Raw genomic sequence first — 51420 nt, forward strand, 5'->3', positions numbered from 1 at the left:
CCCTACCTTACCTCGACCCCATATATTGTATAATTATGTATACAATTGTGTTTCATAAACATACATGTTATTGTGCATCAATACTAGGCTATTAAAAATAATAGACAGATTAATATATTCGTGCTTTTATATTAAACATACATGTACAGGGTGAGTAGGGTGGCCGCACTGCCATTTATAAACATACCTTATTAACCGAGAACAACAATCTGTCAATTGCACAATAATCATGTATACAAGCTATTCAAAATGGACAGAATCATTTATAGATAATCATTTATTTAATACATAAATGTGGAAAATGTTTTAAAAAAATATATGAAGACAAATGGATATTTAAAAACACATATATATATATATATATATATATATATATATATATATATATAACATATTTGTATATATATCTATATATAATTTATTTTTATTTTTTATTGTCTAATGATTAGACAATAAAAAATAAAAATAAATTATATATAGATATATATACAAATATGTTATATATATATATATATATATATATATATATATATATATATATATATATATATATGTGTTTTATATTAGACTCTAATCAAGCAACAATTTCGCGGACCCCCTGCAGTACCTCGTGGACCCCCTAGGCGTTGCGCGGACCCCTGTTGAAGACTTGCACTAGGCCATTATGAGCACTTTAAACCTTTACTGTATACATTGAAAATAGCCGATCTACAAGCTCACAACACGCTGTGAGCTTGTAGATCTGCTATTTAAAATAAATCTTGAAGTAAAATGTGAAATATTGAGGATTTTTGAAACACTAACAACACAAATCTGGCACAAAACATTTCAGATGGGGGGTTAGGACAAATAGCCTACATATTAATTTGAGGGTCCATGACATAAACATAATTAAGAACCACTGGTTAAAATAATTTTTAAATTGTGAATCCCAAGTCCAAATAATCAACTACACTTTAGAAAAAAGCCCATAAAACCCGCAACTACCAATATTTACAAGCAACTTCACAGAAAAATAAGCCCAAAGTCGCTTATAATAAGTGGACATGGCAACACTGGTTTCTGTCTCGGCAGTATCGCCTACTTTGTGCTCTTTAGATAGCTCAATAAACTTATGCAGTGGACACATCGAAAAGCAACACAGCAGAAAACAATGTGTGATATGTCTTCTTTTATTTTCCAGAAGCAATTACTTTACAAAGGTCTCAGTCATTCAGAAATATATTTAGTTCATGAGCTGATCCACCGGGCTCTCATTAACTCCAATGCATTCCACTGAACTCACGGCTGCAGTCTGGCTCCCATGGTGCGACGAATCTGCCGGCTGGAATTGCATGATAGCGAAAATGACGTAGATGACCCTACCTTCTTTAAATATATCTTGGGGGCTGTTTGACTACTGACCAATCATATCACGTTAACTACTGGCCAATCACAGCGCGTCTAACTGACTAGTTGCTGCGCGGCTGCCTCTTAAGAAAAGACCCACCCCACCTGCCTCTGATTGGCCTACCGAACTCCCCCTTCTGTGACGCACACGGAAGTTTCCAGCTTGCCCCCCAGAAGCATAGAGGAAGCGGAAGTGCGTCCGAGATGCCGACGCTTCAGAGCCAGAGGAGGCGTCTACCTTTATATGTCTATGGGCGAGTGTGCTCCGGTGCGTAATTTTCGAACGCGCCCCTTATTGTGGCAACTTTTCTCTCTCTCTCTCTCTCTCTCTCTCTCTCTCTCTCTCTCTCTCTCTCTCTCTCTCTCTCTCTCTCTCTCTCTCTCTCTCTCTCTCTCTCTCTCTCTCTCTCTCTCTCTCCTCTCTCTCTCTCTCTCTCTCTCTCTCTCTCTCTCTCTCTCTCTCTCTCTCTCTCTCTCTCTCTCCCCCTCTCTCTCCCTCCCAAATGTGTGAAGAGAAAAAAAACATTAACAAGTAAGTAGGCTATCATTTTAGTGAGGGAGGAAATCGCGGGGGGGTCCGCGGGGGTCCGCGAAAAAAACAACAACTATCTAATCTAAAGTAAACATCACATCCCTCAAGTCATTCTCATTCACATATGCCATAACTTTTACTACAAATTGATTATAATAGGCCTACTTTATCTACAGATAAAAACACTAGTGATATTCAGTGGGATTTAAAAATGGCGGAGCTGGCTTCAGTTTTACAGACAGACCAAAGTAATCCAGAGCCAGGGATTACCCAATCAGCAAATAGGTCCCGCCCTATGGTCCCGCCCCGTTCCTGTTGATTGACAGACGGCGATGTCAAACCATGATTGGGTAAATGGAAGCCATTCTTTTGAAAAGACAGCATGAAATAAAAAACCCATTTAATAAATACCAAAATAAATAAATAAAAAGCACAATTAAATGAAAAACACTAAAAAATAAATAAATGTATTTATTTATTTATTTGCATTTTTTATTTATATCATCATGTTTTTTATATATTTCATTGTGGTATTTGTTATAACATTTTTGGACCAATGTACCTTATGAAATAGCTAAAAGTGGCAACATGTAATATATATAGGTTGACATTAAAAGTCACAATGAAATAAATATAAAACGCAATAAAATAAAAAACATTACAGAATAAATAAATAAATGTATTTATTTAATTGTATTTTTTATTTATTTAATTGTATTTTTATTTATATCATTGTGTTTTTCATCTAATTCGTTGTGGATTTTATTAATTTCATTGCAATATTTATTTTTTAATTTTTGGACCAATGGACTTGATTAAATAGCTAAAAGTGGCATCATGTAATATATATAGGTTGACATTAAAAGTTACAATGAAATAAATAAGAACCACAAAGAAATAAATAGAAAACCCAATGATATATAAAAAAATACACAATAAATAAATACATTTATTTATTTAATTGTATTTTGTATTTATTTAATTGTATTTTTTATTTATATCATTGTGTTTATTATTTATTTCATTGTGGTATTTATTATTTAATTTTTGGACCTATGGACTTCCATACATGTAACTTGAACTCCAGTATTATCTAGTCCTTACGAGTATAGCATCTTTTGTTGACACACTTTTTTTAAACTATTAAAATGTTTTATCAATTCATTTGAATTCATTAAAAAGTAGTTCTTAACCCTTGCATTGTGTTAGAAAACTGCATCCACTTGTGGTGTTAGCGGGTCAAATTTGACCCGTGATTTAAATCAGCCCAAAATACTCAAAAAAATATTATTTTCATTATTTTTTTTCTCCCACCTCATAGCTGACTTGTAATGCATTCATATCCATGTAAACACTTTTTAAAATATTATGTTGGGTTAGGGCTAGGGTTTCATCTTTCAATATATCTCGTTTTCTATTATAAAAATGTTAAATTTCACTCATTAAATTTCCTATTATGAAGGCAATGGATAATGATGTTATCTAGCTATAATAGAATAATTAAGAATAATAATTAGAACACAATTCCAAAAAATAAAATAAAATAAAATACTTGTTTTCGTTTTTTAACTTTAAAAAATGTTAATATTATTAAACATAGTGACACTAGTGGTGTTAGGGTCATTTTTGACCCATATACCATAGAAGGACTCAAACTTTATTTTACTCCTGATAGTTATACTAATTGAGGACAAGTCTCTCTCATTCTCAAACATGTAAACATTGAGCCACACTTCTCTGCCAGGTCATTTCGGAGCCTAACACCAATGTCACTTTTTTTGTAGAGACCATCAGAATTAATTAAAATGATGATAAATAATTTTGTTGCGTTAAAATGGCTATTTCTGAGGATATCATGAAGCCTCGTTCCAATAAAGAAATGTAAAGGGTACTTTTTACCTATTTAAACTTGAAACGGGTCAAAAATGACCCTAACACAATGGAAGGGTTAATATAAACATTTATTTCTCAGTAGGCTATGCTTGGAGAGCTATGAATATCTGATGTAGCCTAACCTACACAACCTTTTGCTTAGTGATTGTCATTGTGTTGTCTTTATAATTTTAGAATTAAACTTGGATTTACTTCAACATTGTTTTATAGACCAGTGCTTCTCAAACTTTTACTTCTCAACTATGCCCATAACTCAGTATACAAATGGAACCAAATGGACCCGTATGGGTCCATTTACACTCTGAGGTTATAGATCTGAAAGGGTCTATTTAGGAACCCACTTAAGGACCCCTTGGGGGTCCCTGGACCCCACTTTGTCGTCCATTGGGTTATAGACCTAGGCTATAAGTGTGTCTCTTTTGTCAGCTGCAGTGAATCGCAGAAGGGCCCTTGCATTGCTGTTGCTCCTGAGGAGACTACGGCGGCGGCGGCGGGGGGGAATCAGGGGATCCGTAGATGGTGGGTTCACCCCATCAACCAGAGGAGGAGACAGCAAGGACACTTCCACAACCTAGTAGCGGAGCTTCAATTGGATGCAGAAAGACACCATAGGTTTGTGGTGGCCATCTACAGTATTGTACGGTTATGTGCATGCGACTATTACTGCATCTTGTTGCCTTCTGGAAATAACATGCATGATTATGAAGTCCATTTCCTGTTAGACAATATGTTTAAATTGAATATAAGTTATTATGTTTCTGTAACCATAGCTACTTCCGAATGAGTGCAGCTCAAATGGAGGACATAGGAGAAGAGCTACGGGGACCTGGTACCAACTACAGGGCTTCCATTGAGCCAAAGCAAAAACTTGCTGTGGCATTGAGGTAATTATAAAAAACAATATCAACATTAATGGATTAAATATATTTATCAATATTGAAAATATTTTTATTTTGTTTTAATTGAGCACAAACATTAAAGTGCAATAACTTCAAATGTAAACTGTCACAGTGCGTATGAACTTCTAGTCACATCTCAGTATCATCTCAAATATTTTTGAAGGACAATTCTCCATCCATCTCTCTGGAGGTAGATTTTAAATATTGTCAAACATTTTTTAAGAACATCTGTATGCAGCATAGCAAACTGGGATGAATGCATTTAAAAACTGAACATTTGAGGTAGCCCATTGATTCTCAAAGTGGGGTCCGGAGACCCCCAGGGGGTTCCTGTTAAAAGTATTTATCTAGCAGCACAATCATTTTAACCAATTCATCCATTTAAATGTTGGCTATTAAAAAATAGCAGATGTACAAGCTCACAGCGCCTCACTTTGTGCCACACTGTGAGTTTTACATCTGCGAGTTTGTACATCTGCCATTATAGAATTCTTTTGAAAAAATTAGGGATTTTTTTTTTTTAATAAATTAAAATAAAATCTTCTCTTCTGGGGGTCCCTGGCACAAAACCTTTTCAGATGGCGGTCCACGGCCAGATGCATATAATTTTGCAGGCCCTTGACATGAAAAAGTGTGACCCGCTGAGGTAGCCTAATAAGCCTACTGTACATTATCTTCAGTCTAATTCTATACTTTTTAAACTTAACATTACAAAAGTGCAATAACATTTATGAAATAAATGTTAACTGTTCCAGTGCAAAATTCTTAGCTTCTAGTGACATACTGTAAGTAACATCTCTACATTTTCTAACCTTTTAAAATGACAAATTCCATCCATCTCTGGAGGTAGATATAAATCTTGTGTAAAATGTAAGAACACAAGTATGCTACATAGCAATCTGCATAGATGCATTTTCAAAATAAACATATGAGGTAGCCTAGATAAGAATATATCTTCAGTATAATTTTATACGTTTTAAACTTAGAGAAAAAATTAAATAATCAAATACTTAAGTAAAAAAAAAAACACTTATGTGGCTACTGGCAGTGTGCATACCATCACAATTCACAGCTTTCCAAAAACAATATTTCCCAAACATAAACCAAATACTTCAGAGGTGAAACAGCCGTTTACAGCTGGCGATATTGTGAATCCATCCCTTCCGTTCAGTGTGACTCATATGGATAACCCGTCTGTCTCCATGGAGTGGATTCAGCATTGTAGGATGCAGAGGGGGGCTGAGGGTTTGGGTGAGGAATGGCATAGGGTGGCTGAGGGTGGGTTGGGTGAGGAATGGTAGACGGTGGCTCATGCTGAGTTGGTTGAGGAATGGTAGAGGGTGGTTGAGGGTGGTTTGGGTGAGGAATGTTTCCTTGCCACGAAGTTGATGGGTTGTCCTGATCTTGACGTCGTGGTCCTTTTTGTCTGGCTGATCCTGGCACTAGGGCTGTCACGATTATAACATTTTACATGACATTTAATTATCACACATGATTGCAAATAACGCTTTTGTCATTGAACACTGGAACATAAGAATAGAAATTACATTTCTGTATTTCTTTTAGGCTTTGAAGTTGCACAGGGTAGATATGACAAATAATCCAAATATACAAAGTAATTACAGACATATTTAATAACTTTATACTTTCCAAAACACATTAATAGTGGAAACAGTCGATCTGCAAGCTCACAACGTGTCGCATCGTGACACGTAGTGAGCTTGTAGATCTGCCATTTCCACTATTTTAGAAAATATATAATTTTGATTATCTGAAATAATTGCGAATATGGGATTATGTAAGAATTGTTAGAGGCCTACCTGGCACTGCCCGATCTTGCAACTTTGCAAGCAAGCCATCAATTCCAGCACGAGCCTCCCTCCTTGCTTTGTTGCTCAAACTATTTAGAGCAGGGACAATACTCAGGGGGTAGTAGTACATAGCATCATCTTCTTTTGGGACATATGGTTTTGGGTCATATGGTTTTGGGTTTGATGGCTCTGGTGGGTCTTCAATTAGAGACAGCAATCTCTCCTCAACTTGATCAACACCAGATTGTGATAAGACTGACCCAGTTGACTTTGACCTCTTCTTTTTGCGTTGATTAGCCGTCAGTGGTGTGGAATCTTGAGAAAAGAGGCTGTACTCTGTGCTACTATTATCTCCCTCTGCTGGGATGTGAGTCGTGGAGGTATCACCTACTGACCTTGACCTGTTCTGGTCTTGATTTCTGGTCAGTGTTGAGGGGACTGACCCAGTTGACCTTGAGGTCTTCTGTTTTCGTTGATTAGCCGTCAGTGGTGAAGAGTTTCCAGAAAAGACCTCGAGGCTGTACTCAGGGCTATTATCTTCAACTGGTATATTCTGATAATAATCTTTGCTACAGAGCGTTTGTTCGGTCACAAGGGTCTCTCCAGCTCTGTAGTAAACAGAATATAGTACATTTTCAGGTAGGTGACAACTTTTAAGCCAATCAGGAGAGAGCACTGAAAATGCATTTTCTGTTTAATAAAGAGCTGGAGAGACATGGGAGACTCCTTTTACTGAACAAACACTCTATAGCAATGAGTACTATCAGAATATTCAGCTATTAAACACTTATTTTAACCAAAGTAAATCACTTACCCTACCTTTAACTACCTCTCAAGTATGATGTGATGAGGAAGTGCAAAATGGCCGTCATGAGATCATGGTGATTAATATGTGAATTAGTCAGAGAATACAGTATCTAACATACAGCACTGACTCAAATATCTTGTCGCTAGAGGGTTTTAAAACCTTGACATTTCAATATTTGATTTGTAAAAAGTGATAAAAAATAATTTGCGTTTCTCAATTAAAGGTTCCTTCTTGCTACAAGCTAACAAGCTTGGTGCCGTTTCTATTAAAAAAAAAAGCTAATTAAGCCAAGATACCAATGCAGCAACTGGAAAGTTTCTATTTTAAAGATGATATCTGGCTAATGCAAAAACCTTTCTCCCCCTGATGTGACAAGTACAAGGAGGAGAAAATTAACTTTTTGAAAATTACTGTATATAGACTCAGAAATGTTTTAAAAGATCTTTGCCTGTACCTCCTAGGCGGTGTCGAGGATTACTGAGAGGGATGGGGTGAGCAGCGAGGACGCTGTGAAGAGACTACAGAGCCAGTGGTCCAATGCCAAACAGGTCGAGCACGCCAACGTGGTGCTCTGCACACAGTGGAAGCCTGATGTCACCCAGAAGCAGGTCAGAAACACACACAACACACACACACGCCATCTGTTTTGGGTGGGACATTTAACACTAGCCAAGTTTTGAGTGTGATAAAAGTGAGGAAATAGCCAGCACACATGGTTTTATTTGCCTCTCACGGATAGAAACAACGGGACGCGTTTCAACCAAACGGGTCTTCCTCAGCGTTGTCACAGCCTAAAGCCGTGCCGTATAATGGCTGTAGACAAAACCACAGAACTGCAATCATAACTGCAGTGTCAAGCGGCTGCCGCTCCACGACACCGGAGTTCTGATTGCCTTGTGGATTCGTCTATAGTCCTTCCTGCAGCTAATTCGAATCTGGCCAGAGGCTCTTTTTGTTGCATGTCATCCTCTCTCTCTCCCACCTTTACTGTCTTGCTATTGGGCTTGTAAAATAGTCCATCAGTCCTGTCACTGTGACATTTAATTTCACCCGGTCTCTTTGATCTCAAAAGGTACTCAAGGCCTGGAATCTTCTGCAGAAACGGATCATAAAGAGACCAGAGGCCAATCCGCCGTCCTGAACCCCTGAGGACATGTAAGCTGACCCACTACCCGATGTCTCACACAGTTTCATCTATCAACTGCACACGTGCACAGCAACACTTGTGTCAAGTCCCAGGACATCTGCCACAAAAACGACCCCGTAGAGAAATTTGCCTTAAAGGAAGAGTGTTACAGGGCACTGCGACATTGCAACGAACCCACGGAAGTGGGTCCTTCGACCAAGACTTTGTGCCTGATCGATATTTTGTGGGGTCTTAGATTAAGAGCTTTTAAGTCTGGGCATTTGAAACATGGACAGAGGCGGAGCCCCATTACATTTCCCACGATACGGGGAATGAATTGTTATTCCGATTTTATCAAAGGTTTTGTGACAAATCCCCTGCTGCTTTTATACAGATGCCCATTTGTTTAGCTGGAATGCATGTCATCTGACAATCTTTACAATACAGACCAAACATTTCTGCACATACCAACAACACAGACATGAGAAGGACTCAATCAACTAGGAGTCTTGCAGTAGCCCGACGATTAGATTGAATTATAATGTCTGCTGCACAACTATAGAACAGTCGCACTGCCCCTTAATCACTTTCAACGTTGCGTCCCCATTTTGGGCATGTCATTAGTACTGTATATAGGGGCTTAGAGAACAAATCTGTCAGATATATATCAGTTGAAACAACCACAGACTTCTGTTACAGGCCAGCCAATCAGAGGCTTACCTTAGTTCTCTGGTAAAAACCCATCTACATTTTTATTCAGACCCTTCGCTGGAATTGATGTCATAGGACTGTGGGTTTGACCACATGATATTTATCAACTAACGATTTACTTGTAAGACGGGTTTAGCGGAGTATAAATTTAACTACAAATGTAATTAATGACAGGAATTAAAAGTTCCGTCATGTAATGTCAGTAATCAAGTAATGTGATTGGTGTATGGACTTGCGTGGAATATTTCGAATAATGCTTACTTATATGCAATAGCTCACAAATATAAATAAAAGGTACATTTCTGACATGTGCTACTTTCAGTGTGGTAAGATCCTGTGTAATGTGTTGTATAGAAGAGCAATGCATGGAGCAAATAAATAAATAATAATAATACTGTGATAACGGACATATCTGCATAAAAAGATGATCTTAGTCCAATCTGAAATATTTTATTTTCTGAACCCCACGGTCAGTTTAGCAGAGCACAGCACAACTCCAGAGTCGGCAGGTCTCAGATCGGAGAGAACCAGAGTGCAGAGTCCGTCCTTGAGGCGTTCCACGGTCACCCTGGACGACCGTGGACGGTTTACTGGGTCCTTGTTCTGGAGCCACTGCACCTCAGGCTCTGGGTAGCCTAGAGGTTCACACAATGACAAACAATGCAGTGAGCAGAAGATGTAACCCAAGAGAATCACTTGTGTCAGCTTTCCGAGTTTAAATTTGCTGCTCAGTTGTGATGCAGTGTGAGTATTTGGCATAGTATTTACCTCTACACCAAATCTCTTTGCTGAAAATAGCCGATCTGCATTTACTGTACGCTAACAATGTGTTGCAAGGATTGGTACAATGAAATACACCAGCTGACATACACAGCTGAGCCCCGAGTTCAAGAAGGACGTTACAGCAAGGGGTTCTCAAAGTGGGGACCCTAGGGGTCCTGGGGCGATCCAGGGGGTCCCCAGCAAAAGTAGTTAATATAGCATCACAATCATTTTAACCTCTTTATCCATTTATATGTTGGCCCTTTAAAAATGGCAGATCTACAAGCTCACGCTTGCTATTTTTGCTACATTTTCAGATGGGGGTCTGCGGCCAAATACGTATCAATTTGAAAAGGTTTGAGAACCACTGCATTATAGTATGTGTTCAGTGGGTTGCGATCTAGACAGGGGCCATGGAACATGCCAGAGATATCAGGCATGCTGATGGCAAGAAAGGTGCACAGTGTAGAATTTTGAAACTTGTTGCCACTAGTAAAAACAACTAACAAAGAGCTGTGTTTACAAGTGACATCATTCATATAACCTGAAGGGTGTGTGTTTCTAAGAGACATCAATCCCACGAGGGACGTGGCGGCTGTTTAGGTCCTATTACCCAAAGGGACAGGCACGTTGTAATTGGCTATTTGGTTGTTAAACAACTACTAGGCCTGCAACTGCTAAAGTAAAGATTGACTTCAGAAGTATAATTTTAGAATATGTTTATGCTACTTCAAGGAAAAGCTAAACATTGAAGAAATTGGTGCATTTTAAAGACTAAAAAGTGGTCTATGTGTGTGCGTGTGCGTGTGCGTGTGCGTGTGTGTGTGTGTGTGTGTGTCATACCCTCTGAAGGACTGCCAGGATCCTCTGATTTGCTGGTTAGGTTAGTCATCCGCTTTAGGGCCAGGACAGCCTTGCCGGCTTTCTACAATTAAAACATGTAAACAACAGTGTGAAAAACATTGAGCCTCGGAGTCTGGAAATGACAATTCTTAAGGTAAGGCTGCACCAATGTTAATATTTAGTGTTACGTGTAATGCATTACATAATAATATAACATTCATGAGTAATAAAATGCATTACTTTTACAAATAGGTGTATATTAAGTAAGTCATTGCTTTGAGAAAAATATGTATCCGTTATACATGTTGTAGCTTCTAATAAATTCCCTCACACTAATGATGACTGAATGAATCCATCTAGTCTCTCACTTGCTATTAGACTTTTATTATATATATTTTAAGTCTACCATGCACTGATAGAGGGTGCTCCTGAGTTTTAAAGGGACTATGACATGGCACGAAAATATCCAATAGTCTCATTATGACATCCAGGCTGCTAAAATAGCATTTAAATATTCCATTTAGCCTACCCGCTTCCATTTAATATTATGCTTAATAATCTTACACTTGTGAATGTAATAAGTTTAACGTATTATTTGGTGCAGAAAGTCATAATGTAACATTCCTTTCAATTGAAATCAATTTTCAATTTTGATTGCATTTTGAAAGTAAATTTCCCAACAGTAACTTACAATATTGTTTATACATAGTGTTGTAAAACTAGGCTAAAATGTATTATTGATGTGAGAATATGCAATGCACTTTACTATGTTAAAGTAAAGTGATTTTTATCCTTTAATCACATACAGAAGGATCTTAAAGGATCTACACCATGAATTTAAAAAAATATATATATATTTAATATCATGTAGTTTATGTCCCTCAAACGTTTTTCAAAAGGTTTGAGCCTAAATCAAGCCTCAGATATACTCATTCCAACTAACTTCTCTCTGGCTTATAAAGCACTTTCACCAGACCGGCAATACCACATTGTCCTGTTTGGCACGGGGCACTATTGAGCCAGTTTGTATGCATGTTATCTCCTGGTTCTGTGTGGAAAAAGTTTTTTAAAAAAAGAAAAACGGGAGGTATTGTACCTGGGTGCAAAATCAGTTTGGTCTGTTTTGAGACCAATTTACAGAAAACCCCAGATTTTATGTGAAAGCCTGAGTGTTCAAACTGGGGTATTTTTGGGGATAGAAGAGAGGTAGGGGAGACCAAAAACACACAAAAAAGAAGAAAAAGTGAAGATTCATGGTGTAGTCCCTTTAACACACTGATAGAGAAGCAATCTGGTCATATTGTTGAGTAAGATTATGGTGACTGTTTCACATGAACAGTTACAGAGCCGTGTGTGTGTGTGTTACCTTCCACTTGCGCTTGACCAGGAATCTTCGTATCTTCTCCTTGTTGAGGGACTTGGTGGGTCTACGGTTCAGAGGGGAGAAAGAGACCATCCATGGGTTGGCCAACGCCTCATCAGAGGACAGGACACATAGTGTTAATTTTGTCGACTAAGACTAAAAGACTAAGGTTTTGATATTTAGTTGACTAAGACTTGACTAAGAGTAAACAATTTCAGGAGACTAAAATAGGACTAAGACTAAATCAGAATTTGCTGCAGTGTAATTGTTTTTGACTAAGACTAAAAGACTAAGGTTTTGATATTTAGTCGACTAAGACTAGACTAAGATTAAACAATTTCAGAAGACTAAAATAGGAAAAACTAAATGGTGGGTTATTCAAAAGACTAAGACTAAATCAAAATTTGCTGTCAAAATTAACACTGGATTGGATCAGAAAGTCATTGTTGTTATTGTTATCGTTATTATTATTATCATTATCATCATCATTATTATTATTAGGGACGCAAACCCATGATTTTTCTGCTTCCCTGTGTTTACATTTTACTCATCACAATGCCACATTGCTGTCTCTTCTATGAAGTTACACAATCTCACCTGAGAATAGAAACTACTGTAGCTTGAAAATGTTATTTTTCAGCAAGCAACAGGACATTCATTGACATCATGGTAGGTCTTTTAGTAATAATTAGGTGGGCGGTTCAATTCAGCTGGACAGATTGCAAATCCACCATAATAAGCAGCAGTAGTTTAGTTCCAAGTACCAACTAATTGGAGAATATGAAACAGCAGATGCCATTCACTTAAGAAGTCAAACCTGGGGTCTTTCTTCAGCAGGGAGCTGATGAAGTCCTTCGCCTCTTCAGAGATGTCCTCAAAGCTTTCCTCATCAAACTCATAAGTGCCAGCTGTCACCAGTGCCAGTGTCTCTGCATCACTGTTCCCCTGGAATGGAGACTCACCACTAAGCCTGCGTCAGGAAACAAGTTTTAAAAAAATGAGTCAAAACACATGGAATGTTGTGTGGCATCTGGTGCTGTTGCAATACAACAAAAACTGACACAAGACTAATGACAAGGTACAGTCTATGATTGTAGCAACAGGACACCGTAATATTACATTGCAGAACATACGCAGACATTCAGGCATTCAAGTAGAAATATATTATAGTCTTATATCACCAGAATGAATCAAATAAGTTGTTTTAGGGCTGCAATTAATATTTTTATAATCCATTTATCTGTCAATATATTCGATTTAATTTAGACCATAGTATAATAAAGCTGAAGAACAAAAGGATGGTAAATGAGCATTACAAGCTATATGAACCTAAGACATCTTGAAATTGATTAACACATTTACCCAGCAGTTGAAAAGAAAAGCTTGCATGAATAGCACATATTATACATTGTATGATACGGTAAATCACTTAAATGATCATTTGAATCAATGTTTAGATTCATTGTTTCACCCCTAAAAGCTAGACAAAAGACAGAGTGAACATGAATAGAGTAATACATGTAGGTGGTGTGGCAGACAGTGCCTAAATACATTTATGTAGCTATAGGTATAGGTTTGTAATACGCAGCTACATAACATTATTTAGGCAGGTATAGGCTATACCTGTCAATTTAAAATATACAATAAATAATACTTCTAGCCATAACTTAACCTGGAATGTTGATTTAGAAAACACATTATTGGCAACAACAGTTGGTGTAGAAGTACATTTTCTTTGTAAGAACTTGGTGCCACTGTGAAGCACTGCAAGTGTCTCGTTAATGGCTAGAAACACCAGCAGATGGCGATAAAGATCAACGCTTTGTCACTTTTATTTAGAGACACATTTTTTAGGCAAGCACAGCATGCTTTTCTTTTTACTGTGACAACAGCTACAGGACAGAACAGTTTGAGGTTTTACTTACAGAATAAAACAGATTCCAATGCTCCACAAGTCAGACTCCAAACCAACAGGCTCAAAGTTAATGACTTCAGGAGCCACAAACTCTGCGGTCCCCTCCATGCTTTTCAAGGTTTTACCAGGCTCTGGAAGAAGGGGATAATGTATATGTAAATATAATAATAATAATTACAAAAATGTATATAGTACCCAAATAAGTTTTACAAAAAAACTAAAAAAAGGAAAAACATTAGCTATTATAGAGTAAAATATGGTACACATAGTGTACGTACGTACGTACACTATGTGATTTTGTAATAACACTGACTACAACCAATGATAGCACACCTCTGCCCCAGCCAAACACAAATCCTACAGCAACTTTAACTAACCCAGTATTCTAGCCGAGCCAAAGTCGATGATCTTGAGGTCCATGTGCACGATGTTCTGCTTGTGAACGTACTGCAACCCTGCATTGTAGCACGCACTAGTGGGCTCTGTGTGCTCAAAGTCGTCATCCAGGATGCGTTCGAACAGCTCCCCACCCGTGATGCTGCATGCACACAACACACAGACACACAGGCCACATGCCGTGAGAACACATTACATGTCATCTTGGTTATCTGCTTGGCTATGGTTATTAAAGGTCATTAAAGTTACTTTGGAGCAGTGGTTCTCAAATATTTTCATGTAAAGGACCCCAAATAAATATGTATTTGACTGCGGACCCCCATCTGAAAATATTTTGTGTCAGCTGACTCCCGTAATAGATTTGTGTTAAAATGTTCTTTTGAAAGCAGGCCCGCTTTTTTGTGAGCCAGCAAAAAAGGCATTCTGCAATGTAATTCAGTAAACTTCAACAATGCACTCCCATTATGAAGCCTTTTTCTGTTGGAGGTGGTCTCCGTTACGCTTTGGATATATACTCACAACTCCATGACCATGACCATCTCAGCGCGTGTGTCGTAGGCGGCCAGACACTGGCACAGTTTGGGGTGATGGACACAGTTCATCAGCTCCATCGCCTGGCGCACCGCCGCCCTGTCCTTGGAGGTGCGGCCTCGGTAGAACTTCCCCGCACACACCTGGCCGGTCTCCTTGTGGGACAGTCTGAACGCCTGGCCAAACTTCCCTCTGGAATTTAGATTTATGCAAAAAAGAGAGCAGAAGCAATGAGGCATCCTGGAGGCTCCACTAGTTAAACCCATTAAGATCTGAGGCCGATTCTACAAATGCCTTCTAAATCTGTAGTTCTCAAACGTTTTCCTGTCAAGGACCCCCAAAGTGACATATTTTATTTGGCCGCGGACCCCCATCTGAAAATGTTTAGTGCCAGGGACCCCCAGAAGTGAAGATTTGTGTAAAAAATATATATATATATATTCAACATTTTTCAAACAATTTTTCAAAAATGTTTGTGCCGCGCTGCGAGCTTGTAGATCTGCTATTTTTAAATAGCCAACGCTAAAATCTAAAATTACAGATCGCTTTCCTGGTTTTAATGGGTTAAGAGTGCTCAGTAAAAAACACAAATCTACTCACAGTAAGATCTTCGGGGTTAATTTAACACCAAACAAGAGTGCACAAATGTAACCAAAAGGAACTCTAAGGATTTCCTGTGTAGTTGTGGTGTTATAGGTTTATGCTGCATGACTGTGTTGCATATCCCTGTAGTTTCTATCACCTATCAACGAGGCGACGAATACATATACAGTATGCGTAAACATTTGAGACATTCACCTGCACAATCCATACTTACGTTCCCAGCTTCTCGTGCACGTTGTAGTGGTCCTTGGCGCTGTGAGTGGTGTCAATGGGTATTGTCACATATGACTGGATCTCCTCTTTCTGCTCTCCTTTAAATAAATAAAAATGCAGCATCGTAATGAAGTGACTACTGACTCTATCATCAATGTCTGAACTCAAATTCAGGCGCTACTTCAAGCCCTCACTTGTAAAGTGTTTTAAAAAGAAAGATGACCAACCTGCAGTGGACATCTTGACACAGGCAGACTCCTCACTTGGCTCGCCGACCGCCGCAGCGTTGAAGGCCCTGACCCGGAAGCGGTACTTCCCCTGAGGATCCAGCCCTGAGCGGACCTGATAGGAAGTGTTCTTGCATTGAGCGGTGACTTCAGTCCAGCTCCCGGCCTCGTCGGTACCGTCGTCCTTGATCTCCACCACGTAGCCCAAGATGGCGCTGCGTCCGTCGAAGCTGGGACCCGACCAGGACAAGACCAGGGAGTCAGGGGACAGCTGGGAGACGCTGGGGGGTGGGGACGGTCTGAGGAGAAAGTCAGGGCTTAATTTGGATGCACACATACTAAAACATATCCAAAAACAAGCTCAGAATTAGCCTATACATACAATAGTTAGTCATTAAAGTATTGATGAGGTGATTTCTAGCAAATTTGCTCTACAATCTACTATAGTCATGAAGAGTTATTTTAGTATTTTTTTGTCCTTCAGTTTGGTGTTTGATTTCAGTTGTAAAGTGTGCAAATACTTTTAGGAGTTGACTAGTTTTTCTTTACTTTTTATTTAGTTTTAATCTTAGTTTTTGCTTTGACTTAATTAATGATGTATATACTGTTTTTTAAAGGAAAAAAACATGTAATTTTCACTTTGAATGGGTGGTCATGCTCTGTCTCGGATGTCTGGGTGGGGGGGGGCGTTGTTTTGAGGTACTGGAAAGTTGTCCAACTCCCCCATCTCACTGTCATCTGAGTCAGAGTTCAAGTCCTCGACGATCCCACTGTCTTCACTGGTGTCTGAAACATCGGTGAAATAACCACTGTCATCAATATCTGACATGGTACCTGATGGGGGGGGGGGGGGGGGGAGAGAGAGAGAGAGAGAGAGAGAGAGACAGAGAGAGACAGAGAGACAGAGACAGAGCAATAAACATGTAGTTCAAACAAGATGACAAAAGCCAGTGGTGAAAAAAAGTACTCACATTTTTTACTTAAGTAAAAGTATCATTACTGCAATGTAGAAGTAGGCTACTGAATTTGTACTTCCATGTACTGTTATGTACTGTCATGTACTATTCTCATGTCTTTCTAAATAAACTACATCAATCAATCAATCTGTTAAGTAAAAGTCCGGAATTCAAAATTTACTTGAGTAAAAGTATAAGTATTGGTATCGAAATTTACTCAAAGTGCCAAAAGTAGAAAGTACTCATTATGCAGAATGTCCCATTTCACAAGTTTTCAAATGTATAATAATAATAATAATAATAAACTTTATTTGTATAGCACCTTTCATGACATGAAATGCAGCTCAAAGTGCTTTACAGAGCAAGAATACGATTACAGTTAGAACCAATTTAACAATAAAGCAAACAAAAATAAAATAAAATAAAATAAAAGCAAAGGCAAAAGCAAAGGCATAAAACAACATTAAAATAGGGAATACAGTGAGGAATTAAAAATCAACCAAAGAATCAGCTAAAAGCAAGAGTGAAGTAATAGGTCTTGAGCTGTGCTTTAAAGCTATCGACAGAGGCTGCCTGTCTTAGGTGTAATGGGAGTTTATTCCACACTGTCGGTCCGTAAAAGCAGAATGCTGCTTCACCGTATTTTTTATATGTCATTGTAGGCACCTCGAGCAGGTCAGCACTTGAAGACCTGAGGGCCCGGTTTGGAACATATCTCTCTAGGCAGTCAGAGAGGTAGGTAGGTGCCAGACCATTTAGAGCTTTATAAACTATTAAAAGAATTTTAAAATCAATCCTAAAAACAACCGGGAGCCAGTGTAGTGAAGCAAGAACTGGAGTGATATGTTCTCTCATCCTGGTTTTAGTTAAAATTCTGGCTGCCGCATTTTGAACAAGTTGTAATCTGTCAGTTGTTTTCTTTGGCAGGCCAGAGTAGAGTGCGTTGCAGTAATCAAGCCGAGAGAAAACAAAAGCGTGGATCAGCGTCTTTGCATCGTCTAACGACAGATAGTCTCTAATTCGCGCAATATTTCTAAGATGAAAGAAAGCAATCTTGGTGACATGATTAATGTGTGTATTGAAATTCAATTCAGAATCGATAATCACCCCCAGGTTCTTTACTGTGGTGTTACTTTCTACAGCCAGGTTACCAAGTCTACTTGTTATTGATTCTCTCTGCTCACTGGAGCCAATTATGAGAACTTCTGTTTTATCCTCATTTAGCTTAAGAAAGTTTTCACTCATCCAGCATTTTATACTGGACAGACAGGTCAACAATGGGTCTAGAGCGCAGGGGTCGTCTGGAGCTACTGAAAGATACAGCTGGGTATCATCAGCATAGAAATGGAAGTTCACTCCGTGATCGGCGATGAGTTCTCCCAGCGGTAGAATATACAGGGAGAACAATAAGGGACCCAGAATTGAGCCCTGTGGAATACCAGAACAGATGTTGTGTTTGTCTGAGTCAAAGTTAGCTAGACTGACAAAATAGCTTCTGCCTGTTAGGTAAGAGTGAAACCAAGACAAGGCTGTGCCTGACAAACCAATCCAGTACTCCAAACGTTGTAGTAGAATTGTGTGATCAAAAGCAGCGGTTAAGTCAAGAAGTAGGAGAACAGATACATTTTTGTCGTCAGCGGACACCCTTAGATCATTAATTACTTTTACAAGTGCTGTTTCTGTACTATGACCTTTCCTGAAGCCAGATTGGAATTTGTTATGAACCTTATTGTTCTGTAGGAACACATCCAGTTGATGAAAGATAGTTTTTTCTATGTTTTTTCTATGTATGATTAATAATATCTTAAAATATTTTGAAAATAGCAGATCTACAAGCTCACAATGCATCAGGATGCATTGTGAGCTTGTAGATGAGCTATTTTCAAACGGGCTGAAGTGGTTAATGCATGTTTTGTAATAATCAAAATCTACAAAGTAACTAGTAACTACAATATTTGCCTGTAGTGGAGTAGAAGTAAAAGTATCAGCGCCCGGTCTCCAGTAAAAGTAGCTAACATAGGATCACAATCATTTTAATCACTTGAACCTTTTATACGTTGGCTATTCAAAGATAACAGATAAAAGATTACAAGCTTATAGGGTGTACCAAAAAATCCTGAAGGGTGCGTCAACATGTGTGATTTGGTCGCGGCGGCCATTGTTGGGGCCGGAGGGTTGGGGTCCGAGGGTACATAAACAGCTTGTAAACAGACAGTGACCCAACCGTGTTTAAACTCACAGTCACAACGGTGAGGACTTGCTCAGTTCATAAGTGCCATAGCAGGTCGGGTCGAGGTAATGTGGTAGATAAAGCAGTACAATTTGTCAGCTTTCCAGCATGGAGGCAACATCACAGAGCTCAAATAGATGTAGTATGGCTTGGATCTCAGCTGTACGACGCACAGAATTAACGTTCAACAACCTGCCCAAGTACAGCCGTGTTTGTTCACTTCACTTTCTCAAAGGTATTTTTTTTAACAAAAATATGAAACTGCTATTTTGTCTCTGCTAACTGAAAGTACCTAGGTAATGTAACTAGGAAGGATGGTCCAGAGTGTTAGTGACTTTTTTTCCTCTCTAACGGACTGACAGGCGCGCTGCTCTGCTCATAGACCTAACATTCCACTACCGTGCGAGGTCTCCTAATAAAAAATAAACAAAGCTATTTCGCTACTCACCGAAACTTTCAACAACACAAAACTGCCTTTGTTTCGGTGAATAGTGAAATTGTTTTGTTTATTTTTTTTATTAAAGTTGGAGACCTAACACGGTAGTAGCAGCGCGCCTGTCAATTAGAGAGAGAAAAAAGGGGACCGTACCTATGTTCCCCAGGTTCTATGTTCCCCAGGTTCTATGTTCCCCTCCCCCCCCCAAAAAGGTTCTATGTTCCCCAGGTTCTATGTTCCCCACTCATCCAAAAAAAGGTTCTATGTTCCCCACTCAACCAAAAAAGGTTCTAAAAAAGGTTCTATGTTCCCCACTCAACCAAAAAAAGGTTCTATGTTCCCCGCTCACCCAAAAAGGCAGGAAATGGTGAGACATTTAAAAAGGTTTAAATACATGTATACCCATTAGTTATTTGTAATTTTTCAGTTTTTAAAGTGTCAAAATATCATGTTTTGAAAATTTCTTTGACATGACTCAAAATCTATTTAGGGGTGTCACGATACATTAATTTCACGGTACATATGATACGATACACGATATTGGGCTCACGATATCGATACGATATTATTATCATTTTTACAATCATCAACATTGGCCATCATCTTCAGTTTCAAAGTGCTTAATTTATAAAGTATATAAAAAAAGTTACAAAGTTTTTTACACACAAAAATAAATACAACTAGAAAAAGTGCTCCTCGGTGGCGGTATAATAGGCCAATGTGAAAAGGGTGCCATTTCTTCCTAGGCCTTTCACGGCAATCGGACACTGCATTTATGATTTGTGGCATTTTGCTAAATTAGACCTGCTGGTGGCGCTATAACAGGCCAATGTGAAATGGGTGGCATTTCTTCCTCGGCCTAGTGGGAATGTGCGTGTGAAATTTCACGGAAATTGCAAGCTGCGTTCATGATTCGAGGCATTTTGTTCAAAACGGACCAATCCTGCAAACTTTGGAAGCCAACCTTAGCCAATCAGGATGGAATATGGGAAATCGGACAGATCCGGGTTGATCACATGACTATAGAGATACTGTGTAACGATTTGCATGACGTTTGGATAAAATCTGTAGGAGTAATGTAAAAAAATGGGTTTTGCACAAATCGGCCTCCTGGTGGCGCTATAACAGGCCCATGTGAAAAATTTGGGGCAGAGGTTCTGAATTGGTATCGAGGGAGTGTGTGTGCACAGTTTCGCAGCGAGTGGGCCAATGGTGCCGGAGATTAGCTGGTAACACACGGACAGGACACACACACGGACGGACGGACGGACGGACAGGGGGTAAAACATACTCTCTCGCCATGCCTTTCGGCCTGGTGGAGACAGTTATGCAAGCTTAAAGGGAATAGGGAATCCATGCTAATAGAAACTGCAGGCTTTCTATTCATGGAAAGTTAGCATGCTATAATGAAAGGCATTGTTCTCACGTTAATAAAAATATATATATATGTTTAAACAAAATCTTGTTAAAAAAAAAACTGACGATGATGTCACTGGTAGGTGGTTTTCTGAAGTGTCCACAGCCGTCCTCTATATCACCAAGATGGCCGCCAGGGGAAAGGGGCGTGCAAGTTTCTGATAGTAATTTCTCCCCATTATGTTCAGTTGTGTGTGTTCAGAGATGTTATTAATAATTGGAAATTAAAAATGTATTTTTCCTGCATTTTTGGGTGAGCGGGGAACATAGAACCTTTTTTTTGTTAATGGGGAACATAGAACCTTTTTTGGGGTAAACGGGGAACATAGAACCTTTTTTTATGTAAAAGGGGAACATAGAACCCAGGGAACATAGAACCTTTTTTGGTAAGTGGGGAACATAGAACCTTTTTTGTGGGGAACATAGAACCTGGGGAACATAGAACCTGGGGAACATAGGTACGGTCCCGAAAAAAGTCACTACACTCTGGACCGCCCTAGGCTTTCCTGCGCGGCACCGAGTGCTGCTATGAGCTTGTAGATCGGCTATTTTCAAACAGCCGAAACATATAGGGCTGAAGTGGTTAATGTATGTAATCTTTTGTAATAATCAAAATCTACAAAGTAACTAGTAACTACAATATTTGCCTGTAGTGGAGTAGAAGTAAAATTGAACTCACCTTAAATTCTCACCGTTAGCGCCGCTGCTGGTCAGCTCTCTGCGCAGCCGCAGGTTGTTCAACTGTTTATGCGCTTTGAAAATAAATGATTTATTTATTTATTTTTGTTTCAATTTTGAATTAAAAAGAGAAAAGACTCTTTCTGGTCATTAAAGTCAAACATTGGAAAAATATCGATCATTATTAATAGATTGCATAAGAAACAGGAAGTGTAGAAGACGGACGAGATTCGATAGGGACACAATTTGGGTGTGACGTTGATAATTCATGTTGCATCAGTAAAACACTTTAAACTTCACAGAAAACATGTTTCCCCACCTCAGGAATAAAAGCCTTATTAATGTTACCCATTACATTTTGTTCAAGCCCGTCACTGACAGAATGTAATATAAATGATAATATAATACTATAATAATATACTAGAATAAATTCATACTTATATTAATGTACAATCACTTTGTGCAACGCAATCATGTCATCTGCTTTTGTATTGTTTTAAGTTGGCTGATGAAAGTGTAATCTTACTTAATATGTAAATAAAATGGTGTAGGCCTACCATGGCCCATGTAAAAGTTCGAGAGTTGATTTATTTTTCTACTCCACTATATCTCGGATCCAAATATTTTACTTTTACTCCACTCCATGTATTTGAAAACTTTAGTTAGGCCTACTAGTTACTTAGTAGTAGATTTAGAAAACATTAACCACTTCAGCACTAACCTCGCATCACCAGTCTTTCCACCTCGGAGGAAAGACTACTTCAGCACTACATTTCGGCCATTTGAAAATAGCAGATCTACAAGATCTCCAAGCTTGTAGATCTGCTATTTTCAAAAGAGTTGTATACATTTGAAAACTTGTGAAACGGGACATTCTGCGTAATGACTACTTTTACTTAAGTAAATTTAGAATTCCGAACGTTTACTTGTAACAGAGTATTTCTACATTGCGGTATTGATCATTTTACTTAAGTAAAATATTTGAGTAGCCTACTTTTTTGTCTGCTCCCCCCATGAAGCTCCTCTCTATGGGGGACCAGGTCCGCACGCCACTCGTGCATCGTTCTTCGTACCCCTCCCTCCCCTTTCTTTCAGTACTTTCTGATCTGTCCTAGTTTTCCAGGTTCCAGATGGGGGTCTCAGAGTGGTAGCGTGTCCACAGATGTCCACAGATGACGCCTAGATGGATGCCTATCTTCTCAGACCCACCACCAGGCAGGCCTACTGCTCAGCTGCTTGAAGCAGCTGAGCAGTAGGCTTTTATTGATACTGCTCTCAGATGGTCAGGGAGAGAAGCAGCCTGCTTCTCTCCCTGACCATCTGAGAGCAGTATCAATAAAAGCATTTTAATCCAATCAGCGGCTATTTTCTCATAGTTATAATGTATCAGAGTGCAATACACCTCTCAACCGATAGGGTCGCGTAGTTGAAAGCAGATGAAAGAAACTTTAAGAAAATGGCCGATTTTTATTCTTTCTATTAACCTCACACACATAGTCCTCTGTACACGCACATATGACAGACACGCACTTTTAGCGATCAGATCAGCGACGGCTGTCCACTCACCAGAGTCTCACAGGAGAGACCCCCCATACGGCTTCACAGCGGGGGAGGCTCCCTGGCTCACCGGTGTGGTAGCAGTTCCACCCAGACGGCGTCGGAAAAGACAACAGAGGGGAAGGGAAGGTACCGAGGCAGACGCGCTGGGATCCTGGTCCGGGCGAGGAACCGGGCGGGCAGGCTCCCTTTGCCATCGATCCTGCTCGCTAATGTCCAATCACTGGATAATAAAATCACGGAGCTTCGGGCGAGGATTAAATTCCAAGGAGAGGTGCGAAACACCGCAATTGTTTGTCTCACCGAGACGTGGCTGGATGCTGGGGTTCCAGACTCGGCGATAGAGCTAACTGGCTACTCCCACTTCAGTGGAACTGACCGGCAAGGTACAAGGAGGGGGCGTGTGTGTATACGTCAGGGACACCTGGTGCTCTGATGTGCAGACCATTTGCTCCCTCTGCTGTCCAGATGTGGAACTTGTCATGATCCAACTCAGACCATTCTGGCTGCCTAGAGAAATCAGTGCGGTGATCTTTATTGGTGTCTACATCCATCCAAAGGCCCACATAGACACAGCACTGACAGAGCTCCACAAGATCATCAGTGAAAGGGAAACTGCTCATCCAGAATCTGTTTTTGTGGTGGCTGGAGACTTTAACAGAGTAAACCTCAAGAAAGTTCTCCCCAAATTCCATCAGCATATAACCTGTAACACCAGAGGTGACAGAATTCTGGATCACTGCTACTCCACCTTCCCATGCGCCTACAAATCCCTCCTCCGCCCCCCCTTTGGAAAGTCGGACCATAGTGCCATTCAACTTCTGCCCGTCTACAAGCAGAGGCTGAAACGTGAGCCCATCATTAATAAGGAGGTCCGGATATGGTCGGAGCAATCAGACCCTATGCTGCAAGACTGTTTTGACCACACGGACTGGGGGATGTTCCGAGACGCTGCTGAGAACAACGTTAACGACTTCTCAGACACAGTCATGTGCTACATCAGTTTGTGCATAGATGACATTGTTCCGAAAAAATCCGTTCGGATCTACCCCAATGACAAGCTGTGGATCAACAGTGAGGTTCGTGCTGCTCTTCACGCTCGCAACGTAGCCTTCAGATCGGGTGATCTGGGGGACACCAGGGCAGTGCTCCAGAAAACCATCAGGAGAGCCAAGAAGGAGTATGCAGCCAAGCTGGAGGACCAATTTGAGAGTGGAGATGTGAGAACTACATGGCAGGGGCTTCGAACCATCACAGACTTTAGAGGGAGATCCAGATCTGCAGAGAGTCCCTCTGCCTCCCTCCCCGGTGAGTTGAATAACTTCTATGCTCGTTTTGAGCAGGACCCAGGAAGCAACAACCTGCCACTGCCTGCACTACCTGTGGAGGCCAGCCCTCTGATCATCGTAGAGGCTGACGTACGCAGGGCCCTCCAGCGGGTGAACCCTGTAACAGCTTTTATCCAGCAGTAATAAGACTGTTGAATGAGAACTGAGCATGTGGACACTGTGCACTGAACTCATTGAACAATGTTTTTAATGCACAGATGATCTGATCAATGTTTTAATTGGACTCCCCATTACAAACACTTCCTTCTCTTAAATGCACTTTACTGTATTTCCAGTGGCGGAGCGTCCGGGGAGGCCAGGGAGGCGGCCGCCTCCGGGCCCGCGACCCGGGAGGGCCCGGGCCGTCAGATAATAAATCGGTAAAATCAGGCAAAAATAAGAATTAAACAACATAACCCTAACCTAACCCTACCCTAACCCTAAAACCGAAATAAAGTGACAAAAAGCCCCCCAAAAAGTGACCGAATCCGCCGAAAACCCGCAAAATTTTTCACGTGCGCGTGCGTGGGTGCGCAGGGGGGGCCTGATCACTGTGCTGTGCCTCCCGGCCCGGCTTTGAGTTGTTCCGCCACTGTGTATTTCTATTCTATTCTATCTATCTTTTTAACTGCATTAATGGGCCTGTACAATTAAGAATTTCACCCATATTACCTGTAATGTGATAATAAAGTTTGATTCTGATTGGCTTGAAAATACTTTTTATTGAACAATACAGAAGATACGGGTACTTAGACCCGAGCGTTTTAACTTGTTACATCTGTGGCCGTGGGGTAAGCACTTTTTATTTGAAATCTGAACGTTTATGTAGATTGGGTTGTAAATGGAGACATTTTTGAAACCAGGAACAAGTTGTGCCATGACACTTGTGACAGACGAGCGCCATGTGAACCATGGCTATGGTCTTGCTTGCAATGACTGCATTATGATGGTTCCTTACCACGATCTCGATAACATTGAATGTGTTAATCTGATTTCTGGGGATAGATCTCAGGGTAATTCTGAGCACCTTAATTGTGTTTAACCCTTTTGACATTAATGATGAAAATCACTTGTTATAATGGCTGTTTTGATGCTGACTCCATTTGTTTTTATTGTCACATCACAGGTTTACAAGGTAAAAAAGTGGGTGAAATTCTTTTTGGTACATCGTTCCCATCGCAACGTTAGTTTCCATAGAAAGAAGAGGGGGGGGGGGGGGAGAAGAGGGTGGGGGGCAAGTGGGAAGGAGATCAAAACAAGAGAGCAACAGAAGGCCAGACAAGTTATCTACATATTTACAAATTACCTGAGATAATAAAAAACTAAAAAAACTAAACTAAGGTGCCTGAGCATAGCAGCAATGTATTGTATACTGTGCATGTTATACTTATACTGTGCATGATAGACAATGGACGTTAAGGTGCTTAGAGGAAAAGGAGCACAATAAAAAAAACAAAAAAAAAGTCAGTGCGTTATACAAGGGATTAAGGTGCAAAAGGTCAGTGCGTGTCCACCTAGAGTGGACTGACCCTAGTCTAATCCGCAGGTAGCTCCATGAGGGAGTGCAACAAAAAGTCATTTGTATTTAATGAAGTCCATACACTGAATACTATAACGAGAGTCAATTTAATTCATTCTTTCTGTGTCCTCTTTTCACTTCAATATACGTAGTCTCCCCCAAAACCATGGGAAATTAAATATTGTGTTGTCCAGCAGCTTGACATATAACTTCTTGCACTTACTGAAACCTGGCTGCCCAAAGAACTAGAGTCACTAATATATATACACTGAATAACTAGAATGGTGTTCACCTTCATAGAGAGAAAAGATTAGGAGGTGTTGTATCCCTTTTTTTACATGATAGTATTCAATTCACTAATAGAGAACTTATGTAATGTGTTATTGAGTGACAACCTTGACATAGTTCTCATACTTTTCATGTCAAGAAGGATATGCCATATGACACAAACCCTCATTTACTAATAAGTCCTTGTCTAAGGATCTCCCATCTGAGAGGATTGTTAATATCATGTTAATAACATGTAGAACAGAATTCCATAACAGAATGAAGATGAAGAGTTAACAGTGGAATATGGAAGGGGGGAACATGTGGTCACAATAGTCAGTGATATGCAAGCTTTTTGCTTGTCAGTGAAATAGAATGGAGTAGAATTAATTTCACTGTGGCCTTAATGTGAACACCAGATCAAGGGCCTCTGTGTGTGTCCGACTGTCCGTGTCCGTCTATCTGCCCATCCCTCCACGGATAATCTCAGAAACCACTTGTGGATGCTGCCAGGAGGGCAAGGAAGTACATCCCTGAATATTTGTGTGAATTATTATTCGTATTTATTTTGTGTCAGCAGTTTTATTGTTATGGAAAAAAGGAAATGGACATATACTGTATATATTGACAGTGGACAATACAAGTTTCAGATGTAAATTGAGCATTTACATTCATGCCGCTGCCTTCAGGCTGTCATTGTTCATTTGATGCATTCCTCCAGCTTCTCTGCGAACAACGATTTCCCACCTGGTTTGTGGACGGAGCAAAGACGATCGTCCTCGTCCATCACCACGGTGAGCTGAGCTGTTGACAACATCTCCTCATCTACTGTGTAGCACCCTCTAGCTGTGCAGCACCCTTAACTTAACACAGCAACAAAATAAATCATAAAGGCAATTTTAGTATATTATACTTGATTGAATGGTGATCTGATCTTAGTTAGTGGCGTTTTTGACCTTGGCATCAGTCATCATTGCCCATTGTATTAGGGACATTGGCGTATTATTCTGCCACCAGGAGGCCACAATAACCCACCTGACCTGGCGGAGACCTGTGCTCCGAGGAGCACTTTTTCTAGTACTATCAATGTTTTTGTTTAAAGCTGGACTGAAATATTTTCACATACTGTAGGCTACATGTGGGACAAAAGATAAGTTACAGCTCTCGTGGTCACAGGTATTAATACTCTCCTGTAACTATAATTTACAATTGATCTCCAAAGCTGTTGGTGTCTTGTTCAAGCAAAATCATACCGGTTTGAATTACAAGATTTTGTCAAGAGTGCAATTAACCTGGATGAAATATCTTTGTTTCATGGCCAGTGTTGTTCACCCTTTCAAATGAAGTACAGTTATTGGTTTGCCCTCTTGTTGTTAGTGGCCGAGGCTACAGTGCCAATCACATTCCCATACATCTTAGACTACACTTAGAGGGAACTATTTAAGTAAACCACCCTTAAATCACCCCTGACTGTAACATGACAAACAATTAGAAGAATGTCCATGACAAACAATTAGAAGAATGTCCACTGTAATACCATGTGGATTGAAGTAGGTGTGTGATTATGTGATGTTTCTGACTGATCCTTGTTTTTTTATTGTTTGATCAATATTCATGTGTGTATGAATGGGGGAAAAAAACTATTTTCTTACTGACTAAGACCCTGGAAAAGCTAGTTCTACAAATACATATTCCAATATACACTCACTCCATCACTCATTGGGTGTCATTTGTCTATATGAACACAAATACTTTGTAAAGATTCCATAACACTTTTTGAATAGTCTCTCCCCAAAACATCTAGGCATTAGTTGATTGCATACTTTTTGTATTGGCAAAATAGTTGAACCAGTTGATCTGTCAAGCATGTTTTCTATACATTTCTATTTGACATTTTGTCCTGTATTGATGATTAATCTGGACTTTCACTAATGAAGAGGAAACATGTGATGCTTTTAGATTAACAAATGCTCAAACAGTTTTCTAAAATACTTGTTAAGTTCTACCTAAGGGGTGTTTCCTACTTACATTTATAATTTGTATTTGTTTCTCCTTTGTGGTATGCAGTGCTGTAAATCAGTCTCTTTTCTGTATCACAACGGTCTATCAGATGTCAACAAATTACAATAAAAGGCTAAATGTGATCAATGCAATCAATCTCCCACATACAGTAATGTGTAACTTTGTACTGTTCACATTGCTATCTGACATACAGAAACACTGCAGCCTTGTGCATTTTTGTCAGTCAAAAAAATTACAATGATGTATTGTATATTATATAAATAATAATTTAGGATTTTTGAAAACAATCTCCAGTCCCTGATAACATTGTCAATGACATTGAAGTGTTGGATAGTTATGAGTACCGAATTACTGACAAGCATTAGTTTAATAATAATAATAATAATAATAATAATAATAATACAGATGTAATCTGCTAGAAGGTGCAATGTGTCCATTACACTCTCAGAGTGCATTTCTGAATTGTGGCCTGGTTTGGCAACCTGCGTTTATGTACCATATCTAGACTGGGGAGGCTACACAGTTTTAATGTGTCCATTTGTAGTCTCAGTGTTAAATTAACACAGAGGATTTTACTGTCTAGTGAAAGTAGTCATAAATATCACACAAGTGTCAGTTAACTGTAATGTTTAAGTGACAGGTGCTGTCCCTGGCCACCTTCTCAGACAGGAATGTGACTTGATGACTTGCCAATGACATCCAAATGAAGGTCTAATGGATACAAAAGAATGATTAGTCCCCAGAACAGTGAATGCTCTTAACCTGTACATGTAGATGAAGCCCTTAGGTAAATTGTGTGTATATGTGTATGACTATTAAATGATGTCTGCTCTGCCCCTCAAACTAATTTATACTAGGGGACAAATTGGCCGTTGTTGAATTAAAGGTAGGGTAAGTGATATTTTTTGGTTAAAACAAAAAGTATTTAAAAAAAAGGTTAAAATACTATATTCTGATAGTAATCATTGCTATAGAGTGTTTTTTCGGTAACAGATGCCTCCCTGTCTCTCCAGCTCTTTAATAAACAGAAAATACATTTTTCGGTAGGTGTCAAAATCTCAGCCAATCAGGAGAAAGTACCCATTTTTAAGCTTAATTTGTATAGTGTTCCAGTTCCAATTTTGTCTGCTCATTTCTTAGTGTCATCACTTCCAATTTCACTTGTTTAATCTATATCCTGATTGAGTTCTCTATCCTGGTTGGATAAAATTGGAAATGAAACTGAAACGAAAATGCATTTTCTGTTTAATAAAGTGGAGAGACAAGGAGACTCCTAATACTGAACAAACACTCTATAGCAATGAGTACTATCGGAATATAGAGCTATTTAACACTTATTTTAACCAAAGCAAATCACTTACCCTACCTTTAAGTAAAGTACTTGAGTAAATGTACTTAGTAAGTTTCCACCACTGATGGAGATACAAGGTTTCTGCTCAACAACAACAATATACTCTAGTATTTTATGTCTTTTGGGCTGTCGTCAAGAAAAAGACAAGATTAACTATTAATCCTTACCACTTAAACCCCACCCCAGAAAATAGCAGATCGACAAGCTCACAATGCGTGATCTTGTCAATCTGCTATTTTCTGTAAAATCCTTCCCCACAATTGCAAGAACTTCTGGTTCTCTATTATCCCCACAATACCAGAAAATACACTAGTATAGAGCCCTGAGGGACTCCGGTCAACCATATGGGGGTTAAGTGGTTAATTACAGCTCTGATAAGAGCTGTAAAAGGTATCACAAATAGCACAAATATAGCACATGTGTGCCCTCTGCTGCTCATTAGAGGATATTACATATCTTAGAGAGTAATTGTCTGCTGCTCTGTTTAAATGCCCCTACTGCCTCTCCCTCACACACCACACAGTCCTACCTTCTCTGGTCTTGCGGGATAACGTTCCTTTGTGCATGGAGGTGGATTTATACAGGAAGCCTGAGTGGATCACAGGCTGCATGATCTCATCATATACACTGGAATCTACTGAGAGAGGAGAGGAGAGGAGAGGAGAGTAAGGGAAACGACGATTCAACATTATTCAACAGCAGGATAGATAGAGAGAGTGTGTGTGTGTGTGTGTGTGTGTGTGTGTGTGTGTGTGTGTGTGTGTGTGTGTGTGTGTGTGTGTGTGTGTGTGTGTGTGTGTGTGTGTGTGTGTGTGTGTGTGTGTGTGTGTGTGTGTGCATGCGCGCGCGTGTGTGTACTTGTATTGGTGTGTGTGTGTGTGTGTACCTGTATTGGTGTGTGTGTGTGTGTGTGTACCTGTATTGGTGTGTGTGTGGAAGTTCAGACAGCCGTTAGAGGCAGACAGACGTTCAGCCTCGGCCTCCAAGAAGATCCGAGTCCACCGTCCTCAGTAGAGTCTGTTCTGTGACCGCCATACACAATACCTGTAAAAAAATATATATATAATATGTATATTGAAATTCTTTATTCGGACTAACCCCTTGAGATGAACCATCTCGTTTTCAAGGGGCTCCGCAGTTACAGAATACATACTAATACATTTAGGAAACAGAACAAAACAAAACATAAATAAACAGGACAAAACAACATCAATCAAGGGGGGAAAACAAGACAAAACATACAACAACAACACAACAACAATACACAAAGCACATACAGTACATGAATGAATTATTGTGTCATAGATCTGTTACTGATAATTAGTGAAAACATGAGCAGGTAGTCTCAAGGTGAGAGGACAGCGCCGTTTTAAACAATTGAGGAGATGATATTGACCGAATATGAACAGGTAGGTTGTTCCAGTCAGAAGGAGCTTTAAACCTAAAGGATTTTTTGGAAACCGAATTAAATACACGTGGAACATCAAAGTAAACTTGTGCACAATGTCTCAGTTGGTGTCTAGAGGTAAAATGATTCATATACTGTTTGAGATACTGTGGGTAATTAAAGTAGATACATTTAAAAATGAACTGTAACCAGTGCTGCTGTCGTCTTACTGTGGGAGATGGTAAGTTAAGGTTTTCATACATGGTACAATGATGAGTCATACAAGGACAGCCAAGAACAAATCTACATAAACGGTTGTATATTGTATTAAGTGGAAGAAGGTTATTTTTAGATGCAGTCTGATAGACTACATCAGCATAATCCATAATAGGAAGTATGAGTTGAAGTGCAAGTTTTTTTCTAACTGTAAGTGTAAAACATTTTCTGTTCCGGTAGAGAACACCAGTACTAAAATCTATTTTTCTAACAATGTTGTCAATGTGACATTTGAATGTAAGTTCAGAATCAAGCCATAGGCCCAGATATTTAATGTGATCAACTCTATGCAGTTGCGTACCGTCAAGACAAGTGATATTATATGATTGATTTATGGTTTTTATAAGATTCTGTTTAGTTCCAAAAAGCATAGTGTTTGTTTTTGTTTTGTTGATGAGTAATTTATTTGCCGAGAGCCATAATTCTAGATGATTGAAATTTGATTGTAATGTTGACTGGATTTGTGAAACGGTAGTTTGTGATGTATATATTACTGTGTCATCTGCATAGAGTTGCACATTACAACCCAAAAAAATTGAGGGGAGATCATTGATAAAAATAGAAAACAAGAGTGGGCCTAAGGTTGAACCTTGCGGTACACCTCGTTCCTGCACTGCTAAACCAGATTTATTGTCCTGTATAACAACACACTGTTTTCTGTTGTGAAGATAGGAATTGAACCAAAGTAGGGCATTGCGTGAGAGACCAATAGAGTACAGTTTGTCTAATAGAAGGTAGTGGTCGACCAGATCAAATGCTTTTGTTAAATCAATAAAAATTGAGCCCGTCAGATTATTATTACCAGATGCAGAAAAAATATCGTTTGTTAATTTTAATAGAGCAGTAGTTGTAGAATGATTGGGGCGAAAACCAGATTGAAAAGGTGATAAAATATTATTGTTGCTAAGATATTTAGACAATTGGTTGTAAATTAGTTTTTCGAAAATTTTTGCTATGGAACAGATAATTGAGATTGGTCTGTAATTATTGGGATCAAGTGCATTGCCCGCTTTGTGCAGAGGAGTGATTCGTGAACACTTCCAGATCGATGGTATTTCATGAGATGATAGAGACAGATTAAAAAGATCACAGAGAGGGTACATAAGGATGTGTGGAGCTAGTTTAAGAAATTTGCTTTCTATACCATCTAAGCCAGGGCCACTACACACTTTGAGATCATTAATGGCTTTAAGAACATCAACAGGTGAGATTTTCATGAAGGAGAAGGAGCTATGGCAAGGTGGTGCACTATTAAAGATAACATAAGGATCGTGCATTGTGGGAGTACAGACTGAAGAGAAGTGATTGTTAAAAGCTTGCGCTACTAAAAGAGGATTGTGTATTAAGGTGTTATTAACTTTTAATTGATTGCAGTGAGCATTTTTATCAGATGAATTAGTTATTGTTTTTATTTTTTTCCAGAATTGTTTAGGATTTTTGAAATCATGATTAAGAGATTCTGTATAATAGTTCGATTTTGCATTCCTAGTCATTATTTTACTTTTATTTCTTAACTGTCTGTATTTTTCCCAGTTTGCAGGATCCTTTGTCTTACGGTATAAAGCCCATGCCTTGTCCCTCTGCCTGAAAGTACTTGTTAGCTCAGTTGTGATCCATGGAAGGTGGTTACCCTTTACCTTAATGGTTTTGAAGGGAGCATGCTTGTCAATAATTCGAGTGAGTTCAGAATATAAGAAGCTCCATGCATCGTGAACATTTGAGATTATTTGGTATCGGTCCCAATTAACTGAAATTAAATCATTAATGAATTCATCAATATTAATTTTCTTATCTTGCCTAATTTTGATTAATTTTGGGGGAAGTTTGGGTAATCTAATTTTCCAGATGCAGTATACCATGCAATGATCGCTAAAGCAATCAGACATGATACCTGATTTAATAATCCGATTTGGATGTGAGACCAAAATCCAATCTAGCAGGTATTGGCATGTGGGTGTGACCCGAGTGGGCTCACTAATTAACTGAGTTAGGTTCAAGTTCCCAATAATGTTTTTAGCATTCTTAGAAGCTTTGTCCAACCAATCTCGGTTAAAGTCACCTAAAAGTACAAGTTCATTTTTATCACTAATAGAATTAATAGTGGAGACTATACAATTGAAAGAGTCAACAGGTGATGAAGGAGGTCTATAGATGTTTCCAATTATTATATACTTGTTTTCATGAAGAATTACTTTCACAAAAATGCTTTCGAAATGAACAGGTTCAACTGTAGGCACAATTAATTCAGAAGCAAGATCTGCTGAAACATATGTCACTACACCACCACACCTCGTAGCTCTGAAGAATATATATATATATATATATATATATATATATACATATATGTATCTATATATATACATACACACAATAACATAATGCTGAGGATATGAAAAGCAAATGAAAGGAAAAGAAAAGGAGAAAAGAAAAAAAGAAAGAAAGAAAGATGAAGATGTCGGCAAAAGTAAGACTTGAGTAACTTATCTGCAGCCGTCTGCAGTGTCACAGAATTCAGTCCCAGGTAGTCATGGCAATGACAACGCTCTGATGACGTCATCATCATGCGTCAATGTTTACAGCGGCTTGTGGAAGCATGCTGCAGATTCAACGCACTACTACATCATCATCATGCTTCATTGTTTACAGCAGCCGAGGAAGCCTGCCGTTGACTTGGTATATCTTCCTGAGCATCATGAAAGATTACTTCATCTCCACCACTTAGCCAATACGTGACACGAGGATTCCTGTACAATTTACCATCGATGTAAAGTTTGTCAATGGAAAGTATACGACCCTTAAAACAATGAAGAATATATAAATATCTATAGATAGATTTTTTTTAAGGGTCGTATACACCTGCAACCACGTGACTTAACCACTAAAAACAACAAGAAGTGGTGTTTGGGATAGTTTCTCCCAAAACAATGATGAGGAGCTTTACTTGTAACTTGCAATGCAGTGTTGAAATATAGCAGGAGAACATCCGCCATGCGATATCACTTTGTGCACAAATGTTGAATGAGTAATTTTTTTTAACACATTTCCTTAACGGTTAATGGTCAATTAACCGGAAAGGCCTAACGGTTACCGGTTAATACAATGTCTCCAAATGGTAATCACTAGAACATAGTTTAACTCCTTGAACACCTTGGTAGCAGCATCCGCTGTGTCTCCCCCACCCCCACATCTCATTTCTCTGTATATAAACCTTACCATTCTACTGAGCTTTGACTGATCTGTACCATATGTGTTGTATATATTGTAAGTATGTATTGTATTGTATGTCTTGTCCTATGTTTTTTCTCTTTTTCTAACAAGGTTAAACAACAGTCTGAAGAGGTGAGTCTTCAGATTACGGCGGAACATTGGGAGTGAATCTGTTAAGTTAATAGTACTAGCAGTAGAAGTACATGAAGTATTGTGTACCTTCAGTAGTTCTTCTTGTGTATTAAACCCAGGGTGAGGTTGTCTATAGACGAATCCACAGACGCGCTGCCTGTAGCTGCCTGTAGGCGGCCATTGCTGCGGTGTCGCGTCCGCGGAGCGTTGACACCGCAGCAATGGCTGCGCACAGGGCAGCGCTCCGTGGATTTGTGTATAGGGTCCCTCTCTATACTTCAGGTGTATGAACTCCCTCCTCTGGTCAGGTGTGGCATTGCAGTCCAGCTCCTCACAGGTGGGCAGCCTGGCCGCCCAGAAGTCGTTGGCCCGGTCGTTACCCACGGTGCTGAACAACTACACAACACCGCATCTCTCTCACACACTCACACAAGAGCGTTCCCAAACTTCTTCTTCATGTCAAGGACCCCTAGGAATAAACATACAAACAAGAAAACCCATCTCTAACCCAGTGTTTCTGTCCGGGGACCCCCAGGGGTCCTTGAGGGGGTTCCAGGCGATATCAGTCTAACCACTTTACATCTTACAAAAATCTTTAAATTTCATAAATTTGGGGAAAAGAATTAAACATTTTACCAACACAAATCCTGTATGGGAACATATTTTCAGATAGGGGTCCGTGGCCAAATACATATTAATTTGGGGGTCCTTGACTTAAAGCACTGGTATAGAGCAGTTTAACACCATCCTCCTGCCATGTCAGACCATGTGACCTGGTCAGGTGACCCTCACCTGGACTATTTCGTTGCTCCAGACGCTGGTGTCCAGTTTAAGACTCTGAACCTTTGAGATCATGGTCCCCAAACCTCTGTGTTCACCTGTAGCACGCACACACACACACCACACACACACCACACGCACACACACACACACACACACACACACACACACACACACACACACTTAACATCTTGATTTGCGTTCACATTTAACACAAACTTATTGAACACAAACAATAGTAGAGAAAAACTTGGGAAACTCAACTGTAAGTGTTCCAGGATCAGGGCCGGCCGCTGCTAGGGCCACAACCACTAGGGGGGCCACAAAAATATTGTAATTATGTCATGTATCTCCTATCCAACAACTAGCGTTATTATTTTAGTATGCAATAAAAAAATGACATGATTTTATAATGGGGGTGTTTGGGGGGGGGGCCCTAAGCAAGAATCTTGCTTAGGGCCACAAAAATCCTAGGGCCGGCCCTGTTCAGGATGCACGAAGCATCGTTTCTTCCATAATGTGGCGACTGACAATTATCACAGACACTGATTTCTCCAATGACTTAATTAGCGTCTTAGGCATTAGTTTCCTGTAATCTGCAGGCCTCTAACAACTACTTTATGGACATTACAGAGGCTTACAAATATAAGCACAAGCAATTTACATTTGTAACCAAGCTGTATAATAGCATCCTTAATACGTTGGTACTTTAGCACCTTGGTAAGGACGACACACGCACACACACACACACACACACACAAATACATAAATACATAAATTATTACATTATAAAACATACACTTCAGCCCTATTTTATTCCTAGGCTATTTGAAAATAGACGATCTACAAGATCACAACACATCGCGGCGGGTTGTGAGCTTGTAGATCTGCTATTTTCAAACATTGTGGTACTTTTACTTTTGGTACTTTAAGTACATTTTGAATATTGGACTTTCTGTATTGTTTCTTTTACTTTAAGTAAAACATTGGAGTACTTTTTCCAGCACTGCACAGAGTGCCAGCAGAACGACAGCACGCCTGCTATGCTTCATGTCTGTACAGGACGCTGTCATTCTGTCTAGTTCAGTGTTTCTCACAGTGTTTGTGCCCAAGGCTCACTAAGAGGGCAAGTCACCATCTCAACACATCTGTATTCAAAGCAGAAATAGCAGCACTGCAAGTTCACATGTTGGATTGTAAATGCGTTGTGAGTTTATACTGTAGATCTGCTAGTTTTGTTACTTTTGAACATTTGTGAAATGGTTTGGGAACCAGTGATCTAGTATATTTTACACAGTAACACATAGTAAACACACTGGGTTCTACACTGACACGTTGGTGTGTTACTGTAGTTACACTTTCACATGTTTCATTTTCACAAAGGTTCTTCAACAGGTCAGACTGTGTTTTTCCTGCTGTTAGTTGATCTAAAACTTGCATTAATGTCAAACTTATGTCACAAACACACTCATAAAAGCATTAGTGTGTAACAGCTTGGAAATCAAACCAGTCAGTGCATGTTGACCTTCCTGACGCGGTTCATTAGCTTTACTAAACTGACAGACTAGTTTGCCTTGATGTTACAGTATCTACAGTATTCTTCTGTCTGCAAACTTCTTATTTGTGTCTTTCTCATGTGTGATGGATTCTGCAGTTCCTCTTTATATCTGACCTTAAAACTCAGCAATCAGATAGAAATCTAGATAGAAGGACAGTGTCTAACCTGCACAGTTCTTACAGATGACCACACAGAGGACAGTGTCTAACACAGTTCTTACAGATGACCACACAGAGGACAGTGTCTAACACAGTTCTTACAGATGACCACACAGAGGACAGTGTCTAACACAGTTCTTACAGATGACCACACAGAGGACAGTGTCTAACACAGTTCTTACAGATGACCACACAGAGACAGAAGGACAGTGTCTAACCTGCACAGTTCTTACAGATGACCACACAGAGACAGAAGGACAGTGTCTAACACAGTTCTTACAGATGACCACACAGAGACAGAAGGACAGTGTCTAACCTGCACAGTTCTTACAGATGACCACACAGAGAAAGAAGGACAGTATCTAACCTGCACAGTTCTTACAGATGACCACACAGAGACAGAAGGACAGTATCTAACCTGCACAGTTCTTACAGATGACCACACAGAGACAGAAGGACAGTATCTAACCTGCACAGTTCTTACAGATGACCACACAGAGGTTGATGGAGGCCCAGTCTGGGTTGATGGCTCTACAGTCTGCACACATCCTGTTGGAGAGGTTGGACCAGATCTTCTCGGCCACCTCGTAGTCTGACAGAGTCTCAGCGATGGACTCCTGCAGAGCCTCCATCCAGTCCCGCTTCTCTCTCCCCGACTCGGCCGTGAAGCTGAAGAGACGAAACGAAACGTTTTGATCGAAACGCCACAAAAGACGTTTCCTCGACTTTACGGTATCTTGGCTTCAGAATGTCACATTTATTTAAATAGAAAATGCAAAATGTACAAAAGGACATATAATTAACAACAATAAGAATGACATAAAATTAAGTGACAGTAGAAAAACTAAATAAGATAACTACACACTCCAAACCCAGCTGAAAGCCTGTGAAAATAGAAAGGTTTTTAGTTAGTGGGACCATAGTGGCTGAAAGCACCTGATTTAGAGTTTATTCTGGGTTTAGTGAGGAGACCTTTGTCTGGTGATCTAAGGCAGTGGTTTTCAACCCTTTTCATATCAAGGTCCATATTTATTGGGCATTTGAGCCACGAACCACCATTCGATGAGATTTAGACTCTCAAACCCACTTAGAATATTTTGTCCACAATTCCATCCATGCTGTATTGATGATGGTACCATAGGAGACAACAGGCAAACGTTGATCAAAATAACAATTATTGAATTAAGTAATGCAGATGTTTAACAATAATTTAACTCTCAAGAGTTAAAGATCTATAAGGGTCCATTTGGTTACCAACTCTCCATCATTTAGCTGGGAACCACCTGGAGACCCCTCAAGGACCACTGGTGGTCCCCGGACCACTGGTTGAGAACCACTGATCTAAGGGATCTGGTTGGTACGTATGGTGTGTTTACCTTCATTGTCAGTGCGGAACACAAAGATTCTGTGAGTCGTTACAATCTCAAACTTGTTGTCTTTAGCAGGGCGGGCCATCTGAATGGCAGCCAATGGGATCACTCCTTTTGGATATACATCCTGGTAGAGAGACAGGTCAGAAAGACGGAGCATACATTTAGAATAAAACCTGGACACCGCTCCACACGTCCTAGAAACTATACACACTATAGGATGCCAGGTCTACAACTGAATGATCTGGCATGCATGCTATCTAAATTACATTTTAACCTTTGCATAAGCCTGCATGGTCGTCAAGGCTAGGTCAAGTGCTACAGGTTAAGGTGCAGTCTGAAGAGGTGAGTCTTCAGACTACGGCGGAATATTGAGAGTGAGTCTGCAATTCTAACTGCAATGGGGAGTTTATTCCACAGTTTGGGAGCCAGAAGGGAGAAGAGTCTTGGACGCGTGGAGCGTTGTCCCGGATGTTTTAGCGAAGGTTCAGACAGCTTCCCTGTGCTAGCTAATCTGAGAGAGTGGGAGGGGTTGTAGGGTTGGATCAGGCTTTGAAGATATGGGGGTGTCATGTGTTTAGTTGTCTTGTAGGCCAACATCAGTGTTTTGTACTCTGTGTGGGCAGTAACTGGGAGCCAATGGAGGGAGAGGAGAAGGGGGGAGACATGTGAAAACTTTGGCTGGTTGAAGACCAAGCGTGCTGCAGCATTCTGGATCATTTGAAGAGGCTTCAGTGCACATGCCGGGAGGCCAGTAGGGAGAGAATACAGTAGTCAAGTTTTGATATGACTGATGTCTGGATAAGGAGCTGGGCTGACTCCTGGGGGAGGAAGGGTCTGATCCTTCATATGTTATAGAGTGTAAACCTACAGGATCGAGTGACTATGCAGATATAATAAGTTGGTTACTTGTTCACATTATTTAGATAGACAAACATATATTTATGATATAGTTTATTTGACCACAAATGCTAAGAATGTTATTTCACAGGGTGTTGTTTAGAAACATGCTAGGTTTGATGTTCACCTGGTATCCTAGTTGCTTTGACTTTGCACCAAATGTGAATGCTTGCATTCTAATTACCAACATTAGATCCGTCTTTATTCGGTGAGGATAAGAGCGTCTGCTGAATTGTAAATTGGGTTTAGGATCAGGGGGGACTTGGTCAGGGGTCAAGGTCAGAGGTCAAAGTCAGTAATACATTCAAATACGACAGTACCTTTTCGCTGCCAAAGTACATGAGGTTTTTGCCGTCAAACTTCACGTAGCGTTTCTGGAAAACATAGTTCCTGAAGTACAAACAGAAACATGACAGATGAGATGAATGTGAGAGGAGGAATATAAACAAAAACACATTAACATCTCACCTAACCTGGCCTGGCATTGGCCGGACTGATAGCGTGGATTCACTCACATACTGTGATCCGCGTTGTCGGTCTGGCTAATGCCAGGCTAACCCTAACCCCTAGCACTGTCTCTAACCCTCAAGAGACAGTGGGGGCCGTTCAAACAAAGGGGTTTAGAAGTCCTACACAAACCGCACAATCTGATAAAACACCGTTGTAGGGAGAAGTATACATCAGTTGCGTCTCTCTCCGAGCCCAGCCGCATTCCTCCCGCACCCTGAATTGAATTCATATTCATTTAATTTCTCCTGGAGAGGAGAGGAACTTCTCCTCTCCACCGTTTGGTGCCCCCACCCGAAGGTTGGTGCCCTGTGCTTCAGCACCTTAAGCCCGTTGGATAAGCCACCACTTTCTAAGTGTATGAATGTGTAACTTTAAAGACAATCCAGTCCAGCCATCCACAGAAGATGTGTGAGTGTGAGTGTGTGTGTGTGTGTGTGTGTGTGTGTGTGTGTGTGTGTGTGTGTGTGTGTGTGTGTGTGTGTGTGTGTGTGTGTGTGTGTGTGTGTGTGTGCGTGTGTGTGTGTCTCACCCCTGTGGAGACAGCTTGTCCAGCCATCCACAGAGGATGGGTGCAGCGCGCTCAGAGCTGCAGGTGTAGCTGGCGTAGGGGGAGATGGTCAGGTCCTCCTCGGGGTCCCGTGGGGGGTGGAGGAGGTGGTGGGGGAGGGACAGGTAGCGTTGAGGAGGCGAGGGGTCACCTCCTCCACCCACGGTGCTGTAGCCCTGATGACCTTCTTGACCTCCTGCTCCACTGTGGAGCGCCTGAGACAACCTCCTGGCCCACCAACGCCTCTGAGAGCTGAGACATGTTTAGCTTAGTTTACTTTATTAGCACATTGTGATGTAAAATACATACAATACATATCAGAAGAAAAGTTATTGTGCAAGAAGAGGAAGAAGCCAACAGGCTTATTTAGATCATTAAATAAGATACATTCAAGGTCAATAAGACAATACAAAAGCTGCATGGATTAAAATTACAAGCATGATAATGTAAAGTATGTTGTATTGCTTGTAAACCGTTAAGAGGTCGGTCATTGAGAAAGTCAAAAGGAGAGTGGAACATGTTTTATCTCACTGCTTTCAACATAGAATTACTATAAATGTAAATCATTTTTCTCCCCACTAGAGGCAGGGCTCTGGATGGTTGCGTCAGTCAGTCGGTTGGTCCTTCCACCACTTTAGTTCCTAACAACATAGCACTATGCTGTTCACCTTCATGTTACCCAGAGGATGAACCTAATGACCCCCTCTAGTTCCATCATTACACCAAAAGACATTTATGATCATTCATATTTTATCTTATTTAAAAGTTGTTGCTGTTGTTTAAAATATATTTTAATACTTCAGTATGTGTACAATTTGAAGCCACCCTCTATCATGGCACTTATAAACAAATGATGATCATTAAATTAAATGTTCACTTTCTTTCATGTTTAGCCCCATTAATGAGAGCGTGGTGCTATAAACCACACCCACTTTGATCCTGTTGTATGTAGACTATGAGGTTTAGTCTTAAAACAGATCAGATGACAGGTATATTTACCCATGATCCTCAGCATGTTTATCCTCCAGTGTTTCCCTTCCCTCCATTTTGTTCCTGTCAACCTGAAAATCAGACAAAAACAGACAAAATAAAAGAGGTGACAGTTTAGCTGCTGCTGTGAACAACTGATGTCAAACAAATGAAATGCAGTGAAAGCTCTTTATGATTTTCAAGTGGGCCTCTGATCCAGAAAAGGTTGGAACAGTGTTGTAATGGTGATTTTTTTAACTGATGGGGTGCTAGTTTAATGACATCATGCATTTTACTTTAATAATGTGTGATACATTTTTTACTTAGGTTTACTTTTTTTTTTACTTATGTCCCAGGAACAATATATTTTGAGATGGGGGTCTGCAGCCAAATACATATCTAAACATGTTCTCTAAATCCTAACAGTATGTTGCTATTTTTTCATGTCAAGGACCCCCAAAATGATATGTATTTGGCCTCACAGAGCTGTCTCACCTCAGGTGTGTGTCTGTAGACCGTTTCACAGTAGGGGCTGATCTCCTCCTCAGGGTCGTCAGTGGAGGCTGAAAGGAAGAACATCAACATTTTACTGACAATATGGAAACTATTTATATACATTCATCTCATTGAGTGCCATTCACGTGTTTCATGTGTTTTAACGCTATGGTGCAATGTGCCAATCACGTGTTTCACAGGTTTTTGAAAAAAGTAGTAAAAAATAAAAATAATTGTTCAGAACCCAAGATATCATTATCTGAAGATTCGCAGCTCCATCCACTCCTTGTTTAACTTATAACTGAAAAAGGCTGTATCTCGCTTCCTAAGCACTTTAACTGACTACTAAAACAATATGAAAATGGACTGCATTTTTATAAAGCTTTTCTCCAAAGCGCTTTACAATGTATCGTTGTGTCGTTGAACACTATGAATAAAATAACATTTCTGTTTGGCCTCTAGGCTTTGAAGTCACACAGGTGCAGATATGACTGTTTGCTTTTAATAATTGTTTCTGTTAATATGTTTGCTGATTTTGAACTCTAATGTGTCAGTGATGTTGTCTCCTCTTGTTTTTAAGTGTGCTGTTCCTTTAACCCACCAGTAACAGCCAGTCTAAAGGTACATAAAGGTACAAGGGCAAGATTGACTAACAGACGGGTGCTATGGTAAAAGAGGTGGTTGCTGTGATAAAACAGTGGTTGCTATGGTCTACAACAGTGGTTGCTATGGTCTAAAACAGTGGTTGCTATGGTAAACAGGTGGTTACTATGGTAAAACCATGGTTACTAGGGTATAACAGGAGGTTGTTATGGTAAAAGAGGTGGTTGCTATGATAAAACAGTAGTTGCTATGGTCTAAAACAGTGGTTGCGATTGTAAACAGGTGGTTGCTATGGTAAAACCATGGTTGCTAGGGTCTAACAGGCGGTTGTTACGGTAAAAGAGGTGGTTGCTATGATAAAACAGTGGTTGCTATGGTCTAAAACAGTGGTTGCTATGGTAAACAGGTGGTTGCTATGGTAAAACCATGGTTGCTAGGGTCTAACAGGCGGTTGCTATGGTAAAAGAGGTGGTTGCTATGATAAAACAGTGGTTGCTATGGTCTAAAACAATGGTTGCTATGGTAAACAGGTGGTTGCTAGGGGTAAAAACATGGTTGCTATGGTAAACATGAGTGGTTGCCATGAGAAAACAGCGATTGCTAAGGTGGTTGCTACCATACACAAACGGTCCAGCAGCAGACTGCTGCCATGGTAACGTCCACAAAAGTGTACGCTAAAAAGACCAGCAGAGGTCCTGTTGTGCAACAGCGGCAGCTCTCTGATTGGTTGAGCTCTGAAATAAAAGGGCTGCTCAGAGTGACAGAGCTGCCAGTGTGTTGAAGACAGAGAGCAGAGAGGAGCATACTCAGAGAGCTAGCACTATTACTATTACTAACTATAATAAAGATGGTTTCCAGCAGCATGCAGAGCTCCATGACTCCACCCAACAACGTTGTCAGAGTCATCCTCCCCTCGCCGCCAAAGGCCCCGAAGAAGAGACGCCTTCAACGTCTGCCGTTCCGCTCGCTCTGCAGGCTCTACGGGACAGACGTTCGGCGCCGCTTGGACTTTTTGGAAGCGTGTAAGGTGGTTCTGAAGACCCCCGAGAACCAACGGCTGCTCCCCCCGCTGCCAAACGCCCCGAAGATACACCTCAAGCGTCTGCCGCTGCGCTCGCCGCTCTTTGGGCCAGACGTCAAGCAGCGGTTGGACTTTTCTGAAGCGTGTCGGGAGCATAAGAGCATGGTTCTGAAGACCCCCGAGAACCAGCGGCTGCTCCCCCCGCCGCCAAACGCCCCAGAGATACGCCTCTGGGCCCTGACGCTGCGCTCGCCATTCATTGGACCAGACGTCAAGCAGCGGTTGGACTTTTCTGAAGCGTGTGGGTTGGTTCTGAAGACCCCCGAGAACCAACGGCTGCTCTCCCCGCTGCCAAACGCCCCGAAGACACGCCGCCAGGCCCTGCCACTGCACACTGGGACCCACCCACATGTTCAGCGGAGGTTGGACTATTCTGAGGTGAATGACATCAGGGTGGATGATGACAGCATCTAGTCTGAGTCACACCACCAATCAACATGCTCCCTGGATGTGACATCATCATCACGCCACCAATCAACATCCTCCCTGGATGTGACATCATCATTATTAAACAAGAGGAGGAGAGTCTAGTGGAGGACGCAGCTCCTCTGTGGACATTAAGACATTACAGACCCGGACAGACATCGTTCCCAACGGGCTTCGTACCCAACAGACAATCGTTATCAACGGCCATCGGCCTAATGTTTTCAAATGTTTGACAAATGTATATATTGCACTTGTGTTAAATGTATCAAACATGTTATGTATTATATTGTAAATAATAATTCCATCAAATACTTCAGATGATTTCAAATAAATCCCAAACTATGAAAAATCTAAATATTGCTTCCTGTTCAATGACAGTTGTGCTGGTCAGGCTTTTGGATTTAATTTGGTTTATTTCTTTACAGATCACCAGGTTCACACAACGTTTATCTATGTTTTATTATCATTAAACCAAAACAGTCAAATAATTTAACACCTGGAAACACCCTCAAGGGGTCCTTGACGGGGTTCCAGTGAGACCCAAGCTAAATGATTTAATTACTAGAGTTCAGGCTGCTACGCGGCCTGAACGTCACACCGCTGATCCGACTGATATGCCCATATATGGAGATCCCTGATGTCATCAGTATATGCCCATATATGGAGATCCCTGATGTCATCAGTACATGCCCATATATGGGCATGCTGATTTGTTTGCATGTGATGTCATGACGACACATTAAGGTTAGACAACACTAGGCATGTAGCGGCATACTGTGTATTACGGTATTACGGCAGTATAAATAGCCACGGTATTGATACCGTGATATTTCCGAGCTCACAGTATTTATTTATGTATTATTGTATATGAAAACATTGCCATCTTGCCCACACGCATATGGAAAGTGCAGAGCGGGTTCTCAGACCACTCACCCCGCCATGCCAAGTCTGTTTGGTAGTAATCTGAGTTCCCAGAAGTTTTCGCCAGCTCTGGCGAGGAACTTCTGGGCCAGAGCCCTGGTATTTGTGGGCGGGATGTAGCTTACGCTCAGAATCTGAGCGGACACGCCTCTTACCGGTCTGAGAGCTGTGCAACTCGTCTAAAAAGTCCGACGAGAGGCAAACAGCAGTACACAACAATGGCGGCCGCAATTTCTCAAGGGGAAATTGCTTCCCGTCGATCCTATTTAGATGTAACACCCACTGCATGTGGATCCCGCCCCCTTTTCTTCATTGGCTGTTGATTTGAATCACAACGCAGTGGCCGCGCCCCTGCTGTCCAAGCTAAAAAGCATAAATTAATGGACTACTTTTATTACCGTAAGCGATGAAATCCTTCGTGTTATTGTTAACTTTGGGTCAATTTATGAATGTATTTATTAAATAGCCATGTAATAAGCGGGATAATCAATGGGGAGCAGGTCATTATTGAGAAATAAAGTTGAAACCCCTTCAGGGTGATGAAGACCCCTCCGCTAGGCGTCGCCTTTCTCTATAATGGCCGGCTCCCCATTGATTATCCCTTGCTTAAACTTTATGATTTCTTAAGTTAATAGTATGTAGTCTCCTACTCACGTTAACCATCCAGTGGGAAGTGAGGGAGGCCTACATAACATACCGAATAAACGAAGCTGAGATGTATCATTTCTAAAATGTAGTGTAAATAACACACACAAACGTACTTGCACTCCTCGTCCAGCAGGTGGAACAGTGCTGTGGGTTTCTTGCTGATCAGGTTAATGCAGCCGCTGTTGTCAATGTAGTCGATGTTGAGCCAACTGATCCCTTCTGCCCTGTACTCCTCCACACACACACACACACACGGTTCCTTCCTTCATCCTCACGCTGGGTGCATCCACACATATACGTCAAGTTGTCGTACGGAAGTCCCATCCACTCTCATGTTAAGTTAAAAAACTGAAGTTCCGGTCCGGTTTTTCCTATAAGACACACACGCACGCACGCAGACAAAGGCAACACACACACACAGAGACAGGGGTAAAACTCTCAGCAAAGCCAGACGTCCACACAGACAGCCGAGGCACAGAAACCTTGCACACCAGCACTCAGAGGAGAAAACAACAGAGCTTTGAGGGGATTAATACATAATAAATAAAGCCACAACAAGAGGTAAAGTTAAACAGTGTTAAAGATAACACCAAAGATAAAGAGAGATAAGAGAGAGGAGAAGATAACAAGCTCCATATGAAGCCAAGGATCACCAGCGGAACCAGAAGATTCCTCCGCTGAAGGACCGAGGTCTCCAGAGACCACCTTCAGATTCAGGATTTTCTTTCTCACTCTCACACTTTACTATACTTTAGATCCAGATAGCGACTGACTACCTATAGTCCATGGGCTATACCAAGCTGCCTCCTTCAGCAGATCCCACACCACCAACCAGCAAGTCTCCAGTCAGACCAGTAGCCGACGAACCAGCGACCAGCACCATCAGCAACAGCAGCGCGGCGACAAAGACCCAAGCTGTGATCGGACCAGTACCTTAATAGCGGGCGGCACGTTGATTGGTACTCCTACACGAACGGGGACCGTGAATCTGCATCCGCTACACCGGCGGTCCATTGGCCAGAAGCGCGCCACCTGGGACACGAACCTGTGATCACAACATCATCATCCCCGGCTTGTTCCCAGCCTGAGCTCAGCTCCGGACGGACCCGACGCAGAGAGGCGAGAGAGACAAGACAGACAGACCAGCAGCATCTTCCATCTGAAAACCCAAAGAAATAAGGTAACGCTTAAATGTTTTTTCTCGTTTTGTTTCATGTAAAATTGCATGTAGTAATTGATTTGTTCCTTCTACCCTTTATTATGTTTATTTAAATAGCTCATAATGCTTGTATCAATAACCAGACAATACTTATTTATTTGCTTTACAAAGAGGAATACATTTAGTCTGACATTTAAGTATGTACACTTTTCATTCTAATAAAATCATAATAATATTAAATAAAAAATAGAGTATTTGATTTGTGACAAAGACATAGTTTTAATATATAGCTACTGAGTCACTGATTTCATTTTGGTTTAATGACCCTGAGCTCAATTTAATGAAAAAGTTAAAAGAGTAAAACAAACTTGAAACCTCATTTTCATAGGGATTTTTTATTTATTTAGCAATACAAAATAAAAATAAATCTGCTTTCTTAACTGAATTAACCCCGACCCTGTGTGATGTAATTGAAGGTTCATTTGATTTTGGATTGTGCAAAAGCAAAGCTTAAGTTCCATGCCAAGGACCAGCATGTCTTCACACCATGTTATATGATGAGAGCAATAGCTATAGCTCTGCTGATCCTATGGACTATCAACCCCTGCTTGTCGGTCGAACAGACTCAACTCGACAAAAACATCTGGCGTGAGGACGGCGCGACCAGGATCGCCTGTGTCACTGTGTACAGCCGAGCTGCACTGCTGGCATTACGGTCGCCGGAGCCGAACACAACGGCAAACCACGTTCACCTACCGGTGTTGGATAACATCCCCGCCGAGTTGATCCGAGGAAAAAGGAAGAGGAGACGAGGGAAAAGAGGTGGAATTCGGACCCGACTACGGCGGAGATTCACCCGCCCCCCGCTCCCTTCTATCGTTCTGGCCAACGTGCGTTCCCTGCACAACAAGATAGGCACGATACGGACATACACAAGGTACAATCATGATTTTCGTGAGGCATCACTGTTTTGTTTCACTGAGAGCTGGTTAAAGCCATCACAACCAGACTCACTCTATGAAGTCCCCGGATTCACTCTGGTACGACTGGACAGAGGTGGAGGGAGGGGTTACGGCGGTGTATGTGTGTACATAAATGATCTCTGGTGTCGATCCTTCACCGTCAAACTTAGGATATGCGATGATCCCGACGTGGAGATCCTAGGCATGACTTTAAGACCCTTCTATCTTCCCCGCGAATTTGGGTGCATTTTACTTTTTCTAGTATATGTGCCTCCTAAAGGGCCAGGAAGAGCTGCACAAGCAGCAAAAACCACTGCTGACTGTGTGCACGGACTGCAACTGCAGTATCCAGAGGCACCAGCAATCGTGCTGGGAGACTTAAATCAGTGCTATCTGGACACCGTGCTGCCGGGATTTGAACAATATGTTAAGGATGCGACGAGGAAAAATAACATTCTGGACAAGTGTTATGTGAACATTCCACATGCATATGTTGCCACGGTTGGGCCGCCTATATTGACCTCTGATCACAACGTTGTGTGCATGACTCCAGTTTATAAGTCAAAACTGAAGAGAGGAAAGGTGGAGAAGAAAGTAGTTAGGACATGGACAAATGAAAGCAAGGAACAACTGAGAGCATGCCTGGACTGTACAGATTGGGACACTTTTAGAGATGGTTCATTGGACGAAATAACCACAGTTACAAATGATTACATTAATTTTTGTGTACAGCTGGTTGTTCCTACAAAAGAAATTAAAATCTATCCGAACAATAAATCTTATGTGACCAAGGACATAAAGAATGTTATTAATGAAAGGAAAACAGCCTTCATAAACAAAGATTTCGGTGCACTTAAATTGACAGAAAAAAAGCTAAAAACTAAAATGAGGCAGGCAAAATTGGCACATAGACAGCATCTAGAGGATGCGTTTAAAGCCAATAATCACAAAAAGGCGTGGGATACTATGAAATCCATGACAGGAATGTCATCCCCAACCAAACCTATTGTGACAGACAATGAACTTGGCTTTGCCAATGACCTAAATACTTTCTATGCCAGATTCGAATCATTAGGTGATTCCTCTAAGTGCACTGAAATACTGAAGGCTGTAACACCTGCCCCCTCAGACAGAATTATCATCACTGAAGAGGATGTCAGGAGAGTGTTTCGGTGTACTAACACAAGGAAAGCTAATGGGCCGGATGAGTGCAGTGCTTTTCTCCTCAAAAACTTTGCATCCGAGTTGGCTCCTGTGTGGCAACCAATATTTCAAACCTCTGTAGATACACACATAATTCCTCTGTGTTGGAAAACCTCGCACATAAAACCACTACCCAAAATCCGATGTCCAAAAGAACATAAGGATTATAGACCCATAGCTCTCACTTCAGTGACCATGAAATCACTGGAAAGAATACTGTTGCAACATCTTGTAAGTATAACTAAAGACAAATTTGACCCCTGTCAGTTTGCTTATAAGAAAGGTTGCGGTACAGAGGACGCGGTTGTCACACTGGTCCACTTCATTACAAAACACCTAGATAAGTCTAACAAGAATCATGCAAGGGTGCTGTTCTTAGACTTCTCTTCAGCCTTCAATACAATACAGTCTGATATTCTGGTGACAAAGATGGTACAGTTGGAACTGAATCCATACTTAATTCACTGGTATGCTTCCTTCCTTACGAACAGAGTACAGAGGGTGAAAGTGAACAAAACCCTCTCCTCAGCATTAAAGGGATACTTCACTTTCGGGCCGGGGACACATTTAAAAAAAATATTAAAAATAAATGAAAAAAGTTATGGAAAATTCATGGCCCCCTCACACATTAGTAGGACACTGCGTGTCGTGAGGGGGCCATGAATTTTCCATAACTTTTTTCATTTATTTTTAATATTTTTTTTAAATGTGTCCCCGGCCCGAAAGTGAAGTATCCCTTTAACTACTAATGTTGGTGCTCCCCAGGGTTGTGTAAGCTCAGCTGTACTTTTCACCCTTTATACTGACAGCTGTCGTACTGAGGAATGTCTGTCTGAATGTCGCACTGACAAACCAGACCAATACATTCTAAAGTACTCTGATGATACAGTTTTGATTTCTCTTTTGGATAGTTCCAGTGATCCTGGACTGCACCAACACAGAGTAAATAAGGTGGTGGAGTGGAGTGATAACAACGCTCTTATCATTAACACAAAAAAGACAGAGGAGATTGTTTTTGGTGCCCCACTAGAGATACACAGATCCCCCATTACTATTCATAGTGAACAGATCAACCAGGTATGTTCGTATACATACCTAGGAGTAGTAATTGACCACCTTCTGTCATGGAAAGACCAGATTGAATCAGTGGGTAAGAAGACAAAGCAAAGAGTCTATTTCCTTCGCCGCCTGAGATCTTTTGGTGCTAGTAGACAGATTCTTCTTTTGTTTTTCACTTCTGTTATTATGAGTGTTCTGCAGTACTGTAGAACCACCTGGTATGGATGTCTGTCTGTAGCCTTAAAGTCACAACTGCTGCAGCAACTGAACATTTGTTCAAAGATTGTTGGACAACCACTTCAGAGGCTCTATACATCTACGTATAATGACAGTATGATAAGGTTGGCAAGGAATATCACTTCAAACACTAGCCATGCTTTGTATGGAGAATATAGGTTGCTGCCTTCAGGAAGGAGATACAGTGTTCCTACATACAATAAGGTCAAACTGAAGAGGTCCTTTGTCCATCAGACGACATTGAGGCTTAATCAGGAGTTGTAGGCTTGGGGTAGGCTGAGAGGTGGACATTGCTCTTGTCTTTGTATGTCTTTATGTATGTATTCTGTTCTGTTTTGTTTTCTTGTGTCATGTCAAATGTGTGTACTGTTTATTGTTTATTGTTGCATACATAGCTGCTGGGTCGCAAGACAAATTTCAGTGTGAACTGACAATAAAGTATTATCGTATTATCGTATCGTGTGTGTGTGTGTGTGTGTGTGTGTGTGTGTGTGTGTGTGTGTGTGTGTGTGTGTGTGTGTGTGTGTGTGTGTGTGTGTGTGTGTGTGTGTGTGTGTGTGTGTGTGCGTGTGAGAGAGAGAGAGACTGGGGCCGTTAATGTAGTTAATGATCCGCTTAATGATGTATTAGACTCTCATTGGGTGCATGTCACACAGTGCTGGACAGACAGACAGACAGACAGACGGACATCAGAAACAGTCAGAGGTGAGGTAAGAAAAGACAAATTCTACGTATTAAACATAATTATCATAGCATGTAGTCAAAGTCCAGCCTGAGCTAGGCTCCCATGATCAATACATAATGTCAATGCCAATAACCCCGTTAGTTTAAAACACACACACACACACGCGCACACACACATGCGCAAACACAGGCCTTTAATTATAGTCCATCTTGCCAGATCAGGACATTAACTGTTCTACAACATATTGTAACATGATTCACAAGAGTGACTCTAGTTCTTTCCTAAACCTGTGGGAAGGAAAGACCGAGTAAATAAATTAGCAGTAAATGTTGCCCGTTCACCAGTCTATTTACAAGAAGAGTATA

At 40.6% G+C, this 51420-nt stretch overlaps 2 protein-coding genes and 1 long non-coding RNA gene across 4 annotated transcripts; all 3 read right to left on the minus strand.

Moving 5' to 3' along the window:
- Positions 1 to 9619: 9619 nt before the first annotated feature.
- On the minus strand, positions 9620 to 16851 carry LOC308092253 (myosin light chain kinase, smooth muscle-like; the record flags this gene model as incomplete). The annotated part of the gene is made up of 10 exons (XM_080438098.1): positions 9620 to 9804; positions 10775 to 10856; positions 12141 to 12271; positions 12941 to 13107; positions 14063 to 14183; positions 14430 to 14590; positions 14968 to 15171; positions 15797 to 15893; positions 16023 to 16321; positions 16742 to 16851. 10 exons carry the CDS (start codon positions 16849 to 16851, stop codon positions 9620 to 9622), a joined length of 1557 nt encoding a protein of 518 aa, XP_080294224.1.
- Positions 16852 to 27047: 10196 nt separating this feature from the next.
- On the minus strand, positions 27048 to 32078 carry LOC308092030. 2 transcript variants are annotated; one of them, XR_013933764.1, is made up of 3 exons: positions 30699 to 32078; positions 30312 to 30416; positions 27048 to 27272 (listed from the first exon to the last, which is right to left on the minus strand). It is a non-coding gene; the product is annotated as an uncharacterized lncRNA (long non-coding RNA). The 2 variants fall into 2 exon arrangements; XR_013933765.1 differs by having other exon boundaries at positions 30312 to 30419.
- Positions 32079 to 35151: 3073 nt separating this feature from the next.
- Positions 35152 to 46149, minus strand: LOC308091226 (uncharacterized protein). Its single transcript, XM_080436670.1, has 9 exons — positions 45864 to 46149; positions 42072 to 42139; positions 41607 to 41668; positions 40590 to 40859; positions 39871 to 39940; positions 38657 to 38777; positions 37750 to 37949; positions 35577 to 35662; positions 35152 to 35253 (listed from the first exon to the last, which is right to left on the minus strand). Exons 3-8 carry the CDS (start codon positions 41651 to 41653, stop codon positions 35636 to 35638), a joined length of 735 nt encoding a protein of 244 aa, XP_080292796.1. The 5' UTR covers positions 41654 to 41668; positions 42072 to 42139; positions 45864 to 46149; the 3' UTR covers positions 35152 to 35253; positions 35577 to 35635.
- Positions 46150 to 51420: the final 5271 nt, after the last annotated feature.

Source organism: Gymnoscopelus braueri, assembly GCF_963280865.1.
Source record: "Gymnoscopelus braueri genome assembly, chromosome: 9".
NCBI lineage: Eukaryota > Metazoa > Chordata > Actinopteri > Myctophiformes > Myctophidae > Gymnoscopelus > Gymnoscopelus braueri.

Bases quoted from the DNA above. Each gene is read 5' to 3' on its own strand.
- LOC308091226 (XM_080436670.1), bottom strand. From the start codon at position 41,653: ATGGAGGGAAGGGAAACACTGGAGGATAAACATGCTGAGGATCATGG. The intron at 40,860-41,606 runs GTAAATATACCT...AACATGTCTCAG, and splicing joins AAACATGCTGAGGATCATGG to CTCTCAGAGGCGTTGGTGGG. The intron at 39,941-40,589 runs GTGAGACACACA...TTTGTACTTCAG, and splicing joins GACAAGCTGTCTCCACAGGG to GAACTATGTTTTCCAGAAAC.